This window comes from Arachis duranensis, chromosome 3 (genome assembly GCF_000817695.3).
Source record: "Arachis duranensis cultivar V14167 chromosome 3, aradu.V14167.gnm2.J7QH, whole genome shotgun sequence".
NCBI lineage: Eukaryota > Viridiplantae > Streptophyta > Magnoliopsida > Fabales > Fabaceae > Arachis > Arachis duranensis.
In genome coordinates, this window is record NC_029774.3 from 122,304,452 (window position 1) to 122,365,715 (window position 61,264).

General features: G+C 30.2%; 5 protein-coding genes across 7 annotated transcripts; 1 reads left to right on the plus strand and 4 right to left on the minus strand.

The window, feature by feature from the left end:
- Positions 1 to 2,881: 2,881 nt before the first annotated feature.
- Positions 2,882 to 3,480, minus strand: LOC107480947 (uncharacterized). Its single transcript, XM_016101142.1, has 3 exons — positions 3,228 to 3,480; positions 3,089 to 3,165; positions 2,882 to 2,971 (listed from the first exon to the last, which is right to left on the minus strand). The coding sequence occupies exons 1-3, from the start codon at positions 3,478 to 3,480 to the stop codon at positions 2,882 to 2,884; spliced, it is 420 nt and encodes a 139-aa protein (XP_015956628.1).
- Positions 3,481 to 9,861: 6,381 nt separating this feature from the next.
- Positions 9,862 to 10,575, plus strand: LOC107480946 (uncharacterized). The gene has a single exon (XM_016101141.2). The coding sequence runs from the start codon at positions 9,862 to 9,864 to the stop codon at positions 10,573 to 10,575; it is 714 nt and encodes a 237-aa protein (XP_015956627.2).
- A 19,803-nt stretch (positions 10,576 to 30,378) lies between these two features.
- On the minus strand, positions 30,379 to 32,189 carry LOC107480972 (putative transcription factor bHLH086). The gene is made up of 5 exons (XM_016101166.3): positions 31,532 to 32,189; positions 31,298 to 31,405; positions 31,116 to 31,181; positions 30,972 to 31,037; positions 30,379 to 30,866 (listed from the first exon to the last, which is right to left on the minus strand). The coding sequence occupies exons 1-5, from the start codon at positions 32,141 to 32,143 to the stop codon at positions 30,732 to 30,734; spliced, it is 987 nt and encodes a 328-aa protein (XP_015956652.1). The 5' UTR covers positions 32,144 to 32,189; the 3' UTR covers positions 30,379 to 30,731.
- Positions 32,190 to 34,444: 2,255 nt separating this feature from the next.
- Positions 34,445 to 38,190, minus strand: LOC107481063 (double-stranded RNA-binding protein 4). Of its 2 annotated transcripts, XM_052258813.1 has the most exons (7): positions 37,963 to 38,190; positions 37,252 to 37,339; positions 36,579 to 36,847; positions 35,961 to 36,168; positions 35,612 to 35,757; positions 35,164 to 35,473; positions 34,445 to 34,735 (listed from the first exon to the last, which is right to left on the minus strand). In XM_052258813.1, the coding sequence occupies exons 2-6, from the start codon at positions 37,274 to 37,276 to the stop codon at positions 35,414 to 35,416; spliced, it is 708 nt and encodes a 235-aa protein (XP_052114773.1). In that variant the 5' UTR covers positions 37,277 to 37,339; positions 37,963 to 38,190; the 3' UTR covers positions 34,445 to 34,735; positions 35,164 to 35,413. The 2 variants fall into 2 exon arrangements, 1 of the variants encoding a protein (XP_052114773.1); XR_008006953.1 differs by lacking the exons at positions 37,252 to 37,339; positions 37,963 to 38,190 and having other exon boundaries at positions 34,458 to 34,735; positions 35,164 to 35,883; positions 36,586 to 36,707.
- Positions 38,191 to 40,381: 2,191 nt separating this feature from the next.
- Positions 40,382 to 44,854, minus strand: LOC107481062 (double-stranded RNA-binding protein 4). Of its 2 annotated transcripts, none has more exons than XM_016101270.2 (5): positions 44,633 to 44,854; positions 43,406 to 43,659; positions 41,600 to 41,810; positions 41,096 to 41,513; positions 40,382 to 40,775 (listed from the first exon to the last, which is right to left on the minus strand). In XM_016101270.2, the coding sequence occupies exons 1-5, from the start codon at positions 44,763 to 44,765 to the stop codon at positions 40,736 to 40,738; spliced, it is 1,056 nt and encodes a 351-aa protein (XP_015956756.1). In that variant the 5' UTR covers positions 44,766 to 44,854; the 3' UTR covers positions 40,382 to 40,735. The 2 variants fall into 2 exon arrangements, with proteins under 2 accessions (XP_015956756.1, XP_015956755.1); XM_016101269.3 differs by having other exon boundaries at positions 41,096 to 41,516.
- Between the last annotated feature and the right edge of the window lie 16,410 nt (positions 44,855 to 61,264).

The window sequence follows — 61,264 nt, forward strand, 5'->3', positions numbered from 1 at the left end:
TTAGTAGAAAAATTTAAATTTTTATTTTAATAAAAAAAATATATTAAAATTTAAATCTTTTGTGTTTTTAATAAATTTAATTTATGATTGTAATATGTGATCTAGTACATAAATTAATTAGACTCTTCTATTTGAAGCGCAAGGGTATTTTTCAAGTGAAAAATAGTTTTAGAGTATTTTTAATGGAATATTTTTGGAGTATTATTTTTTATATTTTTAAGGAGTGAATTAATTTAAAATTAAAATCTGTATTTGAGTTGATTTATGAAATAAAATCAATATCATTTTAAAAATATTGTATCACATGTCACTCGTATAATTATGTTGATGAAATAATTAAGAATAATATAAAATTTTAATTGAACTAATATTAAGCATTGGATGATTAAATTTTATTTTTAGTTTTAAATTACTACTTATAATATATAATTTAACAAATATTTTTATAAAAACTAAAATAAAATAAAATTAAAATTAATATTAAATATGCTCTTAGTATTATTAAAGCACCAAAAAATCCAATAAAAAAAAGCACCAATAAATCACGACTTCGGGGTGAATATAGATGTTATGAAAGTCCATACATAATAAATAAATGACGACTTTTTGAATGATTAGACCCTAAATTACCTAACACTTCAAGAATTTTTATTAAGATAAGGAGATGCACTCCTGGTATGAACTGATTACATATAAGTGCTAATTATTGCTCCTCTTTAGTTACAAACGCTACAATTACTAAAGTACTAAGACTCTAAGAGCCAATATTTTTTATTAATCAGACATTATTGTTCTTACAATTAAACTAATCATCATGAGGGAATATTGAGAAATGAGTATAGAACAATCCAAACAGAAGGTTGAAATTACCATGAAACTTTTTTTCTTTTTCAAGAGAAAAATATACCGAACGCCATTCCTAGTATACTTCCCTTTTATCTATAATGAAAATCAATATGTAATAAAATTAGGATTTAGTTGATATNATTGTGCATCTATTAAAATAAAATATTAAATTATTATTATTATTATTATTATCTTAATTTATGTTCTTTGAACATTAGTAAAATTTATAAATTTATATAAAAATAAATAGATAATTTATTATTACCAAAGGTAATTTTAAATTTCGAAGCCATTAGTGTGGTGAAATAGAAGATTATAATGCTGATAAATTTGATTACAGAATAATTAAAATTAACCTGTGATCATGTAATCACGGAAGATGAGATTTTATAAATAAAATTATTCAAATTCTAAAATTATATCAAAAATTTTTAAATTACCTCTATACTCTAACCTAATTACTCTCAAATTCTAATCTCATCTCATCTCCATTCTCTAATCCTTTTACCAACACAGCAAATTTTCTTTTCTCCCTACAATCGTCGCCGCCTACCGTACCTCTTCTGAGAAGTCTCTGAACTTCGTTACAATAGTTCAAACTTTAACAATAGCTACAGCAACAACAATCACTACTTATCGTCTTTTACTAAGTTGTCGAGTCACAACTTGTTAAATACACTAGCAGTATAGCGTTATTTCCTCACTTTCACTGCCGCTAGTAAGATGAAGTAGCCATTAGCAGAGACGAATCTATATATAGAAGGTCCGGGCAAGTGCCCCCACAAGAATTTGTAATTTCTTTATTTATATGAGTATATATAATAATAATAAATGCCCCCATTAGTATAAAACGTCATCGAACCACTTAAAAAGTAAAGTACTCTCTAATCATCTTCTGCATTGCCATCAACAACCAAAAAGTTCACCACCAATTCACTCGTCAGAGAGCATAAAGGATCTGTTTATAATTTCTACCACACCTGAGTCTTGATTATTGAAAACTCCATCATTCCTTTCTAGCCAAATTGCCCATATGACAGCAAAGAATCCAATCAACTACCTCTTTCTCTCATTCTTTCTTTGTGAAGCATTCGTCCAACTCTCAAAGTGTTGCTTTAGTGTACCTGGCATAGTCCATGTCTTTCTAAGAGCAAACAGCCAAGTACACCACACCTGCCAAGTGAGCTCACAGCAGACTTAACAAACTTACAGCATAAAACACACATATTATTATGCTGGTCAATGACACCTAATTTGCATAGTCTTTCCTTAGTATTCACCCTCTCAACCAATAGAAACCAAGAAAATAACTCGACCCTTGGCGGGACGAAACCCTTCCACATAGCACTAGTGAAACTATAGCTTGTTATTTCCTCCAGGAGAACTGCTTCCTGCAACACCTGCACAAAGGAGTTAGTCGAAAAAATACCAGTTTTATCAAATTTTCAGACCACCCTTCTGTCCTCTCTCTCAGTTGTTAGTCTTACTGACTGCAAGACTTCATGGAGTTGGTTTAAAAGGTCCAGCTCCCATTGAAATAACTCTCTCCTCCACTAAAAACTCCACATCCACTCTAACCCATCCCAGAACCCGCAGTCCCCTATAACAGATCCTTTAATGTTTGAGACCGAGAAAAGTCTTGGAAACATATCTTTCAACATACCACTAGGTAACCAAACATCCTCCCAGAACCGGATTGTTCTGCCATTTCCTACATCTATAGACAAGCCTCTGATCATCTTCTCCCTGATTTGTGGCTCCCTGATTTGAAGCTAACAAATATCATTCCAAGGACCCCCTCTTGTAGGAATAGGCTGACCACACAGCATCTCGGAAGGATCCATGCTATTACAAGAGCATACAACTCTCTTCCATAAGGCCTAAGGGGTAGTCCTCTTTCGAAAACCTCCACCACCATTTATACAAAAGAGCTGTATTCCTGATCACTACATCTCCCACTCCCAACCCACCCGCCTTTCTAGGAGCCATCACTACCTCCCATCTCACTAGTGGAACCCCAACCTTCCCATCCTCATTACTCCACAAGAACCGTATTTGTAACAAGATTAACTTTTCCGCTACTGCCTTTGACATCTTGTACAAGTTGAGATAGTATATAGCCAGCCTATTGAGAACAGATTTAATGAGAACTAGCTTACCCGCTTTATTGATGGTCTTTGCCTTCTATAAACTCAACTTTCCTTCCACCTTATCAATCACTGGTTTCCAAATCTTAACTAACCTCGGATTTGCTCCCAAAGAGATGCCAAGGTACCGGACTGGTAAAGAGGCTTCCTTGCATCCCAACAAATGACACATCTGCTGCGTTCAACGTTGTTAACAATTAACTGAAATGAAACTGGACTTTTCAAAATTAATACACAACCCTGACATCATCTCGAAGCAGCGTAGTAGACGCTGGTAATTCCTAATAATCTCTTCCTCTGAAGGATAGAAAAATATAGTATCATCCACAAACTGTAAGTGCGACAGTTCAATGTTATCCCGTCCAACCAAAAGCGGGGAAATGCACCTATTCCACACTGCCTCCTCGATCATTCTATGAAGAACATCAACAACTAACACAGACAAAAAGGGAGACAAAGGATCTCTTTGTCGTAGATCCCTTTCCATTTTGAAGGGCTTAGAGGGAGACCCATTTATAAGCACCAACATAGACGTAGAGCATACACACTCCTTGATCCACCCCTACCACTTCTGGCCAAATCCCATCTTCTACAAAGCTATATTCACAAAACTCCATTTAATCCTATCATAAGTTTTTTGAAAGTCCAGTTTAATTATTGCTAAGCTCCTTTTTCTTGACTTAAACCATTGCACAGTTTCACAGGCAATCAAAGCCCCATCATGAATTCTCCTGCCTTGCACAAAAGCACTCTGAGTCTTGCCTACTAAGCCTGGCATCACATTCTGCATCCTCTGAACCAATACCTTAGATATGACCTTATACACACAACCCACCATACTAATTGGCCAAAGATCTTTTATTTTTGTAGCTCCAATAAACTTCGGTGCCAATGCCACCCAAGTAACATTCGAATCCCTAGGTAGCATAGCTGATTGGAAGAACCCCATCACTGCTTCAATGAATTCCTTCCAAACTTTATCCCAGCACTTTTTAATGAAATTCATGTTATACCCATCACACCCTGGTATTTTTGTTGACTCACAATCCTACACTGCATTCTTTATTTCTTCAGCAGTTGGCATCAATTCCAGCCCTGTTGCCTCTTCCTCAGTTATCTGCCTTACCAACCCATCCCGAAAACCTATATTAGGTGAGGTCTCCTGATGGTACAAGTTCTTATAGAAGTCTCTTATAGCAACCTTAATCCGGGATTGATTCCTCACTAATCTTCCATGGATCCTCAAGGCATCAATCCGATTATTCTTCTTCCGTGTCGAGGCTATATTGTGAAAGTATCTAGTGTTTTTTTCCATCTCCTTAGCATGCCTAGATCGTGACATCTACTTCCAATGTATCTCCTTCTTGATATACCATTTCTTACAAGAACTCACAAGCGCTTTCCTCCTTGCTTCTGCTGTTCCATCATACACTCTGTTGCTCCCCAATTCATTGACTTTCCTAATCTCCTCTTCAAACCAATTAATCCTCATGTCCAGATCTTCAAAATTCTTTCTATGCCATATGCTCAGTGGAACCGTCATAGCCTTCAGCTTTTCCAAGAATTGAGCCTCCCTTAAGCTCCTCAACTCCTCCTTCACCATCCTCAAAAAACCATCATGAGTAAACCAAGAATCCAGACTCTGAAAAGGCCTTGGGCCCCTCCCATCCATGCGACATCCATAATCATGGGACAATGGTCTGACAAGCCTCTTGGTCCTCCTCGTAACCTTGTTTCAGGAAACTTTTCTAGCCACTCCAAACTCACCAGAACTCTATTGATATGACTACATGACTGGCTCCTGAACCATGTGAACCTAAGATCAGACAAAAACACTAGCTCCATATCTTGAATCCAAGATTTAAACTCTGTTGCGGATACTGGTAGAGAAGTAGTCCCTTTCCTCTCCTCTATTTGAACAATCTCGTTAAAATCCCCCATGAAGCAAAAAGGTACTTGACATAAGCTGGACATGAAGCTCAACTCTTCCCACACAGCAAGCTTTTTCTCCCTGGCATGCTCGCCATACACTAAACAGAAAGCATACCGAAAATTATTTTTTACCAGCACTCCATCCACACATAACCACCTAACTCCTTCATAACAGTTGCTTATGTTAAACACCGTTGCATCCCACATCAACAGCAGACTGCCAGAAGCACCTTCCGCTCCCACAAACTCCCAACCCACTACATCATTACCCCACTGTTGCACGGCATCAGATTTAGTCAGAACCTCTTTTTTTTTATCTCTATCAAGCCTAACATATGCAGATCAAATTTCCTCCTAAAATTTTTCACCATACTCAATTTTCCAATTCCCGCCAACTCCCTAACATTCCAAGATGAAAAAATCATTTTAAAAACAGTTGTACAAACCTTTTTTTTTTAATTTTTTGGACGACTTCTTCTAACTTTCTCTTTCTGTTTAGCCTACTTTTTTCTCAGTGCTATTGCCTCATTCTGTTCCTGGAATATCATCATTATATCATCTTCCTCATCGTATTGCACAACTCCATATTCCACAGCTAGGTCCCAAACCTTCCTGTTTTCATCCATTTTTTCCGCCTGTTTAATTTCAGAACCAGTGCCACTCTCGGCGTCAACTCGTTCATCCCCCAAATCGTCTAGCGCTCCCCTAGTTCCCGCGTTTTCCAATACCGATGTCTCCAACAGTCCCAAATCACCTCCGGCCCGCTGCACATTTGCAACCCCCAAGTCACCAGATACATTATTCCACCCCTCACCCCCATTCAGATCTGTCTCCGCTACAACCATCTCGCCTTCCCCCCAAGCCTAATGTTCGTCACCACCAACGACTCCGTTCGCCCATCAACAAGCACAGGGTCCAGTGACATCGAACTCGGCATCCCACCAACAGCATGGTTAATGCTCAACCTACCCCCTTCACCGTAAGGCATCTGGCGTCCTAGTCCCCCGCACCTTACCGCGTCACCTGGAGTAGCCCCTTCCTCCGAAAAGAATCCAGCGCGAGTTGTCTGTCTTCTTCTCTCGTCGAAAATGTTTGCGCCGTCTTGGAGGGTCTCACCAAAATCGTTCGTCGTACCCCTCTCCCCCAGTCTTCGGGTTGTACCCTGTGAGGTTTCCGCTCCAAGTTACTAGCAGCCCGGTTCATCTCCTGTCTTCCCTTACACCCATCTTGTGGATACAATTATATTCGGTTATGTATCTATATGCATGTATATATAAGCATATGTGTAGAATTTTTGTCTTCATTAATTAAAATTTTTGGATTCGTCACTGCGCGGTAGACTTAAAATTGTCAAATTTAAAGTTCAGAAAGTCTTATCTTTAGTCCGGGTTCAAATTCGCATTCCGGATCGAGGCAAAGGAAGTTAAGCAGCTAAAGAGATGTTAACGGTTGGAAAGCTTATGAGGACTCATATGAGGGTTTGGAAGCCATGAATTCCCGCGAGACATGCGTCGCTTGGTATCTCTACTGTCCAAATTGCTCGATTTGTGGCTTTTATTTTTTTATGATTTTTACGTGTGCTCGTCTTCTTCTTGAATGGATGCGTGTTTGTTGCAATCTAAGATGAATAATGGAATTTGATTCGGCTATTGAAGCTATCTTTTACTTAATTTTTGTTTATTTATTGGTTTGTTGTTTAAATTTAAGTAATTGACCTATGTATTTATTTGTTTTGTTATTGTATAAGAATGTTGATGATGAATTTGAAATTGATGGGACTCTCAAATTTCTAAAATAATTTAATTATTTTTGATAGATTTTAGAATTTAAGTAAATTTGTTTATAAAATTCTATCTGTTATAGTTATAAATTAATTTTAATTCTTTTATAATTAAATTTATTAGCGTCATAATTTTTTACGGCTAGTTCTGGTCTCTTATTCCATGAGAAAACTATGGGTGTGTTTGGCAACCACGTTCAAAAAGAAAAAAGTACGTTTAGATATCTTGAAAGCTGTAATTTTTGGTTTGGCAAATTTTTGGATCATGAACGCAGAAGTGATTTTGCATCCAAAACCACGTTTTCAAGAAGCAACAATTTTAAGCTTCTGTGTTTCACCAACGGGCTTTTAGCCATCAATATTCAATCTTTATTTATCTTTTACCAATTTTATCCTTTATGCATACTATTGTATTATTTATATTATTTTTGTTTATATGAACTATCTTTTTCTATTATTTACTATTTTTTTATTAATTATTTATTTGATATTATACACTTTTATAATTATAATTTTTTTTGTATTATTTTTATTTTTTTTAATATAATATATTGATCTGTATAAATATTAATTTTATTATATAATTAATTAATAAGATCTATTTAAATATCTAAATTAAAATAATATACAAAAATTATTTAAGTTGATGTCTATTTTAGTAATTTTGTATCTAAAAGTGATTTTGAATAGTGTAATCCAAACAACATTTATTTTACTATAATTCATTTTGATATAAATATTGCCAAACATAAATCACTTAACACAAACTTATTTTTCATTAAAATCAAGTTTGTAAAATCAATTTTATTCAAACTCCCGTTTACAAACTGTAATCCAAACACACACTATATCTTTCATTGGTTGTTGCAAACGTTAATCCTTTCTATGCACAGGCAGATCTTAATAGTAGCTCCCAATATATATTCAATCTTTTGGATATTCAATTGGGCATGCGTCAAAAGGAAGACCTAGATATCAACAATTTTAAGGGCAACCACACCTTCAAAAGAAATAACACTAAAGCCCGGAGCATTCTTTATTTTTAATTTTTTTGGGACAACCAAGGTTAACATTTTTTTATTTCAATTCTATAACAACGGGCGACCAACTAAAGCATTTAAGTATATGGGATTACAAATTTATAATGAATGAAAAAAGATAAGTATAGATAAATAATAAAAATATTAAATAATGTGAATAATAGATATATTAGATATTTAATTTATTAAGTGTGTAAAAAATAATTTAGAATGTAATATATTTTTATTTTATTAGATAAATTTTAAAATTTATTATTCACATTATTCATAAAAATAATTATCTACCTACTAAAGTAAAAAAAAATAATCATGGCAAGACCAAACTAATTATCGCTGCTTCTGTATTCAGTTATCAATTAAACTTTTTTTAAGTTTATAATATGTTTACTTTTTTAATTAAATACAGAGAGAAAACAAAAGTGTAGGTTGTTAGAAAATTATTTAATTTCCTAACTTATTTGTGAGCAATACATATATTAATTATAATTACAAATGATGCTATTTTAAATTAAATGACTTATATAATGATAATCTCATTTATTGTTATAAATGCTAATTGAATAAGTCATTATTACTTTTGATTTGGAATTAAATGAGAATAAAATCGGATATTATTTTTTTTGAATTTTAGATATATTATCTTTTGGGTTTTAGATACTATTTTATTTGGGGTTTAGGGTTTAATTGGTGCCATGCTCAAATATAAATAGACCTTCAGGGTTTCGGTCCCCAATATACCAAAGCCGTCTTTGTTGCTCTTTCCCCATCAAAAGAGTTACAGTTCAGCCGCCTAGGAATACAGAAGGCTTTGGCTGAGGAAGATCGAAAGAACCATACAATCCAAATTCTTTCATCAATTTCTGACTCTTATAAATTCAGATACGCTTCCGCATTATAATATTTTAGTGTATGTTGTTTACGATATAAATTGTTGCACGCATATATATGAAGTTGTTTGAGTTTGTATGTGTGCGTCACTGTATATATATATATGGATATGCCCTCCTGTGTTCTTTACGTTATGACAATGCATATAAAGGAATATAAAGGAATATATATTTGTGTTCCTTAATCAATATATGCGTGTATTATGTATATACGATTGTGCCTATATATATATATGATTTTGGCATTGTTTCATATTACATGTTATTACTGCCATTTGGATTGCTTTATATATATATACTTTCGGCTGCTTATATATATATTTTACTGTATCGAATTTTTTTTATAGTAATTGATTTATTCTGAAACATTAGCACAAAAGTATTATTATAATTGTCTCATTTTTTTTATTATGTGTGCCATTAATTTGGTATAAAATTAATGGATTATCCTTTTGAGATATAGGAATTATACCCACTAATTTTATAAAAATTGATTTTAATCTTAACGGATCAAGAATTTTTTGCACATGAGTTATAATCATATTTTTTTAAGGTCTCGAAAGGCACCATTAAAATTTAATTCCTTTTGAGATTTAAGTATTTTTTGTTGTTACATAAGAAAATTGGTAACAATGAATTATTGTACCCATTAATTTTATAAAGATTTGGTTTTGGAATAAATTGATTGAACATTATGCTGCCAAAGTAGCCTCTTTTGTAAAAATTAATTTATTCAAAACATTAGGAATATAGTGATATGTAATTCATGCGAATATTGGTCGGCCCAAAGGAAGGTCTATATTTGGCCGAATTACGTACACATATTGATAGTAAATGCATGTTTGGGTAACAAATTAAGAATAAAGTAATACTTATTATTTATGCGGATAACAATCGGCCCAAAGGAAGTTTGTTGTTTGGCCAAATAATAAGCATTGCACATTTTTGTTTATTTTCTATTAATTATGCGGTCAATAATCGGCCCAAAGGAAGGTTATTGTTTGGCCAATTAATAGAAAATATATGCGGTAATAAATAGGTTGCGAAGTTTAAGTCTCCATGCGCGCATTAAGTCAGTCCAAAGAAAGACTTCATGTGTGACAGGAATTTTGACAATATTTGATTACTGCGATGAGAGTATCACTTATAGTTAATTTTTTCTATCCAAAGATTGAAAATTAATGTTGTTCTAGATATCTCAATATGGATTTTTTCCCATTATTTAACTAATGTTTACTGCATGTTCTTTTTATTCTAATCCAGAAACTATAGCTTTAGCTACCAATGTTTCTGCACAAATTAGCAGTATTCCTATGCTGAATGGTTCAAACTTTAAAGTTTGGAAAGATACCGTGGAGATTGTCCTCGGTTGTATGGATTTAGATACAGCTCTTCGAGAGGAGAAACCCACTTCCAATCCAGAAAATCTCAATGAGGTTAAAATAGAGAAGTGGGAGAGATCCAATCGAATGAGCATTATGATCATGAAACGCTCAATTCCTGAGGCGTTTCGGGGCTCAATTACTGAGGATAAAAATGCCAAACAGTTTCTAAAGGGCGTTGAAAAATTCTTTACTAAGAATGAAAAGGTGGAGGCAAGTAGTCTTTTGAGCAAACTTGTCTCCATGAGGTATAAAGGTAAAGGGAACATTAGGGAGTACATTATGGAAATGTCTCATCTTGCTTCAAAATTGAAAGCACTAAAGTTAGAGTTGTTTAAAGATTTATTTGTGCATTTCATTTTGATTTTCCTTCCTACACACTTTGGGCAATTCAAAGTGAGTTATAATACTTTGAAGGACACTTGGTCCTTAAATGAGCTTATATCTCACTGTGTGCAAGAAAAAGAGAGGCTACAGCAAGATAAGACTGAAAGTGCTCACATGACTTCATCTTCTCAGTATAAAAGAAAGCGTGATACTACTGCGGATATACCTTCTTAGCAGAAAAAGGCTAAGAAATAGGATCAAATTTTAACCTGTTTCTTCTGTAAGAAGGCGGGACACATGAAGAAGGATTGTACCAAATATGCCACTTGGCGTGTGAAAAAGGGTATAATTCTCACTTTCGTTTGTTTTGAGGCTAGTTTAAGTTATGCACCTGTTGATACTTGGTGGGTAGATTCTGCTGCTACTACTCATGTAAGTGTCACTATGCAGGGTTGCCTGTGGAGCCGACCACCAAGTAATGCTGAAAGATACACCTACGTGGCAGACAGCAATATAGTTGCAGTCGAAGCTATAGGAACCTTTAGATTATGTTCCACGAGTGGATTTTACTTGGATTTATTAGAGACATTTTATGTACCGTCATTTAGATGGAATTTGGTTTCTGTTTCTCGTTTGGACAAATCAGGTTATTTTTTGTTCGTTCAGAGATAATAAAGTCAGTCTCTTGTATAATTCGAATAATATTTGCTCTGGTCTTTTGGTGGATAATCTATATAGGCTTAACTTAAATTCCTATAATAATGAAATACTGCAAACGGGTACAAAACAAAAACTAAATGAGAATTCGGCATCATTATGGCACAAACGCCTTGGCCACATCTCTAAACAGAGAATTCAAAGGCTCGTGTCGGATGGAATTCTCGGACCCATAAATTTGGCAGACTTTGAAGTCTGCATTGAGTGCATAAAGGGGAAAAGGATAAACAAAAGAAAATTAGGTGCCGAGAGAGCTAAAGATGTCTTAGAACTGATACATACCGATATATGTGGCCCATTCCCTACCGTCTCTTGGAATGGACAACGGTACTTTATTACGTTCATAGATGATTACTCTTGTTATGGGTACCTATATTTAATTCATGAAAAGTCCCAAGCCTTGGATGTTTTCAAGTCTTCCAAAGCTGAAGTTGAACTTCAACTTGGAAAGAAAATTAAAGCTGTTAAATCTAATCGTGGTGGTGAATACTACGGAAGATATGACAGCTCAGGTGAGCAACGTCCCGGGCCTTTTTTTCTCTTTTTCTAGAGGAGTGTGGTATTGTTCCGCAATACACCATGCCAGGCAAACCTAGCATGAATGGTGTTGTAGAGCGAAGGAACCGAACTATTAAGGACATGGTGAGAAGTATAATTAGTCATTCTTCCTTACCTGAATCACTTTGGGGAGAAGCCTTAAAGACCGATGTGTACATCCTTATTAGGGTGCCAAGCAAAGCAGTTAACAAAACCCCATATGAAATTTAGACTGGGAAAAGACCTAGTATAAAGCATTTGCATATTTGGGGATGCCCAACTTAGGCGCAGCCTTATAGGCCGCATGAAAGAAAATTAGACTCAAGGACAATTAGTTGCTACTTTGTTGGTTACGCTAAGCGTTCACGGGGGTACAAGTTTTACAATCCTGCATTAAGGTCTATTTTTTGAAACGGGAAATGCGAGATTTCTTGAGGATGTTGAGTTTGGGGGGAAGAAAATGTTAGGAATGTTGCTTTTGATGAGGATTCTGTAACTGACAATGATCAGGTCTTTGTACCTATTATTGTTCAAGACACAGTTATAGTACAAGAGCACAATGAGAATTCTATTGTAGATCCAGTTGCAGTACAAGAGAACAATGAGAATATCATTGTTGCTCAAGATACTGCTACAGCACAGAAAAATAATGAGAATCCTTCTCAATCCCAATCCATACAGCAAGCTCAACAACCTCAAGAAGTGTCATTAAGGAGATCCAACAGAGAAAAGAGAAAATCCATCTATGATCTCAAACAAGCTTCCCGTTAATGGTATCACGAGTTTCATCAAGTTATTACCTCATATGGTTTTGAGGTAAATATTATAGATGAATGTGTATACCGCAAGTTCAGTGGGAGTATATATATCCTTTTGGTCTTATATGTTGATGACATTCTACTTGCTAGTAACGATATAGGCTTGTTGCATGAAACTAAGAAATTTCTATCGGACAAATTCGAAATGAAAGATCTTGGTGATGCCTCTTTTGTATTAAGAATTGAGATACTAAGAGATTGCTCTCAAGGTATTCTTGGATTATCACAAAAGAACTATATCGAAAAGATTTTAAGTAGATATGGCATGAAAAGTTGTAGACCAATGGACACACCCGTAACTAAAAGAGACAAGTTCAGTCTCAAACAATGCCCTGAAAATGATCTTGAGAGGACAGCAATGCATGATAAACCTTATGCATTAGCACTAGGGAATTTAATGTATGCTCAAGTCTACATACATCCCGATATATCATTTATAGTGGGAGTGTTAGGTAAATACTTGAGCAATCCGGATATGGATCATTGGATAGCTGTTAAACGCATAATGCGTTATCTAAAGAGAACAAAGGATTACATGCTTATTTATCGGAGATCAGAAAATTTGGAGATCATTAGGTACTCTGATTCCGATTTCATGGCATATGGTTGCGAAACTTTGTCACTAAACTTCATATAGTAGATGACATTGAAAGGCCATTAAAGATATTTTGTGACAATAAGTCAGTAGTACTATACTCCAATAACAATAAGAGCTTGACAAAATCGAAGCATACAGACATTAAGTTTCTTAGTTGTCAAGGAGAAAGTTTAAGAAAAACAGATTTCCATAGAACATATGGAAAACAGAGTATATGCTAGCAGACCCATTACCAAGGGATTGAACCCTAAAGTTTTTTATGAGCACACTGCTCGGATGAGTGTCAATATTTATGATGCTTTGATTTAGTGGGAGTTTATTTTATGCTATATGTCTTATGATAGATATTGAGTTATTTTTCTGCAGAATTAAGTTAATGGTTTATTTCATGTTATATGAAATGTTAATTTTGCAATATTTGTATTGTGTTTGATCTCAATAAAGTTGGACCAGCTGGAAATAGACATGCATGAGATCACTTGGCATGTAATTTCCATATTACTCATCCAAATTTGATCTATGTCGTTAAGTATATTAGGATGGTGATTGGCGTGGTTTAGTCACGGCATTTAATGTGATAAAAGCTGCGGTAGTTTCATATCTAATGTATGAGACGGACCAGATTGTTAAAGTAATGAGAGAAATAGCATTCAGATACGCGCATAAAGTTTATAAGATGTGATTATGTCAAGAAAGAATATATGTATAGCTCAAGTGGGAGATTGTTAGGAAATTATTTAATTTCCTAACTTATTTGTGGGCAATATATATATCAATTATAATCACAAATGATGCTATTTCAAATTAAATGACTTATATAATGATGATCTTATTTATTGTTATAAATGCTAATTGAATAAGTCATTATTACTTTTGATTTGGAATTAAATGAGAATAAAACCGGATATTATCTTTTGTTCCTTAGATAATTATCTTTTTTGGATTTTAGATATATTATCTTTTGTGTTTTAGATACTATTTTATTTGGGCTTTAGGGTTTAATGGGTGCCATGCTCAAATATAAATAGACTTTCAGGGTTTCGGTCTCCAATATACCAAAGCCGCCTTTGTTGCTCTTTCTCTATCAAAAGAGTTACAGTTCAGCCGCCTAGGAATACAGAAGGCTTTGGTTGAGGAAGATCGAAAGAACCACACGATCCAAATCCTTCCATCAATTTCTGACTCTTATGAATTCAGATACACTTCCGCATTATAATATTTTGGTGATTCAATATGGATAATCTGGGTTATAGAAATTAATTTATTCCAACATAGGTTTAATTTAGAGTAATTAATTATTAATTTCTCCAAATTGAAACACACACAACCCGTTTAACGCGTGTCTATATGCACTACTGATAATGATATTGTTCCACGATGATATACACCACTGCCACCTAATCAGAATATACATAATTTTAAAAATTTTATAACTATATTAGTATATCAGTGTTTTAATAAATTTTAATTGTTAATTTTAATTGTATATATTTTTTACAATTAAAATCAATGATTAAAAATTATTGAAATTTCAATGTATTGATGCACTTAAAACTTTTTCTATAAATATTCTCTCCACAAACCTCAACCTTTTTAAAGTTTTACGTTTTGGTTACTAATAATTCTTTTGCATGCGTACGAGCTCATATCTAATAAATAATTGAAAAAAAGGAAAAGCATGGATGAACCAAATTTAATATTGATATCTACGTAGCTTTTGTTGTACAATGTCCATGTGTATTACCAATATCATCACCTAAATAAAATGTTAAATGTGCTTAAAGATACGGAAAAGCAAGAGCTGTGGTTGAAGAAAATTGCATAGTGAAAACTGTCTGTTTGTTGGCACATTACTATGCACTTTTGCCAGCTACATGACATGTGAGTGAATCCTTTGAATGGAAGTTTTCTATTCATAAAAGCAAATACTAGCATTATTACATTATAATATTAAGAATAAAATTCCACCACAATTCTTAACTATTTTGCTAACTTTAATTTCATCTTGTTGTTCATCAATTGAAAAATAATAGTGTACTCTTAATAATGATATTTTACTCTTTTTTGTTAATATTTTTGTCCAAAACTAACAAATTTTACTTATATATATCACGTTAGTTTATGAAGAATTATAATATTATTTTTCAATTGATGAACAGCAGAATAAAAATTAGCGAAATAGTTAAGGGTTGGGAAAAAATTTTACTCTAATATTAATTAATAATTATACTAGATATATACTAAAATCAGTTATTAAAATCAATCACTACTATAAAATACGTATTAAATATAAAATATACATTAAAAATAAATTAAATTATATATATATTTATATAAAAGTATATAATAATTAATTTTAATGTATAAATAATATTTTTTATTAATTAGTTAATTAACTAATCTATGGCGTCGGCATTCATTATACGAAAAGGTTATTAAAAGCAGAAAAAAAATCGCATAATTACATAAACTCATGGATAAGTTATTTCCTTAGCTTCAGTTTCAAGAGATTTTTTCACAATATTCATCTTTTCCTACTTTATACTATTTTCCTTTTAACTAATAAGGATATGTTTGGGAAACTCGTTTGAAAGGAAGAAGCACGTTTAAATTTTTTGAAAACTTCAATTTTTGATGTGGCAAATTTTTTTATCATGAACGCAGAAATAATTTTGCTACCAAAACCACGTTTAACAACTATTTGTAGTTTCTGCGTTTTTTTAACTGGCTTTTAGCCATAGATACTAATAATTTATTTATCTTTTACCAACTTTATCTTTTGTATATGTTATTGTATTATTTATAAAATTCTTGTTATTTCTATTTATATAAGTTTTATTTTCTATTATTTATTATTTTTATTTTTTTTAACTATTTATTTAATATTATATATTTTTATAATTGTGATTTTTGTGTATTATATTTGTTATTATCTTTTTATAATTAGTTACTAGTGTAAGCTAGCTCCCTCGTGTTATGTCTTTTAAAGCTTCTAATGGGGGGTTTGATCGTCGGTGCATTCTTCTTTTTTTGTTCGCTGACATTTTTAACATGTAGTTTACTCGCATAGCAATGGCCATCTCATTAGATTGAGATTATGGAAAATTATAATTTAAGTAATAGAAACTAAATTATATAAGTACAGTATGAAAAATAGTAAAAGGACTAAACATTTTGTCAAATAATGTTGGATAAAATAAATTAATTTAAATTTATTTTTGTATTAAAATTATCATAAATAATCATGAGATAAATAATTTGTCAAATTGAATAAAAGTATAAAAAATTAGAAGACTTTATATATATATTATCAAGATGTTAAAAGATTTGAGAATTTATAATTTATATGATGGTTTTTACAAAACCCTAAAAAATTCAATAATGTTACAAATTACTTAAAAAATGCTAGAAGTATTTAAAATATAAAATTAAATATGAGTTATAAAATGACTATATGCTAAAAGTAATAAACAATAGTGATTTGAACTTTCTATAAATTTTAACAAAAATATGGATATTATAAACTTACATTTGGTATTAGAACTGGTTAATCTAGCGTCTGGTGTCTTAGAGTTTGTGAGGTATGAAAGAGTTCTCACATAGTTGTTTATTCATAGAATCAGTATATTAAACACTTTTAATGGTGTGTGGTCTGGTCCCAAATTAGATGGAAAACTCGATTATAATTGTTGGAAGACTTTAATGTCTATCCATACCCATTTGAAAGTTCAGAACCTATGGAATTTTATTGAACCAGGTTTGCAAGAAGGAGGCCAATAAAGGAGAGATCAATTGGCGCTATCTCAAATTCATCAAGGTGTAGATTATACAGTATTTAGCAAAATAGCAAATACCAAAAGTGCAAATGAAACATGGAACATGTTGAAGCTGTCGTACAAAGGCGTAGATAAATCTCAAAAAGCAAAGCTACAGTCTTTGCAAAGAAAATACGAAAGGTACGAGATGTCTAGCTCAAAAACTGTTAAGCAATATTTTATTTTGTTACAAATTGTCATAGTGGCGGAGAAAATTCTTCGTACCACATTGATGAAGTATGGCCATGTGGCAATTAAAATACTAGAATCCGATGATATAGATACTATGACGATTGCAGAGTTGCAAGAAACCTTGGAAAGCCACATCAGTAGAATATTGGAGAAGTCAGAAAAATCAATCGAAGAAGTCTTGAAAAGTTGGGTGAATGTAAACAATGTTGCAGAATCAAGTGGTACACAAGAAGGACAAGGTCGTGATTTCAACTTTCAAAGTAGAGATAGAGAAAGTTTCAGAGGTAGAGGTCGTGACAATTACTGAGATAAGCCTTAATGTAGTCCCTGAAGTTACACTTGAGTCTCAAAGTAATCCCTGAAATTAATAATTCCTCAAATTCGTCCCTGAAATTGCACTCCGGGACTCATAATAGTCCTTGAAATAATTTCCGTCCATCCTTGTTACCGAAAAACTGAGCTGGACCGAAACGGCGTCATTTTGTATTTATTAAAAAAAAACCTAATCCCCAATACGGCATCGTTTTATATTTATAAAAAAAAACTAACCCTTATCTTCACAAATTCTCTTTTTCACGGATGTTCTTCTTCTTCTTCAATTTCATAGAAGCAACAACAACAACATCTTCAAAACCAACAAAAATCACAGAATTGAAAAAACTAACAATTACAAAAAATCACAAAAAAACCAACAATAATTAGAAAATATCAATTAACCTAAATAACCAGCATCAATCAACCTAAATAGCAACAATTACAAAAAATAGCAACAATTATAGAATAAAAAACAACAAAAAATTAACCATGGCAACTACATTAAAACACAATCATCAGCAGCAATAATCATCCAAAATATTAAACAATAATGATTCAATAACTAAAAAAATTAAAAAAACTCACCTTTGCCGCAGAGAAGAGAAGAAGGATGCAGAGAGAGACAGAGAGGAGAACAGAGAGCAGACGGCGACAAATAGGGAGGGGCTGTCAGCCGGGACAATGGAGAACGCCTGGAGTTGGCCGTGAGAGACATTCTGTTTGTGGCCTAGAGCGCCTGCCTCGTTGTGGAGCTGTTGGTGGGCTTTGGAGTCGCCGGTGAGTGTGGCGGGCTCGAGAGCGAAGACAGCGGCGACGGAGGATTGGGGGCGGTTGACAGAGCGCTTGAAAATAGTATAAAAGTGTTAAATCTGGACGGCGAGGTCGGAGAGCACATCAATCTCGTGGTGGTGCGAAGAAGCAGATTGGGAACGTGAAAGACTAGGTTGGGGAGGGACAATCGGCGCGGCACCAAAATGGAGGCCGGCGACAAAGAGGGTTGAGGAAAGCTTGCTTGTGAGGGAGAGAAGGGGAAGGGAAATGGCAGATTGGGGAAGGGAAAGGGGAAGGGTTGGGGAAGGGAAAGGGAAGGCTCGAAGGGATGGGGTTTAGTGTGTTTTTTTTTTTTACTTTCTTTTTTTTAAATAAACACAAAACTACGTTGTTTTCAATGTTCCTTTTTTTTAACTTCTCAAAGCGACGTCTTTTTAAGATTCCGATGGATGGAAAATTTTTCAAGGACTACTATGAGTCTCGGAGTGCAATTTCAGGGACGAATTTGAGGAATTATTAACTTCAGGGATTACTTTGAGACTCGAGTACAACTTCAGAGACTACTTTGAGGCTTATCTCGACAATTACCACTAAGAAAGTTATGGTAATTTTACACAGTCTAATAAGGAAGATGTGGTAAAAATTTCAGACCTATCAACTCAAAAAGTGGTCGAGGCAATTTTTATTGTTAGAAATAAGAGACTAAACTGGAGAAAAGATTTGTGTATTATTGAGTGAGTTCAAGATGTCTAGAATGATACAATATAAAGGTATTTATAGGTACTAATAGAATCGTAATAATAAAGGCGTAATATTCTATATCAAATATTTAGATATACTAAATAATTCTAATGAATGCTAATTTATCCTAATATATTCTGACATCTCCCTTCAAACTCAAGTGGCAACTCGAGTTTGAAACTTATTTAAAACAACGAAATAAAAAAATGTATAAACTGATAGAACGGGTGTATACGAAACTGCTGAAAGGAAGTGTAGATAAAACTGTCAGAAGGAAACACAGACAGAACTGCCGCTGTCTGAAGGAAGCGTAGACGGAACTACCACTGTCTGAAGGAAGCGCAGACGGAACTATCGGAAGGAAGCACAGACGGAACTGTCGCTGTCTGAAGGAAGTGTAGACAGAACTGCCATGGGAGAATGTAGACAAAACTACCAAGAGAGAGCGAAAACTTATGATTTCTCCATGAGAATAGGTAAGCAGCGGATGACAATGGTGTTTGATCATTCGACTCAGAAAGACACAAGACGGAGAGAATAGACTAGTTAGTAAGGTGAAAAAGTATAAAAAAAAGAGATAAAAGACACAAGAAAAATGAAATAAAGGAAAAATGTGAAAAAATATGGTGATTTTACTAAAATAAAAATAACGCATCCTCTTCAAGGAGGAGGATACCATGACTTTGATACTGTGTTAGAAATAAGAGACTAAACTGGAGAAATGATCTGTGTATTATTGAGTGTGTTCAAGTTGTCTGGAATGATACAATATAAAAGGATATTTATAGGTACTAAGAGAATCATAATAATAAAGACGTAATATTCTATAATAAATATTTGGATATACTAAATATTTCTAATGAATGCTAATTGATCCTAATATATTCTGACATTTATCCAGAACAAACCAATTTCAACTAGTTTCATTGCAAAAAATATAGACACAAAGCAGCAGATATGAAATTTTTTGAGAAGAAGATAAAGTTTATAGATTGAAGAAAGCTTTGTACGGGTTAAAACATGTACCAAGAGTGTGGTATAAGAAGATTGATTCTTATTTTATTAAAAATGGTTTCAGAAGATGTCCATTTGAGCATACTCCTTATATAAAGTTTGTTGAGCTTGAAGATATCTTGATCGTGTGTCTTTATGTTGCTGATTTGATCTTTACCGGCAACAATTTGAAGATAATAGCAGAATTCAGGGAGATTATGATAAAACACTTTGAAATGACGGATATAGATTTGATATCTTATTTTTTCGGCATTGAAGTCATTTAGAAAGATGATAGAATTTTCATTTCACAAAAGAAATATGCAAATGACATTTTAAAGTAATTTCAGATGGAGTATTTAAAACCAATTCCTACTCCAATCGAAGAGAAGTTTAAGTTGTTGAGAGAAGATAAAGGAAGATTAATAAATCTCGCATATTACAAAAGCTTGATTAGAAGTCTGAGGTTCTTAACCGCAACTAAACTAGATATTATGTTTGGAGTTAGTTTGCTTAGCTAATTTATGGAGGAGCCTTATAGTAACCATTTGCAAGTTGTAAAATAGATTTTTCGATATATCAAAAGTATTTTAAATGATGTTATTTATTATGAAAATACTAATAAGGTCAATATTGTTAGCTACATTGACATTGATTGGGTTGGAGAGGTATTAAAACAAAAAAAGTACTTCAGAATTTACATTTCATCTTGGTTTTGGTGCAATTTTATGGTCATTGAAAAAATAACAAGTAGTTGCTCTCTCTATAGTAGAAGCAGAATATATAGTAGCAACAAGTTGTGCAACACAAACAGTGTGGTTAAGAAGAATTCTTGATAAATTGAACGAAAAATAAAGTATTCCAACAACAATATTTTATGATAAAAAGTCAGTTACTACACTTTGCAAAAATCCAGTATTCCATGGTAAATCAAAGTATATTGATATACGGTTTCATAAGTTAGAGAATTGATGAATAAGAAAGAAGTTGTGATAAAATTCTATATCCAACTAAAGAATAAGTTATAGATATATTTACAAAGTCGTTGAAGATCGAATTATTTTACAAGTTAAAGAAGATGTTTGGAATGATAAATTCTACGAGCTTAATTTAAGGAAAGTAATGTTAGATAAAATAAATCAACTTGTATCCACGTCTATATTAGAATCATCATGAACGATCATGAAATAAGCAAGTTATTAAATTGGATAAAAGTACAAGAAACTAAAAGACTCCGCATATTATTAAGTTATCAGAAAATTTGAGAATTTATAATTCATGTAATGTTTTTTTATAAAATTATAGAAAGTTTAAAAATACTACAAATTACTAACAATATGTTAAAAATATTTAAAATGTAAAGTTAAATATGAGTTATAAAATTTGACTACATACTAAAAATAATCAACAATAATCACTTGAATTTTCTATAAGTTAAAAAAAATGTAGGTATTAATCTTACAAATAATATAATTGTTCCGATGATGATAACATTATGGAACATAAAGTTCACGGACGATGTGGTTTGTTTTTTAAATTTTTTTAGAGTATATAGTTAGAGTGAAATAATGACTTCTTAAAAATTTAGTTAGAGAGTTAGAAACTCTTCAATAGATATAATTAAAATCAAACCGAGAATAAGTAGAAATTATACTTATAAGAGATAATTTGACGTTCAAGTTAATAAATATTTAAAGGGTATATATGAATTCTAAAAATACTTTAATATAAAATGATAATAGTACTATGATAGAAATATAAAATATGATATTAGTTTATAAAAGTTTATAAACTTTTCTTTCGAGTGATAAAATATACTTTATACAAACATTCATTAATTATAAATTAAAAATAAATAATAATTAAGATCAAATTATAACTTATGGTGAGTAATTAAATCGATTTATAATTCTTATGGGATATAGAACCAATAATAATAAGGTGAATGCTATGATGCTAAAAGATGTTGTCTATTTATTAAAAAAAATTAAAAAATAATATTTAATTTAAAAGATATAACAATAAATAATTTTTAAAAAAATTAAAATTTACTATAAAAAATAAGTTAGACAAAATTTAGACACCAATTTATAAGTACCATAAAATTGACCTAATAATAATTCTTATTTTTCTTAGCCGTATAGCAAACTTTTTTTTTTTTAAACAGAACTTGTGCATTGGATATTTGGATTTCATATCTTGTCTCCGTGATTGCTTGACATCACCGAAGAATTTTTGGCTCATGTATTTTTTTCAATTTTGTCTCAGTGCTACGTGGCATCATGTTAATGGAAGGGAGAATTCTATGTTTGTTGGACGGCCAGCTCTGATGCAAATTAACGATTGGAAAGAAGACACGTAATGTTGGGCCTCCAACAAAGTGTGTTATTACATCACCAGCAAGTTACAAATCTCGTGGGGCTTCATTTTGTCTCTTGACCCTTCAAATTTGGGCCTCATGGCTCCAAATAATCCATTTGACTTACGTAATTCAATATATTTATTCTTCACTAAAATTATTTTTTTCTTTATACTTTTAATAATCCATATAATTTTTTGTATGTAGTTTAAATATTTAAAAGAAATTATTTCTAAATCCCTATTGTAAATATAAATATTTAAAAAAGTATTTGGTTTCAAATTTCAGTCCTTTAAAAATGATGATAAATTGATTTCATGTCTTAATTATTGAAAATCAATTACTGTGCATTTCATGTGGCATGCTCCATTTCGTCCATCCATTTTTTTAATTGAAAAAATACGGAAAAGTGTATTAAGATAGAAAATATAGACACAAGATACAAATGAAAAGTTGAAAACAAAGAATTGATGAAGCCTATAAGTAAATTTAACTTAAATAAAACTAGAATAAGTATAGCAAATAAAATTTTAGTCAGTCAATATTTTATTATAAAATTAATTTTTATTTTTTTAAAAATTTTAAAATTTATGATTTAAAATAAAAAAAATAATTTCAAAAATATAATTAATATTAATTAAAAAATTAACTCCCTAAAAAAACTCATAAAAGTATAAAATTATGGACTTTTTTAAGTAGACAATGATTTTTATGAATAATAAACTCTAAAATTAGCTTACCCACCTAAATCTTAATATTTGGATTACTATTCGTACACCTAATAAATTAAATATTTAATATATTTATTATTCACATTGTTTAATATTTTCATTATCTATGTATACTTTTTTTAAAACTAATAAAACCTATTTATTGTGATGCAGTTGAATATTCGTCAGAACTCAGGATAACAAAGCAACTTCCCCCAACCCCCACCAAAATTATCCATTAAATTGTTTCGTAGAAATGTGACCAGTCATATTTAAAAGGGGGTATTGTGGACCCCTCATGATGCGACCAAATTAAAATGGGCCAACTGCTCTGAACTCAAACCCACAATTATGTTAGCGGATTCATCTCTAAGCCACATGAGTCAATTCTACATAACACTGTTTGTGCAAGCGTGCGTGCATGATATAGTTACGTATGTGCATCGTATATATATGTACCTCTCAAATATGCACCAAATTGACATCTCGGTAATAATTTCATATATCAATTGACATCTTATGGTCCATGATTTCATGGGGCCAAAGCAGACTACAAAGCTCTTGGGTGTTTGTGCTTTTTATTTGCATATATACATAGAATTCCATATATTTGCATTAGAGAATAGTGGTTGCTTTGTTACATTCATTCATTCACATAAATGATGATGCAACTTTAAATTAGCTTTTCAAAAGTATAAATAATTTCAGATAAAAACATATATACTCTCCCATATAAATTTTATCAACAATGCTAGGAACCAACTCTATATAAGTCAAGAATCAGCCAATTGCAGTTGGGCTTAAAACCGAAAGCCCAATTGACTTCAGTATCCAAAAATTTAATCCACGGTAAATCAGAGACACCAATGACTTTAACCAGAATTTTAATTGGATGTTGTTACTGATAGGCACACGGATATTTTTTTTCTTGTAAATCGGATGGTTTTGGATATGATTTCTATGTTTCATGTGTTACGCATTAACGACAAGCGTGCATTTCATTTAGATATGATGCTGCACCAACCGCGACTTCTTAGTGAATGAAAAGCGGCCCGCACGGTTGAGGAGTGATGACGGCGACACAACTTGGGTGATTGTGTGAAGCGGTGGATCGGAGGAGCCAAGCGGCTATGCTTGTTGGGGGAGAGAAAAAGAATGACGGCGCTAGTTGGAAAGGGTAACCCACGGTAGCGAGACTGAATTATCAAAGCATCTGTTTCATGATTCTCTCCTATCACTAGCATATCTTCTCTCATGTTTTGAATGTGGTCAATAATAATTTAAAAAATAAATTAAATTATAAATTAATAAAATTAATTATAATTAATTATGTTGTTTTATTCTTGGCTGATTATTAGTTGATTTCATATATTTTTCCAAATTTTATTTTGTCCGAACTGAAATTTTGAAAATTGGATCAATCATAATAAGTACTATTGTTTTCATGAAATAAAAGAGCAACACATCATCATCAGTGCATATAGCGTGTGATCCAAAAATATGTTGCCAAGAATGAAGTGATGTTCTCCACTCACTCACTAGCTCTAAGTGGTCAAGTCTTTCTTAATTGTAAAAGAACTTTACACAGCACCATTATTATCGACAATAAAAAGTGAGTTGCATCAGCTCATTAATTCATTGGTAATATAAGTTTCATCTTTTCTATGGTAAAAACCACAATGATTAATTCCTCAATATCTTTGAAAAACTTTTCACCATATCTTGTAGCCTCTATAATGAGCACTAAGGCTGAGGATTTTGTTGACCTCATATCTATGGCTATGATTTAACGAATATATATATGAGCTAAGCTAGAAGCAAGTTTTTGAAGCTTATATCACATATCACTTTGTATGCTGCTGTATATTAATTAATTATAGATATATTTGATGAAAGTTTTGAAACCTAGCTATTCTTTTCATTTTTTCTCTCAATTATTTTGTTAAGAGTGATTTTTATATAAGATTAAAAAAATATGTGAAAAAAGATCTTAAAAAAATAACATATTATTACACTTGATAAAATATTTAAAAAAATATAAGAGTCACAAAACTTGACAATTTATTTACAAATATAATTAATATTGTATATTTTAAATTAAATTTACTAAATTAAAGTGAACTATTTATGTATTTTTCATTATTTTGTGTAATTTAACTTATTTAAGAAAGAATTTAATTTTTATTGTGTACTGTCATCAAATATGATATCTTTACTTTTTGTCATTTTTCAGATGATTGTTTTGCAGCTTATAACAGATCACGTACGTGGGCAGGGTAGCCATCATACACATATATGATAAAAAATACAAGACCAAATTTGTATAATCATCTATCTCATCAATGATTAGAGAGAAAACATATCGCCATAATACCAAAAAATTAAATGAGATAACACAGCCACACGCACGTGGCTCTTCTTTCTCACAATTGCTTCATCTTCTGCCATACTTCAATCCTAGTCACCACCGGCCAAGTCTAACTAAATGAGATGCACATGAATATCAATTTTAAATTATTCGTATATATATACTTCACTATATTCATGAATCATAACAATCACCAATTTGGTCTATATAATTGTGACACAAGGAAACTTAATACCAGAAACCAGATATTGATTAATGAAGAGACAATACAGTATATATTAAGGAAAAAAATAATTTAAACTTAGTTTTATTATATTTATTAATTTTAGTAATAATTAATAAAGATTAAAAAAATCATTTTAATTATTTTTGGTTAATTATTTTTTATTATTAAATATTTTCGTATAAATTATATATCACCACAAAAAACAGGTCTATGTATTTGGTAATATTTGTATTTTTCACCCGATTTCTGTCGTTCTAAATAAGGAAGTTATTTTGATAAAGATGTCTAAAACATTTTTTAATAATTAAAATTTAACACATATGATCAATTAAATCGTGTTATTTTTATAAAAATTAGACTAGATAAATTATTTTGACCAAAAAATGGTTAATCAAATTTTGAATCGGTCTAAATTAATATTATTTTTTATAAAAAATAACTACAATACCCATATTATAAAAAATGACTAAAATACTCTTATTATATATATTAATTTTAAAAATCCTAAATTTTAGCCCCTTTTTTTCTCTGTCATGTAGAGTTAGGATTTAGAGTTTTTAAAATTAATATATATATAATAGGAGTATTTTAGTTATTTTTTATAAAAAATATTAATTTATACCAATTTAAAATTTAATTTATTAATTTTTTGACTAAACTGAGTTGTCAAGTCTAATTTTAATAAAAATAACACATTTTAATTAATTATATGTGTTAAATTTTAATTTTAAAAATATCTTTAATAAAAAGATATTTTTGACATCTTTATCTGAGTGTTCCTCTAAATATCTAAATAAAGGAAATTATTATACTACAAGTTTACCATTCTGATATTGATTAGATAACAAATATATTAATTTGGAAAGGCCATAATACATATACACCATCAAGAGTTATGTTTTTTTACATTTTATATAAGTCATTTTAGACAAAAATAAGTTCATTTTACAAGTAAATAACGGTACTTTTTATCTTTAGATTAGATCGAATTTAAGATAATACAAGTCATTTTCTCTTTTGGAGGCAGAGGAGAATTGAATACGGACCTAGAGATCCTTAATTATGAACACCAGTGACTTTTCTAGAAGAACTTTGTGTTATCTTTCTGTGTGTCAATCATGTGCGGTCACTGTGTTACATGATTAACTAGAAGTTGTTTTCTTGACTTGAATTCTAATATCTATCCCCATTTGTTAACTAAACTTTGAAAAGATATTTGTTTAGTTCATTATTCAAGAAACAAACGCAATTATTATTATATGGACGGTTTAGGTGTTATTTGGTGATTAGATTATTATCAGCATATATATTACGATTTGATACCAAGATACGAAACTAGAAAAGGAAGGAAAACGACAGCTTCCACTGGATAATTGTACGGGTCGGGTGTCTTCATTCTAATGTGCAAAATATAAACTATTTTCAATCTATATCATTTTAGTTTGAAGGGGGATTAACGTGGATATTTTAGTTTCTATTTATAGAATATTTAGACTTTATAGTTCAATAATTGAAGCACTGGGTCAATAAACTATAGAGACAATACCTAATTAAGGAAAGTACAGTACAGGGGCATAAAACTCACGATGATTTAATAAACAAACTACTTATTATTAATGCATTAGTTTATGGAAAAGTATAAATAAATAATAAGAATATTAAATAATTTGAACAATGAATATGTTAGATGTTTAATTTAATAGGTATGCAAATGATTATGTTCATTATTTTTAATTAGATGATTATTTCTTTTGATTTAGTTTACTCATGCATAATTAACAATGGGTGGATGTTCAATTCATTAAGTGTGCGAATGGTTATCCTAGTATTAGAGTTTACGGAATAATTTGAGAATGAAATATTTTTTATTTTATTAGGCTAATTCTAAAATCCATTGTTTATAAAAATCATTGTTTATCTAACAAAATTCTTAGTTTATACATGTGACTGTTTGAAGAGTTGAATGTATGTTTTATATCCAATAATTTATTTATTCAATATCTGAATAACAAAAATACTATTTATATACCCAGAATAATCAATTTATTTTTAATATATATTATATATTTTATATTAATAATGAATTTTAATTTAATAATAATTAATTTCAATATACACATAGTATATTCGTTTTCCTATATATGCTTTATAAATTATATAACAAAGTCTTGCATGGACTTATTCGACGCAAGCATGTTCATGCTAAATAAGAATAGAAAATGTGAAGCATATATATATTGACACGACACGTGTCCTTTCATACGTAATTAACAGGCTAAACTAGCTAGGTTAGATGGTCAAAGCAAATTTATTACATAATAAAAAGAAAACTCTCCTTTTCAAATCTTATTTGGATTTAATTTGTTGGATCAATTGGCTTTGTAAAAGACTCTAGCTATACTCTAGCCCATCATTGCTTAAATGATTATACAAATGAAATAATATAGTTATTTAGATAAAAATGTAAAAACTAAATCTATATTATTATAGTTGGTCAAAATTAAATCTATTATAATTAAAAATTATTAAATAATTTAATTAAATTTATTAAATTATCTAATAATTTTTAGATACCTGTATGTGAGTTTTCAAGCTTTGTTTGTTAATAAAGAATTTATTGGGAATGTATAATGAGCGGTTTGTGTGGGATTGGGCATGTGAGTAGCCCTACCCATCATGTGATGAAGTGTGAACCATATTAACCGCTACACGTGCTAATTAATTGTCTCCACTCATAATTTCCTAAAATAGAATGAGAAATAATGGTTAACAAATAATGAGAGATCTTAAATTGTATAACGATTCCCCTTAATGATTCCATTGTGACAAAGTAGAGAAGAAGACAACAGCTGTACGGAGCATCTCATCATATATACTATGTACAATGCATGCATGCTCATCATCAACTTAGAATACTTCTACGTGCATTGCATTGTTTTGCACTGAAAACAAATTTATGTGGAAACACATTCACATGCATATGTCACTGGAAATTAAAGTGCATGCAATATATCTGAGCCCAATTTGACATCACAGTAGGGAACCAATTTTCTTTATGTCAATAATTTGTCAAGATTTTATTAATATTTTTTTTTGTTTTTAAGACTAAAATAATAAATAAATTTCTAAAAATTTATATTTTAAACAGATTAATTTTTAAAGAAAAAAAAGTATCAATAAAATTTTTTAAAATAACAAATCTGAACAAGTTAGTTCAAATTCTAAGACCTTCTACTTTAATTATAAAAATTAATTTAAAAATAATGTGTCTATATTTATTATCATAAAAGACTTTATTGATATTTTTTATGAATTAATCTATCTAAAGTGTAAATTCAGGAATTTATTTGTCTCTTTACTCTTTTCTTTATTTTATAATAACAAATATAATCCAAATCATATATATTTAATTTCTTTGTCCATTCTTTATTTGTCGGCTATATATATTGTGTGATGAAAAAAGTTGGTTACTAATAGTTTTCAAATTAGCAAATTAATTAAACATGTAACTAGCTAGAAGATATATAAGGTGTCGTTGTCTCAAAGTATTGAACATGATCTTGGTTTTTGTTTATTAAATCTCGAGCTGATGATGATCTTCCATATATCGGCAACAAAACTTTCCTTTGATTTCCAAGTGTTAACATATATAGTTACATTTGCATATCCAGAATTTGAATTCAAAATGTTTTGTTAAATTAGCACAGCCTCCATGCTAGAACGTGAGACAAGAATTAGAGTTGCTGTTATATATGCTTTAATAGTAGTATTTCTAGGAACACAAAATGTTCCCTCCTTTTAGCTCTAATGTTTGTTTAGCTTTCAAATGGTTCTAATTAACCTCTAATGTAAACTCAAATATATTTGGTTAATAAAAATGAACTGTGAATTAAACCAAAGTCCGATCCACGATGATTGTGTATTGTACGTTGTACTAGTGTAGCAAGACAGACATAACGCACAATTGTTCTCCTTTTTTATATATGAAAGTACGAATAAAGTCATTAACTTTTCATGTATTAATTAATTTATCTAAGCATAACTCGTTATTGATTAGTATAACAAATAATATTTGTTATTGCAACTAGGTTTTTTTTAGTTATATATATTACTTCTATCTGTCAATTTTACTTTAATTGAAAGCTAAATGCAAATAACGTTATTTTATTATTGTCTAACGTGATAAAATAGTGTCAATTTATTATTCAATTTATTGAATTACTGTTGAAAATTGATTAAGAGACCAATATACTTAATTTCAAAGACAAAAAAATACAACTAAAACTTCAAAGATAAAATTAATGTCTTACACCCTACTACCATTGCTACTACATTTTGTAACAGCTCATGCAGATATGGTCAACGGAGAGAAAAGTCAAAGAACAGTGTACAATTTTATATCTTTCACTTTCACTAATAATTGCCAGCAATAGCAAGCAGGATTATTATTTTGACATTTGAGACAAAATGCATATAATATATTATTAAATAATGTTACACATCCAAATATTTTTATTAATCAAGTTTAACTAAATTAGTCTAATATTAACCAATATTAATTATTACGTCAATTAATAAATACTAAATAAAGTAATTTTTGGCTGTTTTTTTTGTCTTCCTAACATTATTAAAATTTTATTATTTAACTTGATTAAATTTAGTTCATAAAAAACTTAAATGTATAGTATTACTTTATATTATTAGCATCTTGATCTCTTCTTTTCCATTTAATTTCGTGGTAATTATAACATTTACAACATAATAAAAGGTAATTTAATTTACTACATATATATAACGGAAAATGGAGAAGGTAGGAATACTTATATGCTTTAGATCTAATAATATCAGAACATACTTTGATCATTCATCACCGCTAATTAATTAATAGAGATAATTATAAAAGTACAAGGTTGTCATACAGATAATATATGATGTTGGGCATGTTAAGTTATTAGCAGCCCCATGCCAGTAGCATACACTGCTTAAAAAAAAGCGCAATAAATATAATGTTCAACTTGGAAGCTAATTAAATATTAAAGATTGATTTATAAGTTAATTAACATATTCTTAATGGTCACGATGATGCATTCTGAATTTCTAAAATGCCCTTCAGAACGACCAACTCTCATCAGAGCAAGGCTTCTCTTGCTCTTCTGCTAAAGTTGTTCTTCAATTATTTAATTATGACACTATAGTATTCATAGAATATCCATGATGATGATGATCATCATCATCTACTTTGAGGTTGCTGAACTTGTTTCTCTGATCTTTGGGATGAAAGAATTGCATCAATGGCTTCTTTTACTTGAGAGATATCAGGAGCTTTTCCACCTTGAACAGGCCAAAATTCATCAGCTGCCAACACCTTCACCATCAACAATAATAACACAGAAAATTAAACATGTCAATTCCTATTTCAGTTCATATATAGCACTTAAGAATTCATGTATTAAGAAACTATAAGTCTCACCTTCACTTGAAGCTGAAGAAACTTCACATAGCTAATTGCTTTCTCCAGCATTGTAACCAAATCAACCTGATTAATTCACTTCTAGAGTTAGAATAATGAATAATATGTAAAGTTACTGCTAAATAAGAAGAAGAAAATCCCTACTTTGGAGCCATTGGGAACTAGTTCTTGTAGTATCTTGAGCCGCTCACTTATCCTCTCTCTTCTATTCTGTGAGACAAACATTCTAATAATCAACATTGAATCTCATCATATTTTAATCCTTGCTTAATTTGCAATCAAAATTGTATCTAACTAAAATAAATTGACTTAAGATTGAAGCAAACCTTAGCAGCAACACTTTGAGGATCCTTGGATGCTCCTAACTTGTTGGATTTTGGCATTTTACTCTCATCTGTGCATTGCTTCTTGGCAGCTTTCATTTTCTCAGCCTGCTGCAAATTAAACACAAAAACTGATCTCAATCTCCATTCAAATTTCACAAAGTTTCTGTAAAAACTAGTTCTGAAAATGAAAAACAGAAACTAACTAAGAGGCCTTAAAAAAGCAACAATTAATACCATTGAAATGCGCTTTTTGGATATTGGTTCTTGAACTGCAGGGTCCTGGATGCTATGAGCAGGTATAGTTTGTTGAGAATAGAACCAACCATATGATGAACTCTCACCATGTAATTGCTTCTCTTTTGCACTGTTGACTATGGTGCTGTAGCTACTACTAGAAGACTGGAAGCAACTTGAATCCTGCACCGGTCGCAGCTCTGAAGTGCTTCTTGGACTAATCTGACTCCATTGATGATGCAGATTGTTGTCCCAAACATTAGTGTCATCTTTCATGTAGCTGTTGCCAGGGACCATTCTGTTCTGCTCAAAGTTAAGCAAAGATTCACTAGCTACTTGTGTTAAAGTGTTGTAGCAACTACCTTTGAAATCAATCAGAGATTGTTGTTCCTCCTCAAGTTGATAGTTTGTGGCCTTATAAGCATAGGCATTGCCACATAGAGGAGGAGAATGGGTTATAGCTGAATCATTGCTGAACCCATTGGTGCTTTGTGAGCCATCTTCCTCTTCTAGCACTGATTTGTGGTACTCATTATTTTCATTGAAAACACAACTTTGAACCTTGCTTCCCATGCTTGAATCATGAGGAATTTGGTCTCTGGCCAGTGCCATTAGAGAGTCTAACGATAACAAATTGCAAAAGCAACTAACTAAGGCTGTTTTAGTAATGAGGGTGACAACAAGAAAGGGAAGGCCTATTTGTAATGTCAAATATTCAAACCCACCTTCTAATAATTACTTACTTATTTTGCATGAAAAGTTTGTCAAGGGCATACATCCACAAATTTACAGTTGACTTTATGTGATTTTAAAGTCATAGGGTTTAAGTAGTGAAAATTAGTTATTAATATAATAGAAATTTTTAACGACCTAACAAAAAATAAAATTTAATTGAGGCCCTCAATTCCTTGGTGTTAGTTTAATCCATGTTTGTATTGGGATTGTTAGCTGGCAGTAGTTAATGCATTGCAAGTAGAAAATAGATTAAAAAAATGCATGGGAAATAATCAGCATAAGGATCGCCGGATCCTATGCATAACCCACACGTCTCTATGTGATGAAGAAGCTGGAGAGCTACTTCATGTAGCTTCTTCTATGCTTCCTTTCACTCACTTAATCATATTTTATTGCTATTTGTTGATTAACATTCTGTTTCTGTGTGTAACTGTATCCACTAGTTCTTGTTGAAAAGGCTAACAAGTAACAACATTGATTATCATGACGGTTTTATGTTACTTTCTGAATTATATTGTATGTGTTGTAAAATTAGATAGTATTAAAGCGAGTTAAATATTTATTAGTTTTAAATATTAAATCATGAATATAAATTTATTTTGAACTAAGATAGAAAGAGGAGAAAATTGAAGTTCTTAGTAAAAAAAAATTAAAACTCTCTATATTTATTTATATTTCAAACAAATGTAAGTGAAATTCGTAAACATTTAACAGCTTCAAACAAAAATCTCTTTCAAGATATGTTAGATTCAGTGGACAAAATTCTGAAAATACGATTCCTAAACACAATTTACTCACAGAATGATAGCTAATATCTTAATACGCGTCACACAGATTCTAATTTATAAAAATTCAGCAACCCCATATACAAGGTAAAAAGTTTTGAGGAGGCAAAAAACCAAAAATTAACATAGAGAACTCAGCATATATTCATAGCGTCTTTAGATTTTGTTACCATCCTTCAAACTATGATTTGAAGATGCAAATTGAATTTTAACCCACGTTAACATGTTAAGTAAGTCATAGTTTTTATTGTATTCAAAAATATTATTTGTACACTAAAATTAATTACTGAAATCAACCACGGTGTATATATATATTTAACTCATTTTTAATATATATTTTGTATTCTAACATATTTTATATTGGCTGATTTTAGTGTATACCTAACATGATTGGATTGGATTTTAAAATATCTGTTGATCTTCACTCAAATGATTATTTTTAATTGCACACACAAGATAAAATTCAAACTTCAAAAATTTACTTAAGACAAGTGAGCTAAAACAAAATTATTATTCTATCATTAGCGCTAAGTTCAGAGCAACAAACCATAATTTGCATATAACAAAGCAAGCGAGTTAACTGAAGTAAACTCAACCAATTTGGGTTGATCTAGTAGTTAGTTTATTAGTTTGTTTAAACAAGTATCGATGGTTTGAATCTTGCCTTGTGCATACAGTAACTCATTGGCCAGCAATAAACTCTTGAATGGAGCTCAAATCCGTAATGAATTAATTCTTAATTTGCCGGACTAAGGATACCGTGAGAAAAGAAAACTGAAGTAAACTCAACCAGGGGATGTTAACCATGTGAACCATAGTTTAAAACGAAGTTAAGACCAAAAAAAAAACGAAGTTTAAGCTTCAATTACTTAGTCACCATTTACCGCTGGTCAAGAACAAAAGAAAAGAACGGTCAACCCGTAAATTTCATTCCTTCATCATTGTTTTTGGATTTTTTTTAAACTTCATCCCCTTTTTTTTTCTTCCCTTGGGGGCAGGAGTTCTGAATGTTGATGAAAGACAGTTAAGTATAATCTTTTTGTAGACCCAATGAAGATCGTAATCCACATGTTTTGCTCCAAGGGGGAAAATTCAAGAGCTGGCATTGGAAAAAGGAGAAATTCCTTCTCCTTGTCTCAAGGAAACTGTCTAACCAAGTTCTTCTCACAATGTTCTAAGATCCATTACATGACCCTTCACATTCTTATCTTCCAAATCCATGATAACATTATGTATGCATTTGCCAACTGGTTTGTTCTCTTAATAGACTTCCAATGTTGTTTGAATACAGATGGCTAATTTATTTATAAGTTATATTTGTACTTAATTTCAAAGCAGCAATAGATGATGAAATCTTTCTAAATCATCCTTCCATATATTGATGTGATCATGAATGCTTACTAATTTATTTTAACTTCAAATGTACTTATAATTAAAGTGTATTCCTTAAGAAAGATAAGCAATCATCTTTTCCAAAATGAACATAATCAGCGATTTAACTATAACATTATCAATTGCTACTCAGCTTGACGCCAATAAATACAAACTAAATAAAAACTAAATACTTTTTTTCATAGTACAAAGGTTTTGTACAGAGAGGACTAGATCTTCAATCCAACATAATAGTTTGATTGGCTCGTTCAAATTGTTGTGCTGCAGAACAATGAACAGCTGCAGCGGTAGCCTGCAAATACTCGCAACAGAACATCCAAAGAAATGTAAGACACACCTCCAGAACAATAAGCTTTGAAACAGCATGCAATGCAACCAGTAACAAGTATCAACCATTGAAACAAGTAATTCTTCCCTCCTTGAAACAAAGTATATAGTTTCAGATGGCTCGTTTAAAGCATGGATGAACAAGTTTGATACTTATATGTATATCGGGGGTGGGGAGGACAAAATTTGCATGAAACTGACAAAGCATTAAGATCTATCTAGACAATCTTGCTACGCAATGTGGATGTGTGTAAATTATGACACTGGAATCATGACTGGAATAAAAGTTATTGTTTATAGCTAAAGCTACATGGACATGGAAAACTATGAAGCACAGCTGAAGAAAAATACGGTAAATGAAGCCAAAAACAAATATGATATGAAGAAACTTACGGAGATTCCAGCAGTCTTTTGCCTCTTTTCTGAATTGGAACCATTAGCAGTATCTTGCCAAGTCCGTCATTTTGAACATCCTGGTTGAAGAAAGAGCTTCAGAAGCTTGATGGCCTCGAGAGATGGTTCACCTTCAGGCTTCTGAAATGAGGAAAACATTTTGGAAGAAGCAGGTTTAATTCTCTTTTTATTTTTATCCTTACTTTTATGGTCCTGTGGATTAAATGCATGTCCTGAAGTAGAAACTTCCTTATCTTTTATGGTTCTGATCAGAAGCAAGTCCTGTAGTTGCAACTATATCTTTATTGTCCTGCGGAACAAAAGCGTGTGTAATAGTTCCAACTTTCTTATTTTTATGATTCTGTGGATCAGAAGTGTGTACTGTAGTTGTAACTTCCTTAGCTTTATGATTTTGCGGATCAGAAGCATGTCTTGTAGTTGCAACTACCTTATTTTTATTGGCCAGCCAAACAGAAGCACATCTTTTAGTTCCAGCTTTCTTATCTTTATGATCCTGTAGATCAGAAGCGTGTACTGTAGTTGCAACTATATTATCTTTATGATCCTGCATATTAGAAGCATGTCCTATAGTTGCTGTGGATGATACAGGCCAGTGACAACACATTGGATGTTGTTTCCTTCGCATGCTGCATAAATTCTAGATAGTGATTTTATCATCCCGTAAAGTGTTGCTGCGTTAACACCACCTGTTGTAAAGAACTGTTTACTTTAATTAATCACTGTGCATCCAAGTAGGAACTTCTAAAAATTTGTATAAGGCACAAATAAAAACGTACCTAGAATTGAAAGAAGAACAGCACGTGCTGCTAACTGCTCAGCCTCGCTTTTGTCTTTAGCAGTATCCCCCGTGTATTGTGTGGCATCAAAGATCACAGAACATTCAAAACAAGGAGGTGGCCCTTCTAGCTTAACAGGGTTATAAGTAGGTCTTGTATTCAGTTTTGCAGCATATTCATCCAAAGCAGACTTGGCAAATGCAGTATTCTGGAAGAACCACAAGAAGCACTAATATAAGGGTTCTAGAAAGAAATATAATATACCTAATGGAGCACTAACAATGATGATATTTCTCCCTCATCTTGTTTTTCTATTAGTGATGACTTACAATGATATCAAACAGTAAACAGTCAATGCTAGTATAATGTTAGTTTTTGGACAGGCCCAACAAAATGATAAATATTTGACTCACTAAAAGTGCATAACATAACTATACCAAATCTAAAAGTGGTAGTAAATGAACCCTAAAAGGTAAAATAGAATAAGATCTCTGAAGTTGTAAAACTAACAAATATTCAAAAGAAAACATTGTAATAGAACATAGAAAGTCAGGTAACATGATTGGTATATTTGGTCTGAATATCAATTCAAAAAATTGATATTTAAAAGTATATTACATCAAACCTCACAAACAAGAGCACATCCATGATCTTTAACTTTCTTAGATAGGTTCTTAAAAGCAACTCTGGCAATATCTTGTTCAGCAGCCTTTCGAGTGGATAAAGTGAATAAGTGATCTCAGACGTAAAACTCATTCCATCCACCAGCACAGTTGACCTATACATTGCAACTTCTGAAGATCTATCACGAGTTGTTTCATACTCTGGAAGAACTATGTTTAATTTTTGAGCAAGGTCTTCCAAACACTGCTTGTAATCTAACTGCACTGGGAAACACGAGAAAATCAATTGACAAATTAGATACCTGTCTACATGCTAAATCTCAAATTAGTGCTTGTGACCATAGTGAATATAAACTAGACCACAAGATTCTACTTAACAGATCATATTTTATAATTAGAGGATGCCGTTTAAATTTAGGTTATTTGGGAGTCTGCAAAATTTTTTAACAATCAATAAGATAACTTTTGAAGACACTCTAGAAAAGTTAAATACCAACCTATGCAACAGCAACCTAAGCCCTCTTGAAAAGGATCAATCACAAGTCATTACATCTATATTGTTGGTTGAATGACACACAAATATGAAGCCTTAACAATGTTTTCATCTGGAACCAATCATAATAAATCTCATGGACTTTAGTTGGTTGAATTGGACCACATTCACTAACCTAGATTTTTCCAGGAAAGATTCATGATCTGACACTGTGATCTAATTCAGTTACGTTGAACCAAATGGCTTAAACAATATGGCACCATCTGCAAATATCACAACAATAGTTTGTTAGTTTTTAAAAGTCAACAAATGCCTTATCTACCAATATCTAGCAGACGTAGCTTACTACATTCAAAATGTACTGTCCAATACTCAAATAGCTATAGGAACACTAAAAAATAGAAATTTACAATCAGTTAACAGAAATACTATTTTCATGAAATGATCAAAGCTGTAAACTTTAAGATGGCCATTTTCATGAACCTCCACGACACAGTAATTCTAAATGAAAATTGATATTGTAAAAACTGCAAAGTTGGGTAAGTAAGTTGGGAATTCATCATTCATCGATCAATATCATATAAATTTCCACCCAATACCAAAACACGCATGAGAGGATCGTACTAGCTGATGTCACAGCACTTGCTAGAAATACCTTGTCCAAAGCCGGTATATTTAAATAATAAGGGAATGCCATTCAATTTTCATTAGAAGATACCAATTCTATTTAACAACCGAATCCTGTATCCCTCAAAACCCCACAAGCTGAGAGGGAGGGGGAAAAAGATTTTTAGAATTTTGAAAAATAAAATATCCGAACTTTCCTTCTCGTGGTTCTGAGCAAACAAGCAATAGCAGAGAAATTGGGTGTGGAGAGAAGACTTACAAGGAGGAGGAGGAGCAGAGGAGGAGGAAGAGGCAGATGAAGGTTGTGGCGGCCGCAACGGTTGAGACGATGATGCAGAAGGCACCGCCACGTTGGAGCCAGCAGCTTTGATTTCGGTAGGGGGCGCCATCAAACGAGTCAGTGACTCAGTGAGTGAAGCTCGAATCTCAGGGGGAGAGGGAAGGTGGCAGCTGGAAGCGCAATTTTAGAGTTTTCTTTTTCTTCTGTAATTTATTGTGTGTAATTTAATTGTTTAAAAATGTTATCTGTATACTAAAATTAATCACTAATATTTTTTTTCTGTAATTTATTGTGTGTAATTTAATTTTTTAAAAATGTTATCTGTATACTAAAATTAATCACTAATATTTTTTCTTCTGTAATTTATTGTGTGTAATTTAATTTTTTAAAAATGTTATCTGTATACTAAAATTAATCACTAATATATTTATGTATTGTTTAATTTAATTTTAATGTATATTTATATTTTAGTATGTATTTTATCAATAATTTAAGATAAAGGCTTTTGCCTGTACCAACAAATTTCAATTATTAGATCAGTTTCAAATTATTATTTCGTGATTCGTCTATATTAGTAGAATAGTAGATGAATGAGAATTAACAAAACAAAATGAGATTGTTAATAGCTTTATAAAATGACCATGAAGACTAATTTATCAAAATCTTTAGTATAATATAAAGTGGGACTTATTTGAATAAAAATTAATTTAGTGCAATTATTAAATGCTCAAAACTCATGAGTAGGGGTGTTTGCGGTGCGGTTTGGATCAGTTTTGAGTAAAAAATTCATTCGATCCGAATACTAATTTACTTGCGATGTGGTTTGGATTGGATGGTATTTTAAAAAAAATCCGATCCGATTCGATCCAATTTCAAGCGGTTTGGATTTGATTGGATTTGCGGTTTTGTAAATTAAAAAAAAGACATATAACAAGTCTCAACATCAAATTTTAAATAATTAACAAGAACGTAACAAGTCTCAATAATATCTTAAAAATCCAACAATAACAGAACAATAGAAATAAAATTATAGGTTAGTTAAAATAAACAAATAAATAATATTTTGAACATAAAATATTTATTAAATAATAATAATACATGAATAATATAAAAATATATAACAAATTGAACATGTTATAAGCATAATTGTAAATATAATAATAAAATAATAATATTATAGTACATTGTGCGGTTTGAATTTGATTGGATCGGTTGTGAAAAGTAAATTCGAAATTCGATCTGATCCAGCGGTTTGCAAAAAATAGAATCCAATTAAATCTGAATTATTGCAGTTTTAATCGATTTCGGTTTAGATTGGATTAGAATTTGGATTGGTTTGAATTTGAACACCCCTACTCATGAGTATTGTGTTCTTTATAATATAGGCAAATTTTAGTCATATATTTGCTAAGTTATATAAAAAAAATTAGATTTATTTGGATAATTTATATTTTGATGGACCAATTTCTTATACTTTAATATTTATGATAATAAAAGGTTAAATAATATCATGCATTGAAATTTTAAATAATTAATTTAGTATATAAATATACTCTTTAGCACCATATAATCTCCTTTAAACCTAAAGTAGCTTTATAGAATATCTCTAGTTTATAAAAAAAATATTTTATTTTTGGAGGTGAGAAAAAGTTCTTATTAATATAAAGTATAAATACAATTTTTCCAAAATAAAAATCTATTATAGCATTTTAAACTCCACAAACTTAAAATTCAATTTAAAAATGTATTAAAAATACACAAATGAATTCAATTTTTTTTTAAAAATATAGTTTTTTAAAATCCCTACACTTGAGTAGAACAAAAATTTAAATGTAGAAGAACAGAAAGTACAAAATACCAATCTGATATAAGAAAATGAGAAATATATTGTTCAATTTTTTTTAAAGTGAGTGTAATTGTGAAAAATATAGGAATAAGAACGCTAAACGAACTAACAAAAATAACAAATAAACAAAAATTATTAAAAAAATTGTAAATAATAAAAGTGTTTAGTGAAAATTTGAAGCTAGATCTGCCCAAAAGAAAAACCGCAAAAATAAGTGAAAATAACAAAATTTGGACAAAAACTTGAGTAATGAAGAATTTGATTAACATCAAAAAATTTTAAAAACTAATTTGATTGATCGATAAATTTGGAACACAAATTTGACTAACGAATGAAATTTGTGAGAACATTTTCAACGTTTACTCTGAACATCGTAAGAACATTTCGCTTTATGAAATATCCTTCTTGGTCAGAATATGATTTAATACATTTTCAAGGGGAAGAAAAAGAAAGAAACAAAAGATTTTTTTTTCCAATGCATAAAGTACATTTAACACACAAATTTTGTGTTTAAAGAGATGAGTAAACCCAAGTAAAATCTAACAACTAGAGTACTCAACAACACCGATGATAGTGACTAATACATTCACTGAGATAAAGAACATGGTTAAGTAGAGCATCATTTAACCTAAACCTAACTCATCATGCCAACCTAATCATATTCATTACAACCTCCAAGCATCTGTTGTTGCATACAATAAGTAGAGCTCATGACAAACCTAATTGCAACTCAGTTTGACAGAAATAAAAATACAAGATCAGTATCTCCACTAAATATACACACAAGTTGGAATGCCTTTTCCAAAAGAAAAAAACTACTTCATGTTTATAATACTAACAAGGATTCTACCCAAGAACTAAGTTAGACATTTAACTCCATAGAATAGTTTGATCGTTCCCTTATTATCATTGTGCTACTGAACAAGGATCTGCTGCACTTGGTAACCTGCACATATTCACAACACAATAACACACATTATTAGACATCCCTCTTGAGCACCAAGCTTTCACATGAAACATGCGCCTATGTATAAGTATCAACCATTGTAGTAACAATTATTCTTCCATCCTCGTTACAAAGTTTAAACACATCAATTTTACCAATACAGAAGTTTCATTATACTACTACCACCAATACCCCCAATCATGTCATAAAGATAAATAAGTTATAGTTTGCAGCTACATGCACATGGAGAAGTATAAACTGGTTGAAGCAAAATCTAGCAAATGCAGCAAAAGACAAAAATGAGATACAAAGATACTTACATGGATTCCAACCGAGCCCTCTTATTTGCCTTCTTCTTGTTCTTTCGCCTCTTTGAACCGGAATTGGAAGCATCACTAGCGGCCAGCTGACCCAATTCTGAACCTCCTGGCTGAAGAGAGGAACTTTTTGGAGGACAAGGGCCCTCAACACATGGTACATGTATGGGCATCTGAAGCTCTTGAGATGATGAAAGCATATTGGACGAAGCAGGAACAACATCAATTCTCTTCTCACCATTATTAGTGGCCATAGGAACCTCTTTATCTTTATGATCCTGCAAGTCAGAAGCATATTCTGTAGTTCCTATGGGTAAGACGATGCTTCCATTAGTAACTTGGGATTCATTTGGTTTTGCTATTCCATAAAAACTAGATTTTGATCTTATTATCTCATACAGTGTTGTTGAGCTAGAATCACCTGCTTCACAAAATCATTTACTTTAATTAGTCTTGGAACATCCAAATAAGAACATTAAAAATATGTTTACACAAACAAAATGATACCAAGAATGGAAAGAATAGCAGCACGTGCTGCTAACTGCTCGGCCTCTTTTTTGTTTTTTCCAATAACACTAGTGTATTTTGTACCATTGAAGATCACAAAAGACATAAAGCGAGGAAGCAACCCTTCTAGCTGAACAGTATTGTAAGTAGGCCTTTCTACATTTAGCTTTGTGGCATATTCGTTCATGATAGACTTGGAAATCGAAGTATTCTGGAACAAAAATCAACATAGTTGTATAAGGGATTCGCAAAAAAACATATTATATATTTAATGAGCATTTATGATAAAGGGAAAACTATTAATGATGTTATTCCCCTAACATCTTATTTTCCTCTAAGTAATAGTTATTTATGATATCATATATCACTAGTCAAAAATAAAAAATCAATACTTGTACAATGTTTTTTTTCAACCAAGTCACAAAAATGGAAAGCAAATAGCATAATTGAATCTACTATTCAACTATGTCTAAAGTGATGGAAAACATGAAAAGAATATAAATTATAGTAGGGTCTCTAAATTTGTATATGACTAGTATTTTTGCCCCTGAAATATCACGGGTATATTTTCACCAAAATTAACTGTGATGGAATATAATAAAAAACATTTTAAATAATTAATTGCAATAGAGTCAAAAATCATAAATGAAAAAACAACAAATAATAGTAACAACAGAAGAAAAAAAACAGATTGCTATTCTGAGTTTGAGAAAAAAAAAATAAATACAATATTGTTGAACTTACGTGTAGGTATGAAGTACTTGCAACAAACTTCCTTCTCTTGCAATTTTTTCTTGAATTCTCTCCAATATAAATAAAATACTTTTTTCTTTTATGAGTCTCTATTAGTCATATCAGCTAGTACTTTCCTTTTTCCGAAAGTTTTTCATATTCCTTTCATCAATTTGAGAGTCATTAGACATAGTACTTTTCTGTTGCCCTTTCTTTAGTAGTAATATTATCTTCTTAATCTAGTTTTTTTATACTCAACTTTAATAAAATTCATTCTTTTCCTTCTAATAATAACTGTACAAAAATTAAAATGAGTTGAACCAATAAGCCCCAATACCAAATATTAAAGGAAAACATAATAATTCATAATACAAAGCAATTCATCAAACATGTAACATGCAAAGAAATAATACTAAAGAAAAACATTATGAATTCATAATACGAAGCAATTCATCAAACATGTAATATGCAAGAAAAGAAAGCAAAACTAATCATCAATTACTATAATAAGTTGAACCAATAAGCTCCAATACCAAATACTAAAGGAAAACATAATAATTCATGTTTCATAATACAATGCAATTCATCAAATATGTAACGTACAAGGAAGTAATAGTAAACAAAAATATAATGGATTTATAATACAAAGGAATCCATCAAACGTAATATTCAGGAAAAGAAAATAAAGCAATTCATCAATCATGGCAATAAGTTGAACCACTAAGCTCCGAAAATCAAATACTAAAGAAAAACATAATAAGTCATAATACAAAGCAATTCATCAAACAGGTAATGTGCATTGTGCAAGAAAGTAATACTAATGAATACAAAGCAATAAGTTGAACCAATAAGCTCCAATTCCAAATATTAAAAGAAAATATAATCCTTCATAATTCATAACACAGAAAATTTAAGTTGAATCAAGTAGCACTAACAAATACTCAAGAGAAAACATGGCAAAAAAAAAGGAAGTTAGGTAACAACATAACATTATTAAGTGAACTATTTTGGCTTGAAATTAGTTAATAGTTCACAAAATTGATATTAAAGATTAAAGATTGTGTTACATCAAACCTCAGAAACAAGAGGGCATCTATCGTCTTTAATCTTTTCATTCAGGCTCTCCAGTGCTATCCTCGCCGCATCTTGTTCAGCAGCCTTTCTCTGAGAGAAAGTCATTTGAGAGGTATAGCTTGTACCATCCACACACACAGTTGCCCTAAACTTTGGTGCATGTGGAGTCCCTTCATTAGTCGTTTGATACCCAGGAAGTGGTATATTTGATCTCTGAGCAAATTCTTGTAAGCGATTTTTGTGCCTTAAGTGTTCTAGAGAACCAAACAAAAGTCAATCAACAAAAAATTGGTGCAACCATAATAAGCATTATATAGACCGCAAGAGACAGTTGAACATTTCAAATTTTCAACTTAGTAGATGTTGTCTATGTTCAAGACAATAAAGTCAACAAAACTTTAACCATTAGAAGTTAAATGTTGAAGACACCATTAAAAAAACAACCAAATACCAGGTTATACAACAGCTACATTGGGGACGCCAAAGCAGAGCACTTGCAAGTAAATCTATAATTGACTAAATCTATAATTGACTGAATGACCCACAAGTATGAAGCTTAGGCAAATCTTTCAAGGGAAACCAATCATAATAAAGCTCAGGAATTGGACAGCATTTTGCTAACACAGATGTTGCCGAAAACAATTCATGATCTTACACTCCAATCTAAATCTAATTCAGTTAACTTGAACCAAATGGTCAAATAATATACCCCGGCTCACAAAATTCATAACCATGGTATGTAAGTAATATCTTACCTACCAGTTTCAAGGGCAAAAATGCTAAAAGCTACAAAGTACAAACCTTCATTGCCCATTTTGATAAATCTCAAACAACACAAATTCAAAGAAAAATTTCAAGGGAAATTAATATAGTAGAAACTGCAAAATGGGCTAGTTAGGAATCCATCATTCATACATCAAATTCATATGTAATATTCATATTCCCCCAACCCCAAAACACACACCATATGATCCTAAGACAGATTGTCATAGCACCCGGATATAGAAACAACTTGTTCATTTTTTCATAAAAAGGATATAAGTTTATTTAAAAATTACAACTAAAAAAATCATAAATTCCTCAAAAATCCTAGCTGAAACATAATTGGTAATTGTTTTTCTTAAGAAAAGAAGGATTTTTAAACTTTTCAAAGAGAACATTATAAGCTTATAACTCTTTCGTCTTGCATGTCAGAAACCACGAAAAAATATGAGAAATGGGACTTACGAGGAAGAGGAGAGGAAGATGGAGACACATGTTGAACGAGAGAGGAAGAAGTGGGTGGTTGTGGTGGTGGTTGAGGCGAAGATGAAGAAGCCGCCATATGTTCGGGGAGTTGAATCTGGGTCGGAATCTCCATCTGAAGCTCGAATCACACAGCAAGGGGAGAGAAAGAATGTGTCTTGGAAGATGATAGGGTTTTCACTTTTCAAAGTGGAATTATAAACTAATAATACTAGTATATTATACATCTCGTTAATATGGCCCTGTTATTTCCTCTGTGTTTGAACTTTGAACTTTGGAGTCTTTAACCTAAAGAGAAATATAGGTACAATCAAATTTTAAAGATATGCTTACATGGCAAAATCCAAACCACACATTCTAAAGCCACACTTTTTATTTAAAATCGTAACTCTTCACAAAGAAAAACGTTACTTAATGGAAAAAAGTAAATTAAAAGATTTAAGAAAAGAAATAATTAAGTTATCAAAATTAATAGATCAAAAATTAATGATTTTAACTAGTGTTAACTGTAATGACACCGAATTCTTAAAATCAATACAAAATGATTTTTCTCAAAATCTTTATTTTACTATAAGTTTTATTGAAGGATTTCAAAAACCCGAAAAAACTTATTTTTCACACAGAATTTCTAAAAAATGTTACCATGGAGATGATTCACCACATCTTTATCATACCTTTAACCCACAATTAAATTCTATAGTAGACATGCTTGAAGAAATATTAGTATCCATAAAATTTCAAAGAAATAAGGAAAAAGAGAATCCCAAAGAAGAAAAATTTCAAAATATAATCAACATAACAGATTTAAAAGTAAAACCACCACTAAAATTATGAATATTGAAGAAAAATTAGAAGAAGTTACAATGCTTTTTAAACAATTAAAAATGGCTCAAGAAAATAATATTATGGAACATGGATTTCAAATAGAAGAAGAATTAGTAAATTCTGAAAATATAGAAAATGAAGAACACGTCCTAGATTATTCTAGTGACGAAGAACCAGTAATTCCAATACAAGTAAAAAATGAAGCTGGAACATCTAAGGATAATCAATCTCAATTTAAATGGGAAACAGGTTTTGATAATGATGCTTTTAAAAAAGGGTTTATAAATAAAGATTCAAAATATACAAAAATACCATCAAAATATGTTCCTAAAATCCAGGAAATGGAAGGAGATAGAATGCTCGATCTAGACTGTAAAAAGAATGAAAAAGAAATTTTCGAAAACTGGTTAAATTCCTTCTTATTAGAATCCTTTACCAATCCAAAACTTAGTGAATTATCTGGAAGAGACATTTGGAATTACATAGGGTTTCATACTAAAGGAACTATAAGAGATTATATGACATCAATAGAAAACCAAATAATAGAAGATTTAGCAACAAAAACAACAGCTTATGATAAGATATTATATATAATGATGATTCTATATAAAGAATTTTTTGGAAAAAATATTATAGATCATAGACAAGAAGTCTATAATAAAGAATATCAAGAAGCAAAAAACCATTTAGCTAATATTCAGGTATATGATTTATGTAATGTGGAGTCTTATATATGTGAATATAGAATACATTATTAAAATTAAAAGAAGAAGATAAAAATCATTATCTTAGTATGTATATAACAAAACTTCCATATCCTGCTAATGAATTTATAATGGAAAGATTTATAAGAGAAATAAATAGAGGGACAATTGAAAATAATTTTGGTGGAGCAACCTCTGCAATAAAAGAAGAAATAAAAGAACGTTGTATGCAAGAAGCGACTCAAAAAATATTTGCAAATATAATTAGAATTTACTGTCAGGATAATGAAGAGATACCTAAAAAATATGGTCTTAATAAAAACCTTCAAAGAAAAAGAAAATATCAATTTAGAAAAAGAAAATACTATCCAAACTGAAGAAAAAAGAAGTATTTTAGGAAGAAAAATAACAATAAAAACAAAAGACAAAAAAATAACTATTGCCCAAATAAAAAAAAATTGTAAGTGTTGGTATTGCCAAGAAGAAGGACACTATGCAAATGAATGTCAAAAAAAAAAGGATAAAAAAGATCTTACTAACAAATAGAAATTGCTAAGTCTTGTTTCATGAAACCATTAGAGGAATCTGATGATAACTTAGACTATATTTTTGAATATGTCTCAGAAACAGACTCAGAGACTGAGTAATAATGCCACATTTATTACTATAAAAATAACAGAAAAGTTTATAAATGCTTTTATAGATTCTGGAGCAACACAATGCTTTGCTAGTTCAAATATAAAACTTGATTGGAAAAAATTAAAGAAACCATTAAGAGTTAGAATAGCTGACAAATCAATACATAAAATTGACCAAAAAGTAGAGATGGCTGAAATTTTTATTCAAAATTATAGGTTCATTGTTCCATCTATATATATGTTAGATTCTGGAATGGATTTTATCATAGGAAATAACTTTTTAAAGCTATATCATCCATTCATTCAAGAATTAACATATATAGTTTTAAAAGCTCCACACGATTCTTCAATAAATCAAAAATCAAAACGTATAAAAATACCAATTACTACTATAGATAAGATCTTAAAATTTAAAATATTTTCTATATTAGAGACATGTTATTTAAATTTATACTTTCAGATAAATATTCCAAAAAATAATCTTGAAATAAAGATAGAAGAACTTTTGGATGAAATTTGTGCTGAAAATCCTTTAGATATTAAAAATTCAAATAGCGAATTAGTAAGTATTAAATTAAAAGATCCTACAAAGGAGATAAATGTTCCAAATAAAATTTCTTATTCCGCAAGAGATAGAGGAGAGTTCTCATTAGAATGTAGAGATCTTTTAGAAAAAGGAATTATAAGATTAAGTAAAAGTCCTCATGCGGTTCCAGCCTTTTATGTCGAAAACAATAATGAAATTAAAAGGGAAAAACGAAGAATGGTTATTAACTATAAGAAGATAAATGAAGCAACTATTGGTGATGCTCATAAACTTCCAAGAAAAGATTCTATTTTAGAAAAAATCAAAGGAGCAACTTGGTTTTCATCTCTTGATGCAAAATCAGGATATTGGCAACTTCGTTTAGACGAAGAAACAAAGAAATTAACTGCTTTTACTTGCCCAACAAAAGAATCAACAAGTGTGTTGCTCTATGAATGGAATGTATTACCATTCGGATTAAAACAAGCCCCAGGTATTTATCAAAGATTTATGGAAGAAAATCTAAAAGAGTTAAATGAATTTGTTTTAGTGTACATTGATGATATACTAGTTTTTACAAAACAGGATAAAGAAGATTATCTTCAAAAATTATTAATAGTTTTAGAAAGATGTAAAGAAAAATGATTAGTTCTTAGCAAAAAGAAAGCAAGAATAGCAAAACAAGAAATAGAGTTTCTTGGATTAATTCTATCCACCCAAGGAAAGCTAAAACTTCAACCAAATGTCCTAGAAAAAGGTAAATTTATTTCCTAATAAAATAGAAGATAGGAAACAATTACAAAGATTTTTAGGATGTATAAATTATATTTCTGATCAAGAATTTTTGAAGAATATAACAGAATACACTAAAAGTTATTTCCAAAAATAAGTACTAAAAAATAATAGAAATGGGATGAAAAAGATAGTATGCAAATTCAAAGAATTAAAGAATTATGCGAAAAACTTCCAGAACTTTATATTCCAGAAGAAAATGACTATTTAATAGTAGAAATAGATGCTTCAGACATAACCTGGTCAGGTTGTCTAAAAGCTAAGAAAGCTATAAAAAGTTTGGAACAAGAAAAAGAATCACTAGATTCTAAATATTCCCTAAAGGAATTACTTTGCAGGTATATTTCATGGACTTTTACTCCAACAGAACAGAGATATACCACTCATGAAAAAAAAACTCTAGCAGCAATTAAATCTCTTAAGAAATGAAAAATTGATTTATTACCCAGAGAATTTACATTAAGGATAAAATTGATTTACTACCCAAAGAATTTACCTTAAGGACAGATTCAAGTTATTTAACAGGTTTCATACGATATAATTTAAAAGTTGATTATAATTATGGACGATTGGTAAGATGGCAATTATTTTTGTTACAATATCCAATAAAAATTGAATATATTAAGGGTGACAAAAATGTTATTGCAGATACATTAACAAGAGAATGGAGTTCGTCTACAACGCATTAGATCAAGAAATTCAAAAATATGAGCAAGAACTCGAAAAATGCAGGCATTGCCAGCAAATAAGGACACCGATCCAATCTCTCAAGAAGGCCATTGAGACAATGAAATCAACACAACAAGCAAAACCATCAGAGTTCAGCCAGCTAAGCATGGTGGACAAATCAGGTGAAGAAAAAATTTCAGAAATAAAACCAATTGCTGAAATTATCAAAAAATCCACCCAAGATAAAAAATATTATGTAATTTATAATGGCCCCATGAAAGGAGTATATGATGCCTGGGAAAAAGCAGCACCATTTACACAGCAATTAAGGATAATTCATAAAGGAAGATTTTTAACAGTGGAAGAGGCAAAGGAATCTTTTAGAGAATATGAAGCTCTTCATCCAGAGCAAACCCTAAAGAGAGCAGATAAAGCTCCAATTCAAACCCAGAGAACAGGGATAATAAGAAACATTCCTACAAGGGCTGAAATCAAGGAAAAGAAAAGGGTTCCTACAAGGGCTGAAATCAAGGAAAAGAAAAGGGTCTGTAGAACAAATCTCAGAGAAACCCTTAACATAGTCCTGAATTGGACTGAAGAAAAAAGGGCAATTTTGGGATATTATCCTATTGCCAAAGAACAGCTAACAAAGCTGGTTATATTTCCAGATGCTTCCCCGTCTGACACCTATAAGTTTTTCCAGTATGGATTAATTGATACAATTTTAATTTTTAATAATTTGAAAATTATTAGTGAGTTTCCTGCAGGATTCGTTGATGCAGTAAAGAGATTTAAAAATATGATTGACAACGTAAATCCAAGGGATATATCCCTAAAATTTACAAACAGTCAACCTATTTTTAATGAAGAAGAAGAATGCTTGGTTCCAGCACACCAAGTAATATTCATGTCCGTCTTCCCAGGAAATTTTCAACCAATTGATTAGATTCAAGATTTAACAATTTACAGTCATGAAGGAAAGCTAGCCAGCACATTAGTAAGGGTCTTTGAAAGAACTCAAAAAATAACGAAGGAATCTCACACAAGGATTAATTATAAAAGTAGAAATACTCTGCTTGTGTCCAGTAAAAGAAATGAAATTGAAGAAAGAGATATGAGACTCTTGGTGGAATTTAAATCAGCATTCTACAACTTATTTGGACTTTTAGAAAAGCTTCTTGAAGGGATAAAGAGGAATCTCTGCTATTTGATAAAAGACAGAGAAGACCACAAGTGCCAGCTATGTGCCTCAGAGATATCTGAAGAAAGCAATAATGAAACAGAATCAACTCATATGATGAAGGAAGAAGACAATGCATCTGAGGGTCACATGATAAAAGAGGAGGATAGTGCATCTGAAGCATCTCTTAACATTATTGCATAGTGACGTAAGCACTTAGGTCATGGAGCACCAACAATGTAGCTGGTGCAAGAAAACAAACAATGACGTAAGCAATGACGTCATAAGAAGGGTAAGGATGTGAATTGTCCATCAAACCCAACTATTATAAATAGGATGCTTAGGCAATTGTAGAAAGCATCAGAAAACAGAAAGCAGAAGGCTAAGAGTACTCATATGCTAGGAGAGCAAGGAGGAAGCATCCGAGGCGATTCTTAGTACTCATATGCTAGGAGAGCAAGGAGGAAGCGGCCGAGGCGATTCTATAGTTTGAAGAAGAATTCCCTTAGGAAAAACCAATTCTAAACTCCCCTCTGGAGTTAGTATCTACAATCTCCCCTCTGGAGATAAAAACATCTTATGTAAAATATTCTAAATAAAGGAAGTTTTTCTCCAGAAAGGTACGCTTTTATCTTAATCTCATAGTTATGAATTATTTAGAAAGTTTAGAATTAACGGAAGAATCTGATTATTATAGATTATCTGCCTTATTAGATAATGAAAAGCAGGCTGTTCTAAAAACAGAATTAAATCTCAAATCAAATAAAAATTTTAATAAACAAAATCTTTTTAAAGAAGTTTTTAATAGAAAAAATATAATATATTATGGAAAAATTCAACTTGAAGCCCCTATAAAGATAAAATCCGCTAATGGAGAACTTGAAATAGCCTTGATAAATGATGAAGAATTGAGTAAACAGATTGAGAAAATTAAGGATCAACAAAAAAGATCTAAAATTGGATGGATTCATATTAGTACTATACAAGTCTTAATCAAATCTACATATATGAAAGGAATTAATTCACCAATAAGCTTAGCGATTTGTGATAAAAGAATTACTGATGACCCAATAGATCAAATAATTGAAATTGTTCATGGAAACTTGGCAAACGTAAATGTTAAATTCAATGCCCATCTTGGATACGCTATACCTTTATCAACTGAAAATCTTGGAAGATCTATAAGTTTGGCTTATAAATTTCACAGAAAGAATCTAATGGAACAAGATGATGAACCATTTTTAATTACATATGCAATAAATTATGCTTTAACAAATAGCTATCATAGTATAATATTTAAAAACAGAGAAAGAATTTATGTTGATGAATTATTTCAGAAAATTATAAAAACAGAAATACCAAAATATAAAGCTATTGAAAATCCAGTTCTATTATTAAAAGAACCATCAGGAAAATTAGTTTCATCGAATTTTTAAATAAGAGAATCTAAAATTAATAGCCCTTTAAGTTTATCTAAGTTAAAAATTAAAGAAGAAAATTCTGAAATAAAAGAACTAACAAAAAAGGTCGAAAAATTAAATGAAACTCTAAACATTAAATTATGACAATAAATAAAGAAGAAATATATGTAATTTATCAAGACAAGAAACAAGAGCTCTTTGTTAAAAAGTAAAATAAAGGAGTGTAAAAGGGAATTAAATAATCTTCAGATTGAAATTAATGATCTTATAATAAAAAGGATAGAAATAAGAATAAATATAAACAAGTTGGAATTAAACTTAAAAAATTTATAAATGCCTGAAACACCATATTATGACCTAAAAGAATTAAAGCTGTTAAAAGAAAAAATGGAGAATGAAATTGAAAAATTAAACAGATATTTAGAAACAAGAGAAAGTGTAGAAATAAAAGAAGTTATTAAGGATTTAAGAAATTATATTAAAGAAAAAGACAAACAGATAAAAGATTTTATATACAATAATCCATGCAAAAAAGAATATTATAAACTAAAACAAGATTGAAAAGTTATAAATGAAAATTATAAATATACAACAAGGACTAGAAATAAATGCAAGAGAAATAGTAGAAATAGTCAATACTTTAAATTATGAATTTACAAATTATTGAAATTATAAACTTATTCAAAATAAAATATGAAGAGTTAATAGAAATTTTGAAAAAGTCGACAATAAAAAATTGGTATCAGAGCCAAGTTAACGATTAAGGATAACACTTTCTCTTTAAGCAACACTTTTTAGTGATACGCTTTTAAATCAATAAAACAAAAATCTGTAAATCTGTACAGATTTACATCTTTACAGTAGATGGACCCTTAACCTAATTGTTAAAAATAAATTATTCCTAAAAAACATTTATTATGACATAATCTGAAAATTTTATTAAGGATTAGATATTTAATATTTTTATTCTAAGCGAATAAAACTTAAACAGTTAATAAAAATAAATTATCTTGTTTTGTGGTTCGTGAATTAAAAATTCGTGTATTTATACTTGTAATTTTTAAAGATTAAAGATACTTTTAAAAATATCTAAAAATAATTTTTTAAATTTAACTTATATTTATTAAAATTAAAAGTTTAACATAACCTTATATAATAATAAATATCTAAAGTTATATTTATTAGTGTATATTTTCGTGTTTTGTATGGAATAATACATAAAATTATATAAATTTTTTTATTAAATTTTAAAAAAATATATATATAATAATTATTATTACTTAAAATATTAAAAATAATTAATATTTATTTTAAGAGTAAAGTATCGTTTTTGTCCCTAACGTTTGGGGTAAGTACTAAAGTTGTCCATAACGTTTCAATCGTCCTATTTAAGTCCTTAAGGTAGCGTTTGTTTTGAGATACTGAGTCAAAGACTGGGAGATTGAGACTCAGTATCATGTTTGTTGGTTCAAAGACTGGTACTAAATTTTTTGTCTTTGTCTCTAAAATTTCAGTATTTCAGTACCTCCAGAAAGTAGGGACACATGAGACTAAAATTTTTAGAGATGGAGACTGAAACTTTAATAACATTTTATACCTAAAATATCCTCATTTCAATTAATTAATTCTAATTTTACCCTTTGTACAAATTAAATTAAAGTTTTATTCTTGTTTTAATTTTTGTCTCTCACTTTGCACCAAACAGAATACTGAGATTTATTTCAATCTCTGTCTCTTTGTCTCTGTCTCTTAGTCTCAGTCTTTCTGTCTTTGTCTCTCCACCAAACACTACGTAAGGTTTCAAAATTGACTCAATGTTGTCCTACCTTTAGGGATCCGTTAACAGAATTGATGGTAGGACAAAATTGAGACGATTTTGAAACGTTAGGGACTTAAATAGGACGAAAACGTTAGAGACAGAAACGATAAATAAAAATAAATTTTAATTTAATTTTATCTTTCAATAAATTTAATTTTTTACTATACATAGTATTCAATTATTTTTAATTACATCTAAATAAATTACACTTAATCACACTAAATTTATTTTCTTATAATTTTAAAGAATTTTGATACATTAGAGACAAAAGGTATAATTTATATTTTATTGTATATATATTATTTTTTTCTACAAGTTTATATACTAGTTATTTTACGAACATTTCATGATAACTAAAAATCTTTAAGAGTAAAATTATAAAAAAAATTAATTTATTTAAAATGAAAGTAATATGATTATACTATGTATAGTAAAAAAATGATATTATTGAAGGATAAAATTAAAATTTATTTCTATTTATCATTTTTGTCCCTAACATTTTCGTCCTATTTAAGTCTCTAACGTTTCAAAATCGGGGCAATTCACCTAAATAAATTATTTCACCTTCAAAATTACGTAAATGCATTGTTTCCAAAACGAAGACGCAAATACATTGTTTCACATATCTATGGAAATCGCTACTGGCAGTAACGGTTTACACAAACACAGAATCCGCTGCTGCCAGTCGCGAATTACGTTGAGTTGTGGTAGCATCGAAACCGCTATTGCCTGCCGCGGTTTCTGCATGATTATGATTGGTCATAAACCGCTACTACCAGTAGCGGTTTATGTGCATTGGTTTACATATGTAAACCGCTAGAGGCAGCAGCGGTTTACGTTGAGTATGAAAACAAATAGTAAAACTAATCTTTATCTAAAAAATAATTACAAAACAAATAATTAATGGTATATACTATTTAAATAATATCATAAATAAAAAAATTTATTTGTCATTCTCTTTCGTTGATATCAACCATACAAAGGAGATTCGAAGAGTTTGGAATATGGGGTGTGTTCTTTGCTGCTAATTTGCATTTGAGGTTCTAGCTAAACAAATTTTTTTATTTGTGCAACTTTATTGTTTTATGCCAAAAAATAAAAACTATTTGTATTTTATAGTTGATTGATTGGATAAATAATAGTGATAACATCATAATTTTAATGAATAAAATAAAAAATATAAATATGCATGTAATAATTTTTTATTTGTATTTCTTATTAAAATAAGACTAAATAGTAAATTAAAGAGTGAGTATTGATAGAGTACTAAAATATATAAACTAAAACTAATTTTTTTTATATTCATCCCTTCTAAAATTCATGAATGATAAAATAATTTATTTTTAGTAAAAAATAGTGAATTTTTTTCACTAAAAATAGCAAATCAAATAAAAAAATTCACTATCTTTTTACTAAAAAAATTATTTTATCATTCATGAATTTTAGAAGGGATGAAGATAAAAAAATAGTCTTAGTTTATATATTTTAGTACTCTGTGAATATTCCCTCTTTGATTTGCTATTTAGTGTCATTTTAATAATAAATACAAATAAAAAATTATTACATGCATATTTATATTTTTTATTTTATTCATCAAAATTATGATGCTATTACTATCATTTATCCAATCAATCAACTATAAAATACAAATAGTTTTTATTTTTTGACATAAAACAACAAAGTTGCACAAAAAAAAATTCATTTAGCTAGAATCTCAAATGCAAATTAACAGCAAAAAACACAACCCATGTTTCAAACTCTCCTAGTCTCTCTTGTATGGTTGATATAAATAAAAGAGAATGAAGTGATTTTTAAAGAGAAAAATATATGATTTAGTGAACTTTTGGCTAAAAATAAATTATTTTATTATTTATAAATTTTAAAAGAGATGAGAATAAAAAAATAGTCTTGATTTATATAATTTAATACTTTGAGTATTGTTTTTTAATATTATCTTCTCCATCCATTTGTGAATAAAACTCTACCTCTCTACATTTGGCCCCTCCATGGTTTATATAGGGAGCCCATTGACACACACTAAACATAAACGCTATAGGCAGCAGCGGTTTATGACCAACCAAGCATACATGTAAACCGCGATTGGTACTAGCGGTTTCTATTCTCTTGTAAACCGCTACTGCCAGTAGCGGATTATATAGATATGTGAATCAATGTATTTACGTATCCGTTTTTGAAACAATGTATTTGCGTAATATTGAGAGTGGAACAATTTAAATAAGTAAATTACCCTCAAAATCGTCTCAATTTTGTCTGCTTAAGCAAGTATTTAGAGTTCGAATCTCATCGTGTGTGTATAACAATCCATTAGTTAGCGACTGACCCTTAATAAATAGACTATCGATACGTGGTGGATTAGTTCTCGATTTGTCGAGTTAGAAAATTCGTAGAAAAAAAATTATATTTGTCTTTAAAATAGATTAATTTTTCATTAATAGCAATACTTATAAACTTTTGCCTTTATTAAAATTTACTTGGGACAATTTTATTTGTTAGTATCATATTCATTTTTGAAATCAAAATAATATTATCAACATTGTTATTTGTTAAAACTTCACATTTTATGAAATAATTTTTAAATTTTTAAATTTATAAACTTATGTCATTACAAAAGTTATTAGATCCATTAATATTTCTTGATAACATGGTGTACCGAAACACCATTGTTGAGTATCAGTTAGTGTGAAGAGAAATTAATAACAACTTTTGTTATTCAACATATAATTTAATCTATTGAAAAATAAATTAATATTTCCTAAACTTGTAAATACATTTTATTCTAATTTCTTATACTATTTTATTTGATAATATTTACCATTAAAAAATAGCAAATGCCCATACTATCTTACAATATATATGAGGGTAAAAAACTAAAATAAGCCATGGTAGGTTTAATATTACACGAATAAGCCAATGGAAAAATTGATTCAGTAATCAACCAACGTGCATAACTATATAATTCGAATCACCACGATTCGAACTCAATTTGAATGTAGTTCGAATTAGTGCAATTCGAACTACTCATACCCACGCATGCAACGTAATTTGAATTGATGCAATTCGAAATCATGCTGATTCGAATTAGCATGAGGTTGCAGCGCTGTATAATTCGAATCTCACTGATTCTAACTATGCACGTTTCGCCACTAGTAGTAATTTGAATTTGGGTGTTTCGAATTACACATTGGTGAATTCGAATTGTGCTAGTTTGAATTAGTGAGGATGTTCACGTTTTGTATTGTTGGTTCACCATAGAGGTCTAGAAATCAAATGCATACATGTGGGGGGACAATAAAATAGTTACCGAAAGTAGCATTGAAAGGCCGTTTTCAAAGTACAACATCATGATAAAGTTCTAACAAACCGAAACATAAATAGTCAAAGTACAATAACAAAGTTCGCTAAAATACAACAATGAACATGAAAAAAAAAAACCATACAAGATACAACAATCATCTAAAAAGATGTGAACCGGTGAAGCAACGACGGGGTACCCGTGTCCTCTGATCTCTCCGGATAAGCGGCTCCTCATCCTCAATCTCATCATCCTCATCATCCGGGACAGACTGTGCAGGTGGTCTAGGCTGGACGGAGGCCCCAGATGGCCCGGCACCTGAATGTGACGCAGCAGTATAGGCGGAAGGAGGAATACCACCCAATGCAAAAGGGTCAGCAACTGGCATCGTAGGAGGCTCGTTAAAATCGACAGCTAAAGGTGCAGGCGTGCCGGAACTCTGACCACGTCGACGGGCCGCATCATCCTCCTGCATGATGGCAGTAAGCTCATCTAGAAAGTGTGAATCGCTGTATGCCGCATCAAGCCCGTCAGCTGCCAGGAAGTTTGAAAACATGGAACCCGGGCTAACCCAAGGCGTACTCTCCTGAAGTGTCTGATCATCGGCAGGGACACCAACGAAGTTATATAGTTATGCACGTTGGTTGATTGCTGAATCAATTTTTTCATTGGCTTATTCGTGTAATATTAAACTTACCATGGCTTATTTTAGTTTTTTACCCTATATATAATGTACAAAGTAATTTTTATCTTGAAATTAATTATGGTTAGTGAGATAAAATTTAAAATATTTTTTTATTTTCTTACTCAAATTTAAATTTAAATTTAAATTTGATTAACAACTCATCTTTTTTTAATTTCAATAAAAATATTAATTAGTTAGATGCAAAATATTAATTATTTAAATTTTAATTACCAAAATTGGGTTAAAAATTAATTATAAACTTAATAATCGATAATATATATTATATTAGTACGAAAATAATAATATCCAATGTATTGATTGTTTATTTTTTTTGACAGAAATAATGTATAATCTATTGAGAATTAATTTATTATCCAAATTTTTTTCATAAACTTTGTAATATGTGAAAATAGTGATCTTATTTTTTTATTATTATTTAAGAAATTCTTTATAATTTTTTAATTATATAATTAACTTAATTAATAACCTTTATTATTACTTTTATACTAAAAAATATTAATTTATACTATTTACATATTTTTTTACTACTAATAAATAAATAAATATTTGTACTATTATATTTATTGTCCTAGATGATGACTTAAGTTACTTATTTTGTATGTTAAATTATATTTTACATGTTAAATTTATTAAATATTAAAATAAAAAAATTGTTCAATAAATTATATAAATAATCATTACAGAAAAAAATTATATATTATATATAATAATCCTTGATATATATAGTGTCATGTATATATTAAGAATATCTATTTTAATTATGCGAGTAATTATTGTAATTTTTACTTTTTTGTTACATTAAAAAATAATATTTAAAACTAAAAAAGAGATAATTAATTTTTTTAATTTGAATTAAAAAATATCTTGTAAATATACCCAATTTTTACATATACTAAAATAGTATAGTATTTGCTATAACAATGACTTAAAATATTAATCTAAGATATATTTGAGTCTAATAAGATCTCAGTGTAAGCAAGATTAACTAAAATCCATTGTTAAGGTGCTAAATTCGACTTAGTTTCATTACCTTAAAGGCCCAATGCAGATGAAGTCCACGCATCCCGTCTTAAATCGGCTAAGATTGAATCTCCGTTACTAGTTAGATATGGTAATGAGTACTCAGGAGAGCGTGAGAAGCCTCCTTCCTATCTCTCACTATCTACTTAATATACTAAAACTGAGTTTTCTCCCAACTAATGAAGGTGACGTGTCGATCTCTCATGACTCTGTTTTTCCTCCAAAATGAACTTTTCTATTCTCTATTCTAAATTATTTTATAAAAAATATATTTATTATAATTATATTATAATTAATATTTAACAATGTTCTGAAAACTGGACTGGACCGGCTGGTTCAATTGGATTAACCGGAAATCGGTCATCTGGCCAGTCCGGGTGAATCATAAAACCGTTCTGCAAAAAAATGGTAAAAAAACCGGTCAAATCAGTGGTTAACCGGTGAACTAGACGAACCGAACGAATTTTTCAGAAGTCCGGTTTTGCCATCCTTATAGAAAACGGCGTCGTTTTTTTACGCTTGAAAAAAAAAAGTTTGAAAGGCCCATAACCCACCCAATCCCTTCGAGCCTAACGCCTCTCTCTCCCCTTCCAACCCTAATTTCCTCAATGAGCTAAAGGCTGAAGCCAGCAGGAACGCCTCCACTCCACCGTCCTTACCACTATCGGCACCGGAAATGGCCACCAGTCGTTGCCACCATCACCACTCGAAGCTTTTGTCGCCATCGTCGTCGTCGGGTGGTCCGTTTGAAGCCTCTGTCACCTTCGTCATCAGAAGGTCGGGGCATAGCTTCTGTCGTCGGCCGCCTTCGTCCTGCCGAGCATCTCTATGCCACTTTAGGCCGTCTCTGCTTTTTCTGCCTCAGTGAGCTTCTTAGTGTTTTAATTAATTTTTTTGATAAACTCATAATGATATGAATTGTTGGCTTGTTGGAGTTGCTGCAGAGTTTTTTAGTTTTTCAATTAATATTTTTTATTCTATTAATTATATGAATCACTGATTTTCTGGAGCTGCTGCAGAGTTCTTTATTTTTTCAATTAATTTTTTATTCTATTAATTCTGCTACAGAATTGCTGTAACACTGAATGCTGAATAGAATTTCAAAATTGTTTTTCAGAACATTACTTCTGTCTCCATGATGTGCCAAATATTTGGCACATACCCTTGCTATTGAAAGTAATTCTAACATTATTTTCTGTTTCGTTCTTTGGTTTATGAAGGAACTTGAATTTTTCTTTTGAATTTATTTTTTGTTAATGGCTGAAAACTAGTGATCTCATTGTGGAATTCTATATTCTGTAATGTATTCTTCTAATAATCCTCCTAATTTTGATATAATTTCAAATCTTGAATTTTGAATGCTGAATTGAATTTTGGTATAATTTTATAATGCTGAACAGAATTGATATAATTTTGGATTTTGAATTGCTGTAATTCTGAATTTTGCTGTAATTGCTATAATGGCTGAGGTTTTATTTTACTGCAATTGCTGTAGTGGCTGAAACATGAAGTTAGGTTTTAAGGGGGCAGGGGATAGTTTGTTTTGCACACCTTGAAAAATTGTTGCTGCTGAGACTGGTTCATAGTTATTTCTAATTAGTAATTTGACATTGATTGAGTGAGTTTTGTCTAATTAAGTAATTATTGATATTATTATTGATTGTTGGTGATTGTTGATTGAATATGGATATAGTATTTATGCCATGATTTCTTTTATTTATAAATTGTGATTTTTGAATTTGAATATAGAATTTTAATAATTGTGATTTTTGAATTTGAATGTAGAATTTTAATGATGAGATGAGATATAGTTTAGTTAGTAAGTAGGTTATGAAATTTTAAATTTTATTATTATATGAATGATTGAATTTAAATTTTAAAAGATTTATATTATATTTTTAATAATTTTATTTTATATTTAACGAAACCGGTTCGACCACGGTTCAACCACGGTTGGACTATTGAACCATTGAACCAGTAACTTAATCGGTTCAATGATCGGTTCGGTTCTCGCAACCTTGATATTTAATGAATAATACATAATTATACTAATTTAGGAACATATCTTTATTTTTAGAAAGTACTAGTTTTATGTAATTAAAGCACTCTTCTCTCTTCTAAAATTATTTTTAGAAAAATATCTTTATTATAATTATATTACAATTAGCATTTAATGAATAATGCATGATTATACCAATTTAGAAAAATATATTTATTATAATTATATAAAATAATTTATTTAATATACTAAAATTGGATTTTTCCCCAGCTAATGAAAGTAAGGTGTCAACTTCTCATGAATTATTTTTTTTCAAAATAAAGGCACTATTCTCTCTTCTAAATTTATTTTAAAAAATATCTTTATTAGAATTATATTACAATTAGCATTTAATGAATAATGCATAATTATACAAATTTAAAAAATATCTTAATTATAATTATATAAAAAGTTAAATATAAATTTATAATTCTAATTGCTATAAATACGATACTAACGTTCATAGTGATAAATTGATATTGCAATAATTAATTTCTATAATTATTTTTGTACTACTAAAGGCTATATATAGTATTTCTTTGTGGTTAGTGAGTCTAAATATAAGAATCAAAACTTTTTTTTCTAATATGTTATTCTTTTTTGATTGGAAAATTATTTCTAAGGAGCTTTGTAGGTCAAATTCAAGTCACATCCCCTCTACATTTTCTACGTTTGTCCAAAAATATTTGAAATATCTTTATTATAATTATATTACAATTAGCATTTAATGAATAATGCCTGATTATACTAATTTAGAAAAATATCTTTATTTTTAAAAAGTATTAATTCTCATGTAATGAAAACACTATTCTCTCTTCTAAAATTAATTTTAGAAAAATATCTTTATTATAATTATATTACAATTATCATTTAATGAATAATGCATGATTATACCAATTTAGAAAAATATATTTATTATAATTATATAAAATAATCTATTTAATATACTAAAATTAGATTTTC

Bases quoted from the DNA above. Each gene is read 5' to 3' on its own strand.
- LOC107480947 (XM_016101142.1), bottom strand. From the start codon at position 3,480: ATGGAAAGGGATCTACGACAAAGAGATCCTTTGTCTCCCTTTTTGTCT. The intron at 3,166-3,227 runs GTATTAATTTTG...TGAACGCAGCAG, and splicing joins CGAGATGATGTCAGGGTTGT to ATGTGTCATTTGTTGGGATG. The intron at 2,972-3,088 runs GTTAGTTAAGAT...TGTTCTCAATAG, and splicing joins TCTTTGGGAGCAAATCCGAG to GCTGGCTATATACTATCTCA.
- LOC107480946 (XM_016101141.2), top strand. From the start codon at position 9,862: ATGTTTACTGCATGTTCTTTTTATTCTAATCCAGAAACTATAGCTTTA.
- LOC107480972 (XM_016101166.3), bottom strand. From the start codon at position 32,143: ATGGCACTGGCCAGAGACCAAATTCCTCATGATTCAAGCATGGGAAGC. The intron at 31,038-31,115 runs GTAGGGATTTTC...TGAATTAATCAG, and splicing joins TAGTTCCCAATGGCTCCAAA to GTTGATTTGGTTACAATGCT. The intron at 30,867-30,971 runs GTGAGACTTATA...TTGATGGTGAAG, and splicing joins TTCTTCAGCTTCAAGTGAAG to GTGTTGGCAGCTGATGAATT.
- LOC107481063 (XM_052258813.1), bottom strand. From the start codon at position 37,276: ATGAATCTTTCCTGGAAAAATCTAG. The intron at 36,169-36,578 runs GTAATATACTTT...TGGTTCTTCCAG, and splicing joins TCTTGTTTGTGAGGTTTGAT to AATACTGCATTTGCCAAGTC. The intron at 35,758-35,960 runs GTACGTTTTTAT...TATCATCCACAG, and splicing joins TGTTCTTCTTTCAATTCTAG to CAACTATAGGACATGCTTCT.
- LOC107481062 (XM_016101269.3), bottom strand. From the start codon at position 44,765: ATGGAGATTCCGACCCAGATTCAACTCCCCGAACATATGGCGGCTTCT. The intron at 43,660-44,632 runs GTAAGTCCCATT...TTGGTTCTCTAG, and splicing joins ATCTTCCTCTCCTCTTCCTC to AACACTTAAGGCACAAAAAT. The intron at 40,776-41,095 runs GTAAGTATCTTT...GAATATGTGCAG, and splicing joins AGGGCTCGGTTGGAATCCAT to GTTACCAAGTGCAGCAGATC.